Source organism: Panicum virgatum, chromosome 1K (genome assembly GCF_016808335.1).
Source record: "Panicum virgatum strain AP13 chromosome 1K, P.virgatum_v5, whole genome shotgun sequence".
Lineage (NCBI taxonomy): Eukaryota > Viridiplantae > Streptophyta > Magnoliopsida > Poales > Poaceae > Panicum > Panicum virgatum.
Window position 1 is genome coordinate 8,333,902 of NC_053136.1, and position 68,053 is coordinate 8,401,954.

Consider the following 68,053-nt stretch of genomic DNA (forward strand, 5'->3'; position numbering starts at 1 on the left):
AGCACTTCACATTGGCAGCCACAGCCCTGTGATTCCTGCTTCTGGACCTTTTCCTGGTGCATATGCACCCACATCTGCTCCTGGTGCATCATCTTCTGGAGTGGGTCCTTCTTCTAGAGGGGCTCCTTCATCTTGTCGGGCAGCACCTTCTTCTCCTCCTGGACCATCTACTTCACGTGGGCGAAAGGCTTCTAAGGGCAAGAAAGGCAAGTTGGATTTCATTGCTCAGGGAATATTTGCTTGCTTCAACATGTGTCGCAGAACTCCCAGGAGATTCGTGAGCATAGGAGGTACATGGATGAGGAACTCCTCAAGTTTGAGCGGAGGCAAAAGGAAATCATGGCCAAAGTTGAGCTTCCACATTCTCCAGTTCGTGAGCCTAGGGACTTTTCTACCCCTCCGAGGATCTATAACCCATGGGATGACTATGTGCCTCAAGAGAACCCCTTTGATGATGTTGAGCTTGACTATGGAGGTCAAGAGATGTCGGGTCATACCCATGATGAGGAAGAGGAAGAGGAAGACGATGGCGAGGAGACCCAGTCCGACGGTGATGGTGATGGTGATGACGACGACGATGAGTAGCTTCCTTTTTGGCGCTTGATGCCAAAGGGGGAGTGAATTTGGCGCTTCGAGGCCCCTCATTCGCTTTTCATCATGTTATCTATCTTATTTATGTATTGGACACGTAAAAACTTATTTGTGATGGTGTTATGTGTGGTGTACCACGAGAACTATTTCTATTTGTAAGACTTATTTGCTAGTGTGATGTTGAACTTGTTATTTATCTATGGTGTGATGCTTATGGATGATGTAATGTTATTTCTCACTTTATTGTGTGTTTATCTTGTCATATGTCATGGTTATTTCATCACACAAAAGCACATGAATGTATTGTTTTGGGGGGAGCTCACTTAAATATGTGCATTGGCATTTGAGGCCACTTTGAAATATTCATGCACATATTTAGGGGGGAGCTTTCCTATCTCTTGATTACAATTCTTGTATTTTATTTCTCTCTTTATGAGCCCAAATTGGTATTGTCATCAATCACCAAAAAGGGGGAGATTGAAAGTGCATCTAGGCCCCTAAATGATTTTGGTGATTCTTGACAATCACAATTTGGGGATATGATGCGTTGAAAAAAGTGTGTGCAGGAATAAAGTGATAAAATCAAGAAGAAGATGAAAAAAAGGTCTCCAATTCAAAATTATATATGGTGGAATCTATCGGAGCATTAATTCTAATTTTTGGTTTGAATTTGAGTATATGTTCACCGTACTATCAAGGGGGGTGCATTTGAATGAATTTTAGGTTGTCAAAATGCTTAATTTGAGATGACATTGTTGAGAGACACACAAACTCACTCACAAAACACTCTGCACAAAAGTGTCTGCACAAGTCTGGATGATCCGGCCTTGGGCCGGATGATCCGGCCAAACAGTAGATTTCGGCTCTGCGCAAGTCCGGATGATCCGGCCTTGGGCCGGATGATCCGGACCTAGTGAGTTGTGGGCGTCTGGCAGTGCCAGGCCGGATGATCCGGACCTGGGGAATTTCGAGTGTGTTTTAGCATATTCTGTTTCCACCCCGGATGATCCGAGGTTACCCCGGATGATTCGGGCACCACCAGAAAACACACAACGGTCACTTGCGGGGGTGGGAGTATATATACCCCTTCACCCCCCCTCATTTACTTCTCTCTCTCTCCCCGACCAACCACGCCTCCCTAGCATTCAATCCTTCATTCCCCTCCATCCTAGAGCTCAATTCTTGCAAGGAAACACCTTGGGATTGAGAGGAAGTGAGATTTGAGGCGAGATTCGAGAGCACTCCGCAAGCTTGCACTTGTTCATCTCTTTTGGCATTTGAAGAAACCTTTGATTCGTTGATTCGTGTTTGTTACTCTTGGAGCTTTGCTCCTAGACGGTTAGAGCTGCCGGTGAGCTCCCATTCCTTTGTGGTTGAGCCCCGGAAGTTTGTATTATCCCGTCCTTCGTGGACATTTGATATTTGAGCAACTCAATCCTCCTACGTGGTTGATTGAGTGAGGGCAAGGGTTATAGGGCAACCCTGCTCTTTGTGAGCACCTCAACGGAGACGTAGCTCCTTCGTGGAGTGAACTTCAGGATAAATCTTATGTCTCCTTTATTTATTGTTGCATTTATTGTTCTTGAGCTATTCTTGTCCCGATCTACTTGTTCGTTGCATTCCTCTTGTTCTAAATTGGTTCACAGGCTTGGTTACTTTATTTGTCAACTTTGTATTCAAAGGGATTCGTCAAAAGCAAAGTAAATTTCAAATCTCGTGCAAGATTCTTTCACCCTGTCGGATCATTCGACCCTACTTAGGATCATCCGGGCCTGACCAGGACCGGATCATCCGGACCTGACGATTCTCTGCCAAGTTTTTCAAGAAATTTTTAAACAGGACTATTCACCCCCCTCTAGGCCTAGTGTCGATCCTTTCACGGCCTGGTGAAAGTGAGGTACTGCAAGGCACCAACAAGACTCCGGTAGGTAGTAGAATCAGCCACGGGATCACGCAGAGCAGCAGACAGCTTCGCCTGAGTGTCGACAGGAGTGGAGCATGGCTTGCAATCAGTCATCCCAGTCCGCTCCAGAATATCAAGTGCATACTACCGCTGGTGAAGGAGAAGGCCAGAAGGGCAAGGCTCAACAGTAACACCCAAGAAATGATGGAGCTGACCAAGATCCTTCATAGCAAACTCCTGCTGCAGAGAGGAGATGATGCGCTAAAGCAACTGCTGACTGGAGGTTGTGAGCACAATGTCATCAACATAGAGCAGTAGATAAGCAGTCTCATCCCCACGGCAGTAGATGAACAGAGAAGTGTCAGACTTGGCCTCGGTGAACCCCAATGTCAGCAATAACGTGACAAACTGAGAATACCAAGCCCGAGGAGCCTGCTTCAGACCATAGAGAGACTTGATGAGCTGGCAGACCATGTCCGGACGACTAGGGTCCACAAAACCCGCTGGCTGACTACAGTAGACTGTCTCTGACAAAGTGCCATGGAGAAACACATTCTTCACATCCAGCTGGTGCACAGGCCAGGAGCGAGAGAGAGCGAGCACGAGGACTATGCGCACTGTACCAGGCTTCACCACTGGACTGAAGGTCTAATCATAGTCCACACTAGGCCGCTGGGTGAAACCCCGGAGAACCCAGCGAGCCTTGTAGCAATCCAGTGTACCATCAGCCCGACACTTATGCGTCCAGATCCACTTGCCAGTGACCACATTGCAACCAGACGGACGCGGCACGAGGTCCCACGTCTGGTTGGCAAGAAGAGCTGCGTACTCCTCTTCCATCGAGCAACGCTAGTGAGGATCCGCCTGGGCGTCGCAGACAGAGGAGGGTACCGGAGAGATCCGCGGCTCTCCCTCAATGGCGGAGAGAGTCGCGGGCCGAGAAGCCATCCGCCGAGTCACCATGGGATGAATATGACCAGGGTCACGATGGATGACGGGCGGGTGGTACACCGCCGGCTCGACACGAGAGTGAGTCAGCAGGGGCGGCGGCGGCGGCGGCTCTGGTGTAGGCGGCGGCGGCGGCTCTGGTGTAGGCGGCGGCGGCAGCGGCTCTAGTGTAGGCGGCGGCGGCGGCTTTGGTGTAGGCGACGCTGGAGCCTCCGGAGCCGGAGTTGGTGCCGGTGCCGAACGACGCCGGTACACCTGCACTAGCTGAGTGTAGCGCGCTGGCGCGGGAGGAGGTATCGGGGCTGTGCGTGGCGCAGCAGGAGACACCGGGGCCGCGCATGGCGCGACAGAAGGCACCTGGGCCGCGCTAGGCACAATAGGGATCACTGGAGGTGGTGCCGGTTTACCAGGAGAACCTGCAGGAAAAGGACAGACAGACAAGGGTGGCTGAACGACCGGGTCAGGCGAAAATAGGGACTCCAACTCGGGGTCAGGGGAAAGTGTAGAGGAGGTGGAGTAGGGGAAATTAGACTTGTCAAACACAACGTGTCGGGAGATAAGGACCCGGCGAGAGGTGAGGTCAAAGCAGCGGTACCCCTTGTGGTCAAGGGAGTAACCAAGAAACACACAACGAGTCGAGCGGGGCGCCAGCTTGTGAGGAGCAGTGGCGGAGTTGTTAGGATAACATGCACACCCGAAGACATGAAGGTGGTCGTAGCGAGGAGGGGTACCGAAAAGAGCGTGGTGTCGAGTGGCAGCAGGGGAAGCCGTGGACGAAAGGCGGTTGAGCAAGTAGGTGGTGGTGTGGAGACTCTCAGCCCAGAAGCGGAGAGGCAGAGAGGTCTGGATCAGAAGGGTGCACATGACGTCATTCGTCGTGCGAATCATCCGATCAGTCTTGCCGTTCTAGGAAGAGGTATACAGACAAGACATACGCAGCTGAACACCCCGAGAGAGGAAGAAAGAAAGGGAGGCATTGTTGTCGAACTCACGCCCGTTGTCGCACTGGACGGCCTTAAAGGTGAGGCCGAACTGAGTGGACACCCAGGCAAAGAAGTGGAGGAGGGTGGGAAAAGTCTCAGACTTGGCGCGCAAAGGAAAAGACCAAGAGTAATGAGAGAAATCATCAACTACCACCAGATAGTACTTATAACTAGAAATGCTAGGTACTGGAGATGTCCACAGGTCACAGTGAACAAGATCAAAGGCATGCGTCGCATGCGAAGAAGAAGAAGAAAAAGGAAGTCTAACATGACGACCTAGCTGGCACGCATGACAGAGGTGCTCAGCAGGAGCCCTAGTACAAGGAACATCGGTACTACGACTAAGCTGAGCCAAAACGTCACGGCCGGGGTGACCAAGCCGGCGGTGCCAGGTGGTGGAAGACGGCGTCACGGCAAAGGCAGCAGACGAAGAAGAAGCCGAATGCGGAGCAGCGGAAGTAGGAAGACGAAGGGTGTAAAGGGGCCCCGAGCTATCACATCGGAGGAGCGGACGCCGGGAAGCCGAATCCTTCACAGTAAGACCAGAGGAGTCAAATTCGATAGAACAAAAAATTGTCAGCAGTAAACTAGCGAATGGAAAGGAGATTATGAACCATCTGAGGAGCAACAAGAACATTGGGAAGACGAAAAGAACCAGGAGCAGAACCCACGGCGGTGACAGGAAGACAAGACCCATCACCAACCATGATGGAAGAAGGACAAGAAGGGTGTGGGTTCGGACAGAAGAAAGTATACCAGCATCTGGGGTGGCTGTGTCAGTCCCATGGTGCTGAAGGACTGTGCCAGCGCGGCCTGGTCTCACCCCCCAGGCCAGGTCGGTGGCTGGCTGGGCTGATCAGGTGGTGTCCAGGATGGCGCGAACAGGGGAGCAGCACCGGTGAACATGGCCGCCGGCTGGAGCTGAGGACGAGGCCCCCCTGACCCTGAAACGGCTGCATAGAGATGCGCCCTGGCCATGGGTTGTTGAAGGATGGCCAGGGCGTACCTCCAAGGGCAGGGGCAGAAGTAGGAGCCGGAGTGCCCCGACGACCCCCACCAGCACCTCCAGGAGCAGTGCCGCCAGCACCACCCCCATCACGCCCCCCCCCCCCCCCCCGCCGACGACGCCCGCGCCCCCACCCCCACCCCCGTTCTGACCGGTGGGAGGAGCACCAAGGAGGGAGGTGGCAGGCGAGGTGGAGGAAGCCGGTGGAGCAGCCACGAATGCGGTGGAGGTGGACGAGGACGAGCCGGTCACGGGACCCCTAGTGATCTCCTCGAGGATGAGGTCGTCCCGAACCTGCAGGAAGGAGGGGAAGGGCCTCTGGCGGGTGATCTATGTCCGCAAGTGGTCATAGCTCCTGTTGAGACCCCGCAGGACATTGAGCACCAATACCCGGTCGGGCACCGGGCACCTGAGGTCATGGAGAGCATCGGCCATGCTCTCCATCCTCCTGCAGAACTCTCCAACAGAGAGGTCCCCCTGCTCGAAGGTGCAGAAGGAGGCGTCGAGCTGGAGAGCACGGGCCTCGGCGTTGCCGAGGAACTGCCCCTCCAGCGCCAGCCAGGCCTGGCGCGCGGTGCCGCTGTGAGTCCTAACGATATCCTACAGATCTAGGGAGATGGTCCCAAAGATCCAGGACATGGCGACGCTGTCAAGGCGTAGCCACACCACGTCCTGCGCCTCGACTGGCATGTCGAGGAGGACGTGGTCATCGAGGGTGTAGCGACGGAGGGCGAGGAGGACCTGGTCCCGCCAGTGCCCGTAGGAGGAGGACCAGGGGCGAAGCTAGAAATTTTCGGTACCGGGGTCGACGTGTAGTAATCTTGATTTTCTATGGGGTCATTTGGTATAAACAACAGTGATTTAAAGGGGATTTGCTGGTGGTCGTCGGGGTCGGCGGACCCCGACGGCTGGCTGCAGCTCCGCCCCTGAGGAGGACGTAGGGTCGAGGAGGACGGAGACCAGCGCCTTGATGTTCTGGACGCCGGCGGCCTGGAGGTGGAGCTGGGCGACCATGGGATCGGTCGGGTCGAGCCGGGGTCCAGATCCAGAGGGCGGAGCCTAGTGGGAAGAAGAAGCACTTTGCTCGGTGGAGGGGACGACGGGCTGCTGGCCGAAGGAGACAAGGAAGTAGTGCTCCGCCTCGGTGACCCGACGAGTGAGAGCATCAGCCGCGGAGCGCTCGCGCTCCCAAGCGAGGGCAGCCGCGCGGACCTGCTCCTGAGCCGCCACAGCCTCGGACTTGGCGGCGAGGAGGGCCACGGCGAGGGCGGCGTCGGCCGTAGCAGCTCCGGGACGATCTGCTTCCCGCGGAGGACTGCGGCGGCCAACGGCGCGTCCGCGGGGGACATACCGAGCCCGGACCAGGAAGGAGGGGGGCAACAGCGCGTCCCCACATCTATTCATCGCATATGTGAGAAATTGACGCCACATCGCACACACATCCGGCAAGCTCCGACGGCCGGACTTCGGCGGAGGGGGGGTGGAGGAAGGCGGAGGCGGAGGAGGCGGACGCGGCTCCAGCAGCAGAGGAGGCGGAGGCGGCGGGGGAGACGGAGGAAGGCGAGGCGGCGGCGGAGGCCGGGAAGACGAGCGACGGCGGGAGCGAGCGTGTTCTGCGATGCGTCGCCCCCCACTCGCTCGCGCGAGGAATAGAACCGCCTGTCGCACAGGGCATTACATGTTTAAAACAACTCCCAGAGGGGAAAAAAATTGTATAAAAAGATGACTTAGCATCAGTTTTATTGCACTAGAGAGAGGGACCAGTTTCCTTTTCCGCATTCAAGAAAAACAATACCTAATATCCAGTTACCATAACTAGTAGGCTTTAAACAGACTAAGGATCGGAGCTTGGTAGATTTCAGCGCATGAACTCCTTTGGGATCATCGAGACTCCATGAACTGAAGTGAAGATATGTTGGCTCAAGGAAGCGCAGGCAGAACCTTCCCTATGCAGGTTCCAAATCCAATGTTGTAGCCTTCACCCTGTAAAACCAGTAGACGGAATCAAAATACTGTGGCATCTTCATACAGATCTAAATACTAAATTAGATTGATCAGGAAAGATGAGTTCACAGTACCTTGCAACAGCCGGTCAAGATGACTTCATCCCCATCTTCTAGAAACTTGCGGGTCGAATTTCCAACTGGTATCTCCTTCTGCCCGTTCCATGTTAGCTCCAGAAGACACCCCAGAGACTCGGGTTCCTGAAATGAGACACAATAGAAGATGAGGATTCATACAGATCGGTGTCTCCTAATTGGCATGTATATGATAATAGTTGGAATGTTTCTTCCATACAGGTCCACTGAGTGTGCCTGTTGCAAATATATCCCCTGGTCTCATGTTGCATCCATTGATAGTGTGGTGTGCTAGCTGCTGCGTCACTGTCCAATACCTATGGGAAATCACAAGAATGTACCAAGGTCATACACTAAGAGAAGAGAAATAGATGCAAAACATGGAGGAAATGTCACATCCAACTAAAGACATGGGCATTTCTGGAGACAAAAAGAACCAGGGTACTTACAAATGTTTGAAATTAGTCTTTGCGACAATTGAGGCATCACTTTGATCTTTGGGCTTAATCCAAACCTTTCAGAGAAAAGAAAGCACCCCCAATTAATTTGATTTCAACAAAATTAATAAGAGCAAAAAATGAAGCTTCAATGCAGCAACTCCATACTTCAAGAGGAATATCATAGTTCACGTGATTCTTTTCAGCCAAGTAAGGCAAAGGCTCAGGTTCCTGCAATGCAAAGAAAATTAGTTCTCCCTGGATTGAAGTACTACAGAATGCTGATTAGAAATATAACTGATTTGATTGGTGCTAGCTTAGCCTTATTCTTAGGGTTAATCTTAAATGCACTATTTCCTCACCTGCTTAGGCGCCTCACAGGTGAAAGGCTTTAAAGCATCCAGAGTGACAATCCATGGCGATATTATGGTACCTAGAGAAATTGTAACGTAAGAGCACATTGAAGTTTCAGACCGGACCCAAAAGTAAAAAGGTAGAAGTACATATCTTAAGCGAGATATGTGCAGGACCCCCAGTTTTTTTTATTTTATTTTGCAAGGCATGGCTTAATTTTTTCCCCAAAAAATTCCTAAATTTTGAGGGTTTCAGATGCCTTACTGAAGCTTTTTCCAAGGAAAGGTCCAAGAGGTATAGTCTCCCAAGCCTGGATATCTCTGGCTGGTATATTACATGCAATTCAGTATAATCACATCATGCAAGCTATAACAAATGAAAACAGAGAAGAATGAAATACCACTCCAATCATTCATCAAAGCTAGGCCAAAAATATGGTCTTCAGCATTATTAATATCGATAGGTTTTCCCAATTCATTCCCTGGGCCGACAATGGCAGCCTGAAAGCAACAAGTATTGTGATATAATATAGTGAATCAAGGAAAATTATCACTGATTAAAGCACAGTTTATCTACACACAGTGTCCTCTGATAATTCTATACCAAAAATAATTAAAACTCTGAAAGTGACTTGACAGCTTAGGAAGATACATTGATTACAGCCACAATAACAAGTAAATATAAGATTCATAAGAAGCTAACCATCTCAAGTTCAAAATCAAGCTTCTGAGATGGACCGAAATAAGGACCGGAGTTTCTTGTTGGATGTCCTTGTCCTCTAAAAACAGAGAGAAATAATCAATCAAAAGAGCAAAAGATGGCACACAAAATAGAGATTTCAAACTGGAAACAGCAGACAAAACTCTTTCAGCAAGTATTTTGTGATGCACACCTGGGTCGAATGACATCTGTTCCAGACACAACTACAGATGATGCCCTTCCGTTGTAACCTATGGGAAGATGAAACCTGAGAAAACCGAATGTACATTGAAAGTTAGTTACATGAGGTCATCATCTGTGTAGTACTGAAAGCAGAAGTGTGCAACCAACAACATGCATCAAAACATCAAGAATTCTAATTATTTGGTATCCATGAAGATTGAGCACAGTAACAACTAACAAGCAGTGCTGTGGATGTTCAGAATTTAGTCTTATCAGTCAGATTAATATGATCTTGGCGAGAATCATCCACGACAAGATGTGTTGCTCCCACTTTACAGATAAGTTAATTGCTTCCATTATACAACTTAAAAGAAATACCCAAGCTCATCTGATTAATACTTTTTTCAAATCTCAATTCTCAATGAAGCCCATTGTCTAAGAAAATACATTACCAATTTGGATTGACCGGAGTCTGCGGCCCACGGAAGATAAACCCGCAATTCCTGGCATGGTGCACGGAACAAAAGAAGTCCGTGTAGCCTCCAACAGTGATTGGCAGAACCATCTCAATGTCACTCTGCATTATCGAAACAGAGCATTAGCGATCTGATCAATGATCCTGTTGCTACCTGCAGAAAGAAACAACAAGACAGGCTCATGAAACTCACCATTGGAACAAGACACTTGCTCCTGAGCGCCTCATTGTCACGCAAGACTGGCTCATCAGCTGCAAAGCAACACCACAAGAAAAGTGAGAACAAGTTTCATCCTGAATTGGTATTTTGCTTGCAACAGACAAGCACTTTTTTTAATTAAAAAAATCATGACAAGATCCTACGTGCTATCACAAAACTGTCAGTTTTATTTTATAAAAAATTGCAGACCAATTGTGTCGGAAAGAAGCAAGAATAAGAAAAGAAACCTGATAAGATTTTCTGGAGCGTGGCGCGCGCCTCCTTCCACGCCGGCCGGCCCATCCCCAAGAACATGTTGAGCGTCTCCTGCGCAAAGCATCAAGGGCACCGCCAATTATTTTCTACTCCACGCACCACCAGAGCCAGTCACCGCGTCCGTCTCAATCGCCTAAATCCTCTCGATCCCCAGTTCACCCACCAACCGACCCCCGCCCCCGCTTTCGCGGAGCTAAACCGAGCTGATCAGCCCAATCCACCACTGGAGCAACCGAATCGAGGGCTCCGGAGCGTAGGAGCGCACCTGGTGGAAGCACGGGGAGCCGGCGAGCGCGGGCCCGTCGAAGAGCCCGGCGTCGGCGACGGCGGCGAGGTCGAGCGCCAGGTCCCCGATTGCCACCGCGGGGCGCGGCGGCGCCCGCGACCCCCGCCGGCGGAAGACCCCGAAGGGCAGGTTCTGGATGGGGAAGTGCGAGCCCGCCGGCACCTCCACGAACGACCGCAGCTGCCCCGCCCCCGCCATTGCTCCGCTCCGCTCGCGTCTGGCTGCTGTCGCTGGTGTGCGCTCGTGGAGCTGACACCTCGCTCTCGTTGGGAGTTGAGACCGTGGCCGGCCGTATAAATACACGGGCTGGTTGGATCACTGGGCGAGCCGTAGCGGTTTGGGTTGGAATGAGCCTCACAGATAAATTCCACCCAAACTCTAAAATCCACTGGCGTCGAGATGAATGAACCCAAAAAACACACAAAAGATTTGATCTAGGATCAAGTTTTGGAGTCTGAGTTTTTCACGTTTTATTTTTTTTATAAAAAAAAGAGTTTGTAACATCTCCAAGTAGAAACATTTTGATTTTTTGACTGATGAGTAATAAAGTCATCATCCACCATTCCACCTAGTCTAAAGCTTCTAATTCCAAGAGCAAAGTCTTTCAGCTCGGGGTTCTAGAAAGGAAACAGTCGTGCCCATCCTGTACTCCGAATCTCCGGTGTTTGAAGCGAGCAGAGTTCTCGTGCTGTGCTGGTGCGAAGGAACTCTCCTTGCGTGGAGAGCACTGACACCTGCCGTTGGAGCTTCGCGCCATGTCCGGGGTCTCTGTTTGGTGGTAGCTAGCACGTGAGGTCGACAACCAACCCCGCCTCCCACGCGGGCCATGCCTTGTTGCGGAGTTGCCCACCGCACGGCGCGCCGACCGATCGGCACCGCACGGGTGTCCAGCTGGACGCTGACACGTCGGATTCCAGAAGATCCATGGATGGATAAAGCAGGTTTAAATTCTGAATTATTCGTACGAGAACAGTACACGGCATGGTAGTCATCTCTTCGACTTCGACCGTATTTTTCTCTAAAATATCACTAAAATGCAGCAACTTGTAACAGCTCCAAACATGTAATCCTAGGGCCTAGGGGCTGTTCCGTTCTCCAGGAATGACTTCATGGAAGGATTCCAGGCCGGAATTGTTAGCTAATTTATATAAGATTTAACTCCCTGAAAACTGATTTATATAAGTTTTAACTCCCTGGAAGGATTGCATCATTCTGGCCTAACCGAACGAGCCCTAAACGGGATAGTACAGACAAAACCACGCGTGTGGGTGTGGCGATGCAAAATCCAATGGAAGACACGCAACAGCAGCTGCCTCAGGTCTCAACAGTCACCGTCGCTAACCTGAGGAATGTTCGGTAGCACAAAGCGAGCACAAGAGAGAGGGGTGGGTTTGGTGAACGGAATGAACAGAAGGGCCAGCGAGAAAACACCAGCTTCAGCTCAACGCGAATGGTGCCTTCCGGTGTTTCCTCAGAAGAATCTCTGAATATTCCAGTGCAGCTCTTCAGGGGGGGGGGGGGGGGGGGACAGGCGGGAAGTGCCGTTCCGCCTAGGGTGGGGACGAGAACAGCAGTGAGGTGTTGGTTCCACCGAACCCGAAGGAGTTGGAGATGGCCGCTCGTATCGGCGTCTTCCTCACTGCAGATAATGGCGTGAACGCGCCTTCGAACAGTGGGTCCGGCTGCTCCAGGTTGAGCGTAGGCGGGGCGACTCCCTGAGAACAGCAGAATGTTAAATGCAGGAGATCCTTTTTTTTCTCTCCAAAATTGAACTGATGATCGCTAACTGTAGATGGCGTACATGGTGGATCGCTAGCACGGTGAAGATCGCTTCCACCGACCCAGCAGCCCCTAGCAGATGACCGATTGCTCCCTGGAGAAACTCGAGCGGTTGGCATAAAATAGGACATGAAGGGAACAGAGGTAATTTGGTAGCTGCGACAAGTGGAGAGCTACCTTCGTCGAGGATAATGCAAGACCACCGGATGCTGCATGATCACCAAAGACGGTTTTGATGGCATTCGCCTCCACAGCGTCGCCTAATTGTGGTTCAAATCCAAATTAAAGTATCAATTATTTTTATGGTAACTCCATACAGTCACAATCCAAAATATAACCCCCATACAGATCAGACAGAAGTCTTCTGAAGCCAGTGTATCCAACCAAATGTCTTTGGCAGGTGATTGTGAGTACTTACCAAGAGGAGTTGATGTAGCATGCGCATTTACATAATCAATTTCATTTGCATTAAGACCTGACTGGAAAAAGGAACAAAATTATATCAGAAACTATGTTAAAAAATAGTCATATAGCTTCCAATTTCTTGACGCTAAAAGAATATCTAAAATATGCAAAATAAAATGACAAAGGAACATGTGATTTGGCACCTGATCTAAAGCCCGTTTCATGGCTAAGATAGCACCTCTACCATCATGTTGTGGCTGAGTTATGTGGTGTGCATCACCTGGAAGGAAGTGCTTCACAATACACACATACTAATCACAGAGAAAACATTCTACTTTGTGAAATAGGAGGGTACCAGACATTCCATATCCTCGAATTTCAGCATAGATTTTTGCACCCCGTTCCTTTGCATGATCAAGTGCCTGTAGATAAGTAAATGTTGATCTGTTCAGTAAACAAGGTGCACTGGGACAAATTTTCCACACTGTATAGGGAAGTAAGCAAAATTCAATACATAACATGTGAAAAAAAATGCTAAGTCAGTACTGTGCTGTGGGTATTACTGGAAGTAGTGATTGGTTTCAGACTCACCTCCAAAACCATGATGCCACAGCCTTCACCAATCCTATTGATCATTTTAGAACAAAAGATAAGAATGAGCAGAGAAAAGCAAGCCAACTATGGAAACAGAGGCAAAGTCTACTAGTAGCATGACATACACAAATCCATCTCTACCACAATCAAATGGCCTCGAAGCTGAACATGGAGATGAGTTATATTTTGTAGACAATGCCCTTAACCTGCAAAACAAATAAAACATAACAGATAAGGTAATGCTGAGTATACTAATAAGTAAAGGAGGTACATATCAATCATGAAACAGTGGACCAAAAAAAAGCAAATATGCAGGTGACCAAGTCTGCATAGGATATTTATGAGACAAGTTTATTTCTGAACATAAAAGTGGATTCTCTATGGCTTCCTACAATCCTCACACTTAACCGTTGCTCCTAATTACGTTACTGAAGCATTCAAGCCATTTTCCAGTCACCAAAGTATACAGACTACTATTTTCAAAGACAAATAAAACAAAGCACCAAGAACAGACTTGCCTAGAAAATCCAGCTATAGACAAAGCATCGATACTGGACTCTGTTCCACCAGCCACCATCACATCGGCATCTCCAAATTGAATCATCCGTGTAGCATCACCAATAGAGTGAGCACCGGTCGCACAAGCTGTCACAGCAGCATGGTTTGGACCCTAAGTTAGAAGCATAACTATTCCTATTAACATTCATTTGACAATAACCATAGCTATGCCAAATGGTAATAAGGAAGTTCACCTGGAAACCATATCTCATGCTAACGTGGCCTGATGCCATGTTGATCAAAATCTTTGGTATGAAGTATGGGCTGAGGCGACGCAAATGCTGTGATCAAAAGAAAACACAAATTTCACATTTTTGCACCAGAAACAACTGGAATGCTGTCATTTCAAATTACAAGGAATGTGTGTCACTGCAAGTCAACCAAAGCATGGCAACAAGATAAAATGACGTATGGGATTGCATCTGTCTCATTATATGGAATCAAATTACCATAGTCACTACAATGAATAGCTACTAAAATAAAATTTGCAATCAGAAAAGATAAATGCAGGAGTAAGGATACAAACATTTTCAATGATCATTTGCGATGCATCTAAAATGTCTGAGATGCTTCCAATCCCTCCACCGATAGAGACTCCCTGATAGAGCTCCAATCAGATCCCAGCAGCTCATAAATACATATATAAAAGAAAAATGAGCTTCCAAAGAAGGAGCTGATACCGTTCTTTCTTTCTTCTCATCTTCTGAAGGCAACCAATTTGCATCTCGCAAAGCCTCATCAGCTGCACACAGAGCATAGGATATAAATCCTGATATAGATTTATCCTGGCAACAAGAACATTCAATCAATGATTTAAAACACGAAAATGAAAGCATTTAGTATGATTATTACACACTTATAGCCAGAAATAGTGGAAATCTGATTGGATTAGAGAGAAACCACAACATATCACCGGAACATACACATGTTTCCTACTTATACCTACTTCCCAAAGCATGCGCATATCTAATTGAAGGGAGGTGCAACACACGCTAATTTTGTAAGAACTGCATACATGACGAAGGCAACAAGTCCATAGGAAGACTATTATAGTACCACATGATGTAACTGTGACATTTCTCTTATGCAAATTATAAACTAGAGACCATGATACCAGGCATACAATTATCAATGCCTACATGTCGTTACCTTGTAGTACATGGCTGTAAAATGGTGTTATGTTGTATGTGATTTAGCACATGGTCAAAGCGAGAAACGATAGAAGTAAGCATCAGACCTTGGTCCACGCCTCCTCGTCGAACTCGTCCTCGCCCTTCCCGCGCGGCACGGCGGCGACGACCCTGGACGGGAGCTGCTCGAGCGTTCTCCCCGCCGTCTCCGCCGGGAGGCGGAGGTCCTCCGCGGCGAGCGCGCGCACCGCGCACCTCCCGACGACGAGGCGGTCCCAGGTGGCGCCCGCGCCGCGGCCCAGCGGCGTGACGGCGCCGAGCCCCGTCACGACCACGCGGCGGCCCGCGGACGGGCGCGGCGGAGGGAGCGCCCCCGCCCCCGCCCCCGAGGAGGGGGAGGAGGAGGAGAGGCCCGGCCGGAGGCGGCGGAGGGGGATGTGGCGGGCGCGGCGGAGGCAGCTCATCAGGCGCCGGCGGGCAGCGGCTCGAGTCCGGACGAGGCGGCGGTGGCAGGCAGCAGCATGGGTGGTCGGCGCCGTCGCGGGTGAGGCCTGCGAAGAAATCGGGTTCTAGTTGGGCGGCAGATGGATGGGCATGGGCTTTCGCCAATGTTACTTTACAAGTGGGCCGAGAGGTGGGTGATGGGCGAAAATGCTTGCGGAGCGGGCCTTTGGGCTTTTGTGCAATGAATGCTGCTTTTTGGCGGGCCTTAGGCAGCATGTCGGGTCGGCTTTGTGATGATGGATGGAGGAGGTTGGGTCATGAGCTGTTGGATCGAGATTGAACGGCTCATACCTCATAGTGTGTTTAGCCAGTTTGTTTCCGATTATAATCGGTGGAAATAAACGATAATCCCATCAAATCGTCTTGCTTATTTTTGCTTCTCTGATAATCCGTTTCAGAGATTTGAACTATGAGAAGCAGGCGTTAATGCGTTAGCATGTGAGACGTAGCAGCTGATGATGAAGCTCTACTCAAGATCGGTGTCAGCAGGGGTTACTTCCTCCGTTCTAGGATCAAATTCTAGCTATGGCGAGCGGGACAGAGAGCTGAGCACGGACGGAGATACACCGAGACACGCCCGCGCAGGGGGGGGGGGGGGGACCGAGGGAGTGTCCGCCGGTTATACAGTTTTAGCAATGCATCTAGTCTAGATACGTGCTATATCTAGATACATAGTAGTATTTTACCAAATCGACTTATAATTTGGAAACGGAGCGAGTAGTATATATATTTCAACTAAAAAACTCATGGTCAAATAATGTATGCATACATGTCTATGTATATATTCATGAACAAATGGCAATACTAATATATAAACTAATAAATTGAAAGAATTGCACCTCCTTATTGATTACCCCATTTGGGGGGCAACAGTTAAATTAGCTAGTACGCTGTTCTAATTTGCACGACGATATTCGAAGATCATGCATGCCGTGTGGCCACCATCATACACCCTGTGTGCATGACATGCATGCCAAATCATTGGGAGAAACGCGCTGCCGATCGAGCATATGCTAGCTCATGCAGCAGCCTACCAGAAGCACAAGAAGCCTCTTCTAGCCTGCTTCTTCCGAGGGTTGGCAAGTTAAATGGGTCATCACATTCCTCTCTGTCCGTTAGCTCCACCAGGACGTACGCCACTGCTGTTCATCGTCAGCTAATGCAGGCATGCCCGCTCTGTTCTGTAGGTTCCTGCAGAATTCGTGCGGCATTGCATCAGAAAGGATCAGTAACTCAAGCAACTTATTTGTCAAGCATGCATAAAATCCAATAAGCTGCATGTACATACATCTCTCTAAAAAAAGATCCAATAAGTTGCCTGCATGTATTTTGGGCGAAAGTTAATTCAGACTTTTGACCACGATCGATGAGCGAAAAACCGTACCGACAATTCAGAAAAGAAAACCTTTTAGAACCGTAGCCATCCAAATTCCAAACCCTAGATGGATATATATGTAAACCCAAGTGTGTGTGTTTATATATAGAGTCGACACTTCTAGCTAGCGGTCTAGCAATCAAACGACTATGCAAGCGACACTGCGACGACAGAGACGCGAGGTGCGGTGAACGCGCGCGCATCAGCATTCAGCAGCAATCAATCCTCCATATATAATAATGCAAGTGCCGGTCGAGCGAGGGCTAGCTCTACACATCTAGGCTTAGCTGGAGTTGATCGATATGTGAGTATATGACGATATTAAAATACATGTAAACATGTTCTAAAATGTTAAAAATACAATCAAGTCCGGTATACAGATCAAGTCCAGTTTTAAACCAGGCAACACTGTTGACTTATTGATTATGTTAGGAGAAAGTGAAGTTAAGCTCCTTATTAAAAAGACCTACTATATCCCAATAGGTATATGAAATTTTTAAAGTAATAAGAGCAATGGATTTCTCTAAACATGCATGCTAAAATGTGAATACCATCAGCCGATGAGCGAAAGCTGTGCAAAACAAAGCAAATAAGTACTCCCTCCATTCCAAAATGTAGGTCGTTTTGGCTTTTCTAGATTCATAGTATTTTCTATGCACTTAGATATAACACATGTCTAGGTTCATAGTAAAATATATGAATCTAAAAAAATCAAAACGACCTACATTTTGGAACGGAGGAAGTAGCAAAGAACTGAGGGGTGAGCATGCGGTGTTTTCTAATACATGATCTCACTTTTTAATTTATGACTCAGGGGCCGGGACTAACTCATAATAGTAATACACAATGAAGAAAATGCACCGACATCGATGCACGCTGCGTAAGGGCAATACAACAAACTAAAACTGAAAAAGGATAATGAAAAAAAATAGGTGATGTCATAGAATTTAGCTAGAATCACCTCCCCATCTTCCTAACATTCTATATTAGATCTAGCAGTATTCAATTTTGTTTATTACGAGCTGCTGATGTCTTTTAAAGTTTAAACAACTAAAGTGGTCCTGCTATCAACTGATCTTATTCCTAGAATTTCCCCACTTTCTATTTAGCACAAAAAACAATGTAGAAAGGTACATGGATATTTCATAAGAGTTTGAAATTTTATTTCAGAACCTAAACAAGTTGTCTGCAATAAGGACTGATTCAGGAGGATGTACATATCTAAAACATCCACAAAATATAACATGGACTAATAAAGATAAACTTCAATGTTGTAATTAAACAAATGTTTTGCCATCTCTTAGATAAAGACCAACTTTGTCTCTTTCGTTTATCATTTCTTTTCTTTCCATGAAAAATAAAAAGAAAGGATGCAATTGTCATATATACAGTTCAAACTAAATAACATTCAAAAACAAAAGAGAGAGACAACATGATTGCCGCCTTTTTGCTCTCCCTTTTCATCCAACCGAATGAAGTGGCCGTGATGCCAGAAGAATGATGCATATGGAGCCGTTAGCAAGATCACATTGTACATATATTTTATCCAAGCATGAAAGCCAAATGGCCAGCCAGCTAGTAGTAATAATCTAGCATCAAGCATATCTAGCTAGTACTATAGTAGTGCTGCATTTCATGGCCCGCTTGGGTTAGGTGCCAATGAACACGGCATGCACGCAAAGATCCCAATGCAAGTCGAGACACATACAGAGAATGCATGGGTCCATCATCCAAAAGAGAATGATCTCCGCTAGCCGAGAGAGGACGAGGAGGCAACTCAACAAGAGAGAGATTCAGGATCGCAGGCCGGCCAGCAAAAGCGGGTGCTTGGTTTTGAGAAGTCCCATGATTTTGTTCCGGGGGGGGGGGGGGGACAGAGAGCAGGAATTAGGGCAGCGCCGGTCGCTGATGCATGAGATCATGCCATTTCTGTAGTGTGTGCTGCTCTCCCAAGGATGGGACAGCTTGCCAGCATATCTGGGACATGAGGCAGGAAACAAGCACCACATCCTCCTCCTCCTCAACACATGAGGGGACAAATGAGTTTTTTTTTCCTCTCTCTTCTTACAAGAACTGAAGAACACAACATATAGTACTACCATGTATATAATGCATATATATGCTAGTAAATGCACTGGCCTTTCGTGGCACACAAGAGTGATCATTACCCTGAGTAAAATAAAAAGACCAGCCAAATGAGCATTAGTTTATGTCTAGTGGAGGGCCAAAGCATGATTAGTTATAATGCAAACAACCGCATCAAACAGCAAGAAAGGGCAAGTGAAATTTTCAGGATAAACTTTTAAAAAGATGGACCCAATCCACTGAGGCATGCATATAAGAACTTCAAGATCCTCTTCATTGTTTGGGATTGAGCAAATCAATTTTATATGCGACTTGACCTAATTTTCGCAGGAGCATGCAAATGAGCATAACCCTTTATCATTACAATATTGTCACCATTATTAGATAGCGTAGCCCATATCAAAAATGATGAGCAAACCATAACAACTCCACCAAATATGAGAGAGAGAGAGAGAGAAGTATGTATAATCGAAAAAAATGAAAAGCAAAAGAATTGGCAGTACCTAGTGGTAGAAGGACGACGGCTTACCAAGTTGAGCAAATGAATTATGCCAAAGATCCTCGCATGGATCTCCCAATGGTGCGTTCCCATGCAACGTGCCCTTTACGCACATCCACCCGCATCTTCTTCCTCCTTCGTCCGTTGCAGTACACCAAAAGTAGTAGTAGCCTTCCAAGATTGAGCAGCCGCCATTGCCCAAGCTTGAGAGAGGAAAGCAAAGCACCTAGCTTTAGCTAGGACGACCATGCATTTCCCCCCCTAGCCAGATCCTTTTGCATGGACGCTTGCTTCCGCGGTCTTCTTACCTCAAAACCCACTCACTAAAGCCATCTCTTCATTTCTTCAACCACGAGATCACCAGCTCGCTCAAGTATCATTGATGGTGGCAATGCGGTGGTGCAGGTGGCCTGCTTAGCTAGCGATCGAGCGAGAAGCCATGGATGGAGCAGGTGCACCCTGCCGAGGTCGAACATCACTGGCCTCTAGACGATCGATCGATCGATCTACTGCCAAGACGAAACCGACATGAGCGGCCGCGTCTGCCAGCCGAGGAAGCACGCACCGCGGGCCTCCTCGGCAACGTACCCCTCCGACGGGTAGTACAGCCGCAGCAGCAGCCGCGCCTGCGACACCGCGAACGCGCTCAGCGGCCGCGGCGAGAGGCCGGCGGCGCGAGCGGCGGCGGCCCAGGACTCGAACCCTCGGGCTCGCCGGCCCGCGTGTCCTCCAGGCGCCACCACCGCATCGATCTCCTGGCCGAGGACCTCCTGCTCGACTGCGAGGCGGTCAGCACTGCCCGGCGGCGCCGTCGCCTCCAGGGCATCGAACACCGCCGAGTAGTAGTCCATCGCCGTGGCCACCCGCCGGTGTAGGTCCTCCGGGCAGTCGCCGCCGCCGATGCTCGCTTCCCTCTCGGCGAGGGTCACCACGGAGGGGTTCATGGACTTGACCCAGTTCAGGAACGCCGCGACCTCGCCGTCGCTGACGAGCTTGTGCAAGAAGAGAACGCAGTTGACGGCCAGCGTCTCGTCCGGGTGCAGCTCCAGCTCCGTGGCTGGGTCGGCGACGGCGAGCTGCGTGGTGCGGGGGAGGAGGAGAGGGTGGAAGCGGAATGGGAGGTTGAGGGAGGCGGCGAAGGCGCGGAGACGGTCGCCGGTGCGGAGGAGCACGTCGCGGTCGGGCCCGGCGCCGGTGATCCGGACCTCGGGAGGGCCGAGATCGGGGTCCGCGCGGTCGGCGATGGCCTGCAGGAGCGGCGGCCACTGCACGCCGTGCGCGGCGTCGAGGTCGACGATGTGCAAGCGCCGCGCGCCGCCGCCGGCGGCGGCGGTATCCAGTATCGCCTGGTTCGCCGTCAGGTGCGCGAACCGCAGGAACGGCGCGATCTGGTTGTACGCCAGGTACGCCGTCGCCGACGGCGCCCCGGGGGCCGAAGAAGAAGAGGAAGCCGCTCCAGCTGCGCCCGCGGGCGCGGCGGCGGCGACGTCGTCCCCGCCGTCCACGCGGCGGGCGAGCGCGCGGCCAAAGTGGTGCGCGAGGCGGTCGGCCGCGTCGCCCCGCGGGTCGGCGGTGGACAGGACCTCGGCCGCCGCGCGCCGGGCGCCGTCGACGTCGCCCCGGTGGAGGAGGCCGGCGCACGCGAGCACGAGCCCTCTCGGCGAGGAGGGTCCGGCGGCGGCGTCCTGCTCCTGATGCTGCGCGAGCGCCGCGGCGTCGCCGTCGTGGCGGGGTGCGCCGAGCATGGCGGCGGCGTCAGGGCGCGGTGGGCGCAGGAGCGCATGGCTCGGGCTGGTTAATAGCTCCGGCGGCAGGGTAGCATGTGCACGGGCATGGGCAGCAGCTTCCGTGACAGGACATGCTCAGCTGCCAGTAACATGAGATTCAGACACACACTCACACAGGTGCTTCCGTGCTTGTGGAGAGAGAGAGAGAGAGAGAGAGAGAGAGAGAGAGAGAGAGAGGAGCTAGTTGCGGACTTGGTTACTTGAGGTGCCTTTTCTCTCTAGAAGAGATGATGAGAGGAAAGGTAGCATGGCAAGCTGCATTTGTATCCTTTTACCCAGTGGACTTTGCGTGAGAATGGTCAAGCTGCTTCTTTTCTTTTCTTTCTTTCTTTTGTAGAGAGAGAAAGAGAGAGATTAGCAGAGAATCTAAACTCTAAGTAGTACTCTACAAAGTAGTGTTAGAGTTAACTTCAAAAAAAAAAGTAGTGTTAGAGTGGGCCAACCAAAATGAGGTGTAGTATGCATCATCATGCATGCAAGCATGGTAGATGGGTAGACCGTAGGTGTAGGTGTGGGACTAGCTACGGTCTACTGCGTTCGTATACTCGGTCGCTGCCGGCCGGGCAATCGACGGGCAAGCTATAGCTGCAGCTCTTAGCCCCGATTGGGAACCAGGGCGCATGAGTTTTGCAGGAATTTCGAGGAACACGATATATTCTCTTCATGATGTGTTTTTTGAAAAATACTCACCTTGTATCTTTGTAAACATTGTCCTCATTCAGCGCAGGTATTTCGACGTGACAAACAGAAATCATGGGCTTTTGGAGCTGTAGGGGTGTGTTGTGATGTTATTTTAATCAAAGATACAGTACCGTGGTCTTAATAATTTGTTTTTTTTGTTTTTAAATTATGTTTTGGCAACATGCCAAATTTGATTTTCCGAAACGAATGAAAGGAATAAGGGGAGATTCTTTTATTCTGTGTAGATTCCTTTTGTTGTTTAGTCTTCTCTTGTGATTCTTTTTTTTTTGTGTGTACAAATACACACGAGATATAAAAGTCCATAGGAGCAGAGTAACCCCAAATTTCTGCATGGTTATTAAAAAGGGATTAAATCATTTGACATGTCGTCCTTCCCCTGTTCGTAAATAATTTATGTATGATGATGATATGAACATTGACATATATAGTCCCCACTACATACTACATTTGATGTTTGATCACAGCTTTTAACATGAACATGATATTTGCTATATACTTTTTTATAGAAAGTCCAATGATACGGTTGATCCAAATTAACCTTTCACTCGAAGTTAAAGGTAGACAAGCTTGACGTTAACATTATACGATGTCACACATTTACATACTATTGCAGATGTAACGTGCATTACAAGATCCAAAATTCTTAATTTTGACCATTAGTTAACTTAAGACATTGTAGACTAGCATACAAATTTAGTAGCAGTGACTCATCAGCTCAGCAATGTATACGATATTAACATTCAAATCAATGGTCTCAGAGATCACATCTAGCCAAACCGTAGCCTACCTCTAGCCAAAAGATGGACTACACATCTGTGATCATCTCTGTGACGTCCCGGTCCTCCGGCCGGGCCTGTGTGTGCACACTACGCACACACGCAAAGGCAAAGCTCTGGGGCGACAGGGACGAGACAGGGCCGACTTGGCAATCATCCCTCCTGTCCCGTTCTGCATCTGCATGGCATGGCTGGATCTCCTCCCTCCTCCACAGATGCCGAAACGCCCTGCCAAGCTCGCTGCTTCACGTGCTGCCCCCGCCATCTCCCAGCTCCAAACAATTGGAAGCTTCCCTGTAAAAAAAATGTCCATGAGAGAGCACAGACACTGAGCTGAGCTCTCACATCAGATGTGAGGCATCTTGATAGGGGTACACCGCCCACAGAGTGGCTATGCAGCTAGTAGCAAGCAAATGGAATATTTCAGGGGGGCAGCCAAACGCTGGAGCTTGAGCTTGAGCTGCAAGGGCGGCCCTGTGCTCTGGCTGCGGATGGATAGAATGGCTCAGCTGATCTGATCTGCTCCCAGATGGCAAAGGCAAAGTCTACTATGATGATCAGCCCTACCTGCAGCCACCTGAACTGCACTGCTGCACATCATCCATATCATCACCCTGAGAGATTTGCAGTTTTGGGATGCTTCCGGTCCCGGCCCCTGCAAAATACTCCCTCCGTTACAAATTATAAGACATCTCAAAAATCTTGGAGAATTAAAACAATCTCAAATTTGACCAAGATTATAGAGAGAAATATAAAAAATTATGATATCAAATTGATGTACTATAAAAATATAACTAATAAAGAATCTAATGGTACTTAGTTTATATAATAAATGTCATTATTCTATTATATAAATTTGGTCAAACATAAAAAACTTTGACTCTTCAAGATTGTTAGAATGTCTTATAATTTGGAACAGATGGAGTAAAAGGTGAAGATAAAAAGAACTAAAAGGAGACAAAATAAATATTTTTTTGAAAATATTAAAATAAATAAAATTTCACAGCTGTGCTGCGTCTTCATATATCACTATATGCAGTGACATTGGGTCATGCAGGGTCTTGAGTGGGGGCTCAAGGGAGATGGACTGAAGGAGCACGCACAGGCAAGAACATGTGGGGCCAGAGGCGTGTGATACTATAATGCCAGGCCAACACATTAGATAACACAAAGATGAGACAGGAGGAGGCACGGGTTAGTTAACAAATGAGGCAGACAAATCCAATCCACAGATTAAAGGCCTGCTGCTCCACTCGTATTGCTTGTTTTTCAAGCTTGCTGACCTTTAGGCACTGCTTTTCTTTACTTTATTCGATTTGATTTTCCTCATTCGAGTATTAATTTTCCTCATTCGAGTATTAATTTTCTTTGGATCTCCTCATCCGAATCTTTATTTCATACAGTGCGTCAATATGGATGAACTCACCAATTGGGCAACGCAACTGGTGCAACAGCCCCAAATTGGGCTATTTTTTCCTCAGATGCGAGAATCTTGCTGCCAAGCTCTTTAAGTTCAGTCCCATCAGAGTGCCCTCACAACTACTCTTGCCCAAGTCCCCAAAACGCGACATATCATGCAAAAGTCAAACACAAATCTTTCAGATCATATTCGCCAAGGCACTAAAAGGGTCAAAGGTCCAAAGGATGCTCCAGCGAGGTCATGGAGGCACAGTCTCTGATCCAAATAAAATATGCTATTTCAACGACATTCATGGTCATTTAGGACATCAACGTATAATCTCCAAGGTGGAAATTTGAGTAAAAAATATTCTATGCCATTATGTAATTTCTGATATGATTATATATGGTCGTATGTGTTTGCCTAGTAAATACAGTAGCATCAATCTGTGTGATTTTTATTTACTAATGGTCAAAACAAAACATTTGACCAAATAGGATCTTAAGACTACTTAGATTATAGTATTTAATGAAACATATGTGCCATGAAAGGAAAACCCGAGGGTGAAAGGAGGAGCTTGGTGATAAAGTTTACCAGGGTCTGGGCTTGGATGGCTGGATTTGAGTCTTGCCTTCCCCAGCCCATCTTCCATGTCCTTCGCCAGAGCTAGGAGGACCACCACCTCAAGTGTCTCCAAAAGTGAGCTTTTGCCTTGCACCTTATAGTATTATCTCGGACATCTTGTTAGCCGCATCTTCTCTTAAAAGTGTGTGCCTGTGGTCCTCATTCCTGTGACAATCAAGTTAGTCATGTCATTGCTATGGTAGGTTTAGTATAGCCCAGAGAGAAGCTAAACAAGAGGCTTTACAATGTTCACTAGCAACAGCAATCTGGCGTTCTCACTGACATAGAACCAGAATTGACAGACTCGAGCTCACACACAAATCCAATGAGAATTTACCAGAGAAACTGGTACTGTAATTATTTAATTTGAACAGCCACAAAGGATATATGAACTTCATTTTGGGCGCCAACAAATGCGATATAATCAGTACAGAAAAGAGTCCATGACAAGTTACTGCTACTCTGTAAAGTGATAGCTCTTAATACAACACCATTATAATAACATATCTAGCTTGGGGTTCTAGTATAGAACAAGCATGTTTGTTAATGCAGCCCTGTTTTAGCAAATCATCATATCACAGGGCTAAGTCGAGAGAACAAGTACTGAAAGGCAGTCAGGCGCACACAAGGTATAATTATTGAATTCGTTGGATCTAACCTACCGGCTAGGACGTTCAGTTGAGCCAAAAGCTGTCTAATTGCAGGACAACATAGGCCTACAACTTCCCATTCCATAGGCCAGATTGAAGTCAAGTCAGTTCAAACCTGTAAAATCATGTTACAGCTAGCCATGCACTTTGGTACAATTTTGGCCAGGTGGAGATGACAGCCGATTGATTGTATCCACTCTCTTTTTTTTTGTAATTATTGCCTCTTTTCCATGTCTATCTAATCTTCTCCTCAAGTGATTTATGCAAAAAGTTAACATATTTAAAAGGGACATGTCTTTGGCAAATTAGGAGCTAGTGAAGTCATGCAAACCACTTTGGTTTAGGCACCAAATTAACACTAGATTCCAATGAACTTAAGTCTGAAGAACCATTGTAACACATTAGAATTTAAAGTTAATCAAATATGGTAAAAGTTTCTTTTTTTTTTGGCCATGACTTTCACCACAGACGTGTGGTTTAGTATAAAACTGATACCCATGCTTTTTCTAAGGACAAAAAGTCAACCTGCTTTTGCAATTTAAAGACGACACGATCAATCCAAGATATTATCCTCTAAACAAATGGTTCAATGAATAAGTTTCTCCCGAACTAGTCGACCTATTTTTTAATTCTTGTCCAAAATAAGCAATTGTGCAGAGCGTATCATTCTCCAACAGAAAGACCCCAGCGCAAGCGTGCAACATAGACACCAGCACAGTGGGTCGACATAGCGTACTCAGGACCAGACCGTGTTGTTCTAAAAATATGTATAAAAAATCAGTCAGCAAGTCTTGCAAGTCAAAATGTACCAGTTTAGATGAATAATATAGAAAAAGAGGGAAGGTGAATGTAGAGAACATTGTTCATGGAACAACAGTTGACCAGAGATTACTTTTAGAAGGAACGAATAATTCAAGTAATATTGAATGTGAGGCAATGATTCCAGTTCACAAACATGATGAAGAAACAAGTATGCACATCTAATAAAATGTAAGGATTTGGACCAACACTTGGTTGTGCAGAGTTGGCAGATATCATATCTTAAGGCTAAGAAAGACCACCAAAAAATGACACATCTGTGTAAAGATTGGATTACAGTCTATCACTAACTAGGGCACTTTATAAATCAACATAATATTTTACACAATTAATGCTTGGCCACTCATCACTACTAAAGACACAACAGATTGCAATATATGCAAGAAATGAACAGGTAGATTGCTACACCATCACCCTACTTGTAGGTTTCATATATCTAAAGAAATAAAAGAACTATTAAATATGCTAGACAGTGCTTATGATGGTCCAAGGAGAATAGGAGACCTATGAGGCTATGGCTATGAAAATGTTCAAACTAAAGAATCTTTCCTCCAATCTAGCCCCACAGGCAAATGGCTAAACATTCATTGAACTTCTGGAAATAAGCAGTTAAGCATTAATCTTTTAGCATTTCTACTGTTCTTTTCCATTCACTGATCACATAATTTATTTCCCCTACATCTTACTGGAATGAAAGCAAAAACCCTAAGATGCTCAACTAAGCCACCAATTAGAAATTTTATAGTTTACAAAGATTCCCTCATCCGCCCTTACCTTTTCTCAATTAGTTAACCTTTAATGTCCATATCGTAAATGTACCGATCATTCTTGCACTTTCAAGTTTTCATGCCTGATCTTGACATGCCCGCCTTGGATAATTTAAAGGAAAAGCTAAACAGTTTTAATGGGTATTATTTTGTGGCCCAAGGCAGTGTCCAAGCAAGAAAGATCATGCCCAAGATGCTCTGCATCAAGCTGATTGTGACATCAATCTTTGTGGCTCAATAGTGAGGAGGAGAAAAAAGATGAAGGTTGGAAAAGAAAAGCACTAACAGCATCTGGAAGGATGGAGTGCACATAACCGCCATCATCACAGGTTTTAGTATATGGCATCTTTTGATTAGTGACTGTTACAAACACAAATAGATAAAGCAGCACCAATTGAGTACCAAACACGAATTCTTCTCTAGTACATCGATACCATTTTGGTGTCAGATAGGGTCATGAAAAAAAAAAGAGAGAAAACAAAGGAAGCAAAAACTATATGATCAGCTAATATTTTTTATCATAAATATATTTCAGCTTATTCACGGGATACAGTCCATAAAGCTCAAGAAAGACGCATCATAGAAAAAACAGCATCTTGTGATTGAAAAAGTACTTTTCAAGATTATGGATGACCAAGACGGATGATGGGTTCTTGCATCACAACCCTGTAACCCCCCTTCATCAGTGGGCTGTGCGCATGGAAGATTCCTCACAGTTTCAAGCTTTCATACTTAGTAGCAAAAATAAGTGGATAACAAGTTGATCATTAGGCCTACAATATAGCAATTATTTAAATGAACACTTGCCATTAAGCAAACAGTAAGCACAGAAGCATCAAATAAAGGGGGGTCCATAAAGCAAAAGAGAAAAGGGAATAAGAGTTCTAAGTCTTAGAACAATGGTTATTAAAGTAAAAGGTCTATGTGAACATCTCAAGAATATTGCAGATTGATCAGATCAAGGTCCAGTGCTAACTGAACAAAGCAGGTAGTTTAATAGTCATTGTGGTTTCAAATTACCAAGATCATTGTTATATTTTGTATTACTTATTTTGATACAGTAAAAAGTTCAGACAGATAACTGCAGATTACTAAATTCCATTAGTTTGCACTGTCCCCAGCCGTCCATCTACCTACCTTTTCTTGGATGACCATGTACAGCCACTGCTTTCATCCAATACCCTGACCAACTGCAACACAAATAACATAAAGACAGAAGCTGTGATCCTCCCAGAAAGTCCATAGATAACAAAAGATGTCGAAACAATGCACCTTTCAAAGGTGGAGCGCTATTATACTTCTCAATAGACCCACTAACCAAGTGACTATATTTTACAAGACATCTGCTTTCGGGGGAAAATGAGATGTCAATTCTATTAATTTCGATACTATTGTTACCATCGACAACTGCAGAAATTTTTTATGAGTACCATGCCTTTCTGTTACAAGCTTTGCATCCGTGTAATGAAATATCAATATTCAGAACAATAAAAATTATGACCAGAATGTGGTCATGTGGATCCCATATACAACATGAACTGAAATCAGAGAGCAAATAACATCTTTTCATACAACAACAACAACAACAACATAGCCTTTTTTCCCAAGCAAGTTGGGGTAGGCTAGAGATGAAACCCGAAAGAAATAAGTTCAAGGTTCAGGCACATTGATAGCTAGTCTCCAAGCACTCCTATCCAAAGCTATCTCTTTAGAGATATTTCAATCCTTAAGGTCTCTCTTAACCGACTCATCTCACGTCAGTTTAGGTCTACCTCTACCCCTCTTTACATTATCGACCCGCTCAAGAACCCCATTACGCACCGGCGCCTCAGGAGGCCTTCGTTGGACATGTCCAAACCATCTCAGCCGATGCTGGGTAAGTTTCTCCTCAATAGATAAATTATTTTCTGCCTTAACGTAAACAAAAAGGGAATGTCTAGCATTTGACTTAGCCAAGGACATAGAACTAAGAGCCATGAAGAAATTGTATCCACTTTTTCAAATGTAAGTTACATGGAACCTAGCAAGCAAAACTCATTTCTAGCATAAAGAAATATAGATGACATCCTATTTTTAGATTAAACCTTATATGCCGAAACATATTATTTATAAGGAAAACAAGGAAAAACTTCAGTTATTCCTAATAGATAAGTAATATCACATAACTAACTAGCAAACTCATTTCTAGTATAGATAAATTCAGATGACATGGTTCATCAACTTATGAACAAGCCAGCATATTACAGAATTACCATACCATGGACATCAAACAAATCAAAGATACCACGAAACACTAACAATACTGATGTCTATAGGACATTCTCCCTAAAGTAGTTGATTCACCGCAAGTGTCTGGAACCAACTTTGTGCTTAAATAATTACTATGCTTGCCTTCTGCACTTGTTGTTTGCTTTCTGTGTCCAGACAGTAGAAAATATTTTCCATCTGATGTGATATTTCAATTTGCATGGCATCCCTAATTGCTGTAGGGTTTCAATGTGTAGACATAGGATAATTCAAATAAACGTAGCTCAATCCATATTCAACTAGTGATGAAATCATAGAAATGAATACAAAATATTCCAGTGCTAGACCAGGTATACAAGAAAGAGTTGGTTATCCAGTTTAGGTGGTAGACATAAGAAAGGAGAAAAGGCACCTGACCTGGCATTGTAGCACTCCTACAAAATGCTGAATTCTTGATTCCAGATGAAAATTGGAAGTATGTAGAACTTCTTTGCCACTAGAATGCATGGAGCCATTTGCTTACCACACAAAAGATGATGCGCAATAATCTTATCACTAACTGAGTGAAGTAGAAATGCACAACAATGATTGTGTAGGAATATTATCCATCAGAATTGTCTAAACAAGGGCTTTCTACCTTGGTTACACACCCCATTGGCTTCAACAGTCATAGTCCCATAGAAATACACCTTAAGAATCCTTACAGGAAAATAACTGGTGTGAAATAGGAAAACACTCGCATCATTCAACATTTCTGCACGGCAATTGTAGCTCAGGTAAATCGTGTAAATTATGAAAACACTGAAACTAATCAACTTTTTTTTCTACAAAGATTGAGCAAAGTACATTATTCGAAAGCTTCTGTAGCTTAGTGAACATGAAACAGAAAAGCAAAAGTGACCCGTCTCATGATCCAACCAAGAGAGGCACTCTCCACGGCGCGCCTGCCCCCAAGCAGCGCCTCACACGTCCTCCCCAGCGCCGCCGCCGGAGCCGTCGAGGGCCTTGAGGCCCTCCGCCACCGCCCGCGCGCGGTTCTGCGCCTGCCTCTCCACCGCGACGAAGTAGAGGCCTGTGCACGGAGGCGCCAGCGGAGCGAGGCCGCGGCAACGTTGAGGCAATTAGGGGAAGGCCACGGCGGAATGGTAAGGAGTAGAGCAGCGGGGACTTGGGGATTCAGGAACGGGCGCTTACTCACGGCGCTGCCCAGGGCGCAGATCCACAGGATGCGCTGCGACCACCTCTCTCCCACGATGCCCCGGCCTCCCAGCCCCATCCTGTCTGTGCTCGCCGCCGCCGCCGCCGAAGCTGCTCGCTCCGACTTGAATTCTGCTGTCTCCGCCGCCCGCCGACCGCGTGTACAGTGTGCGCCGTGCCCAGACGAGACGAGTGGGCTCAACTTGGGGCGAGAATTGTGAAGAGAACGTTTTCTTGGGCTGAGCCGTAGAGATGGGCCGCTAAGTAGGCTGATGGGCTTAAATTGCATGAGCTCCGTTTGTGTATGATCTCTGCCTCGGACAAGTTTTTTTCTTAGGATGAGGAAGTTTTTGGTGAACAAGTATCAAAACTTTGCAGTACCGTTGTCATAACTCAGATCACGTATCAACAATTCAGCACAGAAATTAGCATTCTCATTTGCTTTACAAAGCACGTAAATCAGATCTTGTACCGGTACCAGTACATTCAGTAGCGTGCCCAAAACGATGGCACTACTTCAGTAGCGTGCCCATGGTGCCCAGATGAATGAGGCCTGGCATGGGCACTGCACGGCCATACTCCTTCGCGAAAGGTAGTGTTGTATTTCAACCACCTGATTGCCATCGGTTCCAGACTTCCGGTGACCAGATGAAGGATCAAATAATCTTTCAGCGAACCAGCATGCCAACGGCCAACCTACTCGGCGACCAGGAGGAGATTGTGGTCCATCCCTGCTGCAACTTGCAGGACTTCTGCTCCTTCCAATGTATCCACAAGACACGGCTCTGCCTCATCGATTGAGCTGCCCAGACCTAACCTGCCGTTCCGGCCAGATCCCCACGTCCAAACTTCTCCTCTCGATGTGAGAACAGCCGAATGAACTCGGCCAGCCGCCGCGGATACCGGCCTCTCCCCATTAAGACAGTTGACCAGTGCTGGGATGTCTTCTTGGCTAGATCGCCCAAGCTGGGAACTACAGTTCCACCCCCATGAGAGGACGCCCGTTTCCACATCATCAGTGCCTTCAGTTGATGTATGGCAGAGTGCGAGGGAGTGGCCAACACTTGCCGACACGGAGAATGGTTTATAGCTCACGTCAACAGGAAGCAGTTTGGACAGCCCTGCCTTCCTACCCAGCTGTCCGTAAGTGTTGTCACCACCGCTCAGTAGAACGCCATCGGCTGGAAAATTACAGAAACCATGTAAGGCAGTCGAGTCAACAATCAATAGGATGCAGTTATAATGATGAAATAATTTTAATGGCAATGTCTAACAAAACATTAGCATCCTAGCAGAACAAGAGACTCGCTGCACAACTGTCCAGCTACATTGTATGTTAACTTTTCCACACAATATAATACAACCAAGCAAGAATTGTCAAATGTGATAGTGAATCTTGGATAACCGATGATTATGTGACATATGCACAATTTGCATCTACGGCACAAGGTACTTTCTAATGTCGGCTGCATGACAACAAATATAGTTGATGCAGAAGTATGACATAATACCAGAAAACAGCACGGAAGCATGTGGAAATCATTAAACATCACAAATGTGCACAAAAGGGGGGTCGGTTTGTAGCAGAAAGAAATACTCACAGAAGAGGATCAGGGAATGGTCAAGCCCACAAGACACATCAGACACCTCAAGACAACTTACTTCATGAACAAGGGATGGTTCCCAGATGATGGGCATATTGTCTTCGCTCCGAATTTTCTCTTCAACCATCTTTTCAACAGCCTCCATCATTGAACTAGAATACTTGTCTACCATTTTGCCTATGTATTCCTCGGCAGAAGGTACCTTAGTGCTTTGACCCATTCCTCCTAATCTTCCATTTTCTGAGTAGCCCCAACCAAATAGCTTTCCATCCTTTGTCAATGCCATGGCATGCCCCCATCCAAATGATACCTACAATTCCTTCAGTTAATGTCATTGCCCATCCAGTTATTTAATTTCTGGGAGAAAGTTAGCACCTTAGCGATGTCGTAGCTAGCAAGTGCTTCCACTCTAGATGGCACTGAAGCCTCTACAATGTCCTTCCCAAGTCCAAGTTGGCCACGTTTTGACCTCCCCCAAACCCATAAAGAGCCATCAGATCCAATTGCTGCTGAAACAACACCTGAAGCCAGTGGCGGAACCAGGATTGAGTTGAACCCCGGGCCGAGTTTTAAGTATAGACGTCCACAAACTCATAGTTCAAAAGATACATGAAAATATAAACGGAAAGATAGATAACATACAAAAAGCGCCATCGCGAAGTAATATATTTATTCTTCTTCAGCAATTGATCCAAGTCCTTCTTCAGCAATTGATCCAAGTCCAGAGGTAGAAGCTACTGCAAAATGAAAAAATTTTGGGCCGAACCCCGGGCCATGGCCCGGGTGGCCCGGGGTGTGCATCCGCCCCTGCCTGAAGCAGATACAGCTCGAACTTGAACATTTTCCAATCCTCTGACCTGTTCTGGTTTGCTCCAAGTATTCCTGACATTCAATGAAACAGCTAGATAGTTTTGTGCATATCCAGTAACATTGCATAAGAACATTATAAAATAAGCTCTATAGTTGAACCCATCAATCAAACCCTGTTTATTCACCACTAGCATGGACCACTAAAATATGATTGCATCTGTCCTGTTTGAACCATGTCTATATTAATATTTGAGTTTCAAGGAACTGGAAAGCAATAGAGGAAGTTTAGCTGGTATAAGGCAATGGACAGAATGTTAATATCCTAATAGAACATATTCAACAAAAACTGAAATCAGTAAAAGAAAGCAGTGTCCACACACACACACACACACACACACACACACACACACACACACACACACACACACACACACACACACACACACACACACACACACACACACACACACACACACAAAAACAGTATAATCTTTCACTCCTCCATCACGTATTCACCTTCTCTGTTTCTTTCAATGGTCGTGACACGTGACTCCTGTTGTTCCTAGTTCCATAATTATCCTTCGCTCTTTTAAGTCCTGGTATATTATCTTCCCGCAATAAACATTTTCTCCTTCAACTGTTTATCAGATGAAGAAGATATTTCAATAAAAATCAAAGGGGCTCTTTCTCTCTCTTTTTTTCCATTTGCTTCTTATTACTCTTCCTATAACCCTGATGGTTTTTCCTAATTAATGTGTAGTACATACATAATTGACACCGCAACCACACAATGTGTGCTTTCTGCTTATGCGTATCTGTTTTTCTTCCTCCAAATCCACATATGTGGTGTAATCATGTGATTGCGTGAGTATCAGGAGGAAACCACGTAGCTTTCACGTATCCATTTTTGTGCTAGTACGGAACAAACACACTCATTTACCCGATGCTGTATCAAACTAACTTCTGACATCTAAAAAGAGGGAACAAAATTGAAGAAAAACTGTGGCTAAAAAGAGGAAAGTTGTCTGAGGGGTTTTAACTTTTAATCACCTCGGGGAGTGAAGCCCGCGACCGAGCTGGCCCTCGTCGTTGCGTCCCCACGCCAAGACCTCCCCGGCGGCGGATACGGCGAGGGAGTGGTAGTGACCGGCGGCGACGGCGCTCACCGACGGCGGGAGGGAGGGCACGGGCGTGGGCACGTAGACGTCGGCAGCCGGCGGCGCCTGGCCCACCGCGCCGTGGCTGTCATCTCCGAACCCGTACACACGACGGTGCGTGGGTTGGGCTAATTGGATACCCGTGCAGAAAATATGGCCCAATCAGTGAATGGGCCTTTTGGATAAATAGGCCCAGATTGGCATCTTGGGCCTTCGACCACAGTAAACAAACTATGGGTTCTCTCAAAGAAAAGGTAAACCACGGGAGTTTCATTTTTGCTCTAAAAAAACCACCCTCGAATAGAAAATTAGTACAATAAAAAAATTACGTTAAAAAGTACGATAAAAACATTAATGTCCAAATATAGGTTGAGAATAGGCGAGAAGGGCCATACGCCCATAAACTGATACTCATTGCAATTCTAGGTTAAAAAATAAACAAAATATGCCCAATACAGGCACAGTAATACGGATTGCCTGAGTATTACCAAGGACTGATATAATAAAACATCAAGCACAAAATTAATTGGCACACAAACTTTCATTTGATATAGTATAGTGTACAACAATAAACTATGGGAGTTAATTCAGTTTTCTACAATAAAATACAAGCTCCTCGTGCATATATGCTGCCTTAAGCCATAAGCCATGGGGGCTTTCAGTGTTTCACCACACAACACGTTCCCTTTGACTCTACACAAAGGCAGCATAAAGGGGATAGCCGCTACGACAGGATTTTTACTTTTAATCGGAGGTCAGTTCTGGAAGCTGGGTCTTGTACACAACAAATGGGTCCTCGTTTACATTTGTATCCACCTTCACGTACCTGAAGAACAGGCTGTCAGTAGAGATCATTTAAGTAAAGATGACTGCTATTTGATAATCAAGGCTTAACTCTTTTCTAAAAAATCGTGCATAGAGCTATTGGCTGAACCACATTTCAAGATTTTCCTCCCAGTCTGTGAAAGTTTTGCTCAAATTTAAAATAGTGCAGTACTTGCAGAAACTTTATGTGGAGTTCGACAGCAAAATAAGCTCTATGTACAAGTTGCATAAAAAAGACTAGCCATTCGAAAATCTGATGGCTTAACATCTTCTAACAGACAGCTTGCCAATCTTACCATAATTTTGATGTTTCTGTGTGAACTGACACAAGACTTTCACAATGGAACTGTATTTCATTGATTTCAGCGGTCCCATGTGCCTGTGCAACAAATACTGAGATTTTATGGCTGTGAATTGAATTGGTAATAATCATATTAACTCTTCCAGAGGAAGAAACCACGAGCGCACACACCAATCATTATTCAGGTGGAACAACCTTGCATGTGACTGAGGGCAAGAAGGGTGCAACAAAATTGCTTGTCATGAAAATTAATGAAGAAGAGAAATTAGACTTACATTATCTCTGTGTAACGTAATCTCCAAGAAGGAAATCCCAAATGGCATCTAACTGGACCATACACAAGAAGAAGATCAAGCTCTGGTCCGCTGTTATGGATCTGGATCGGGATGGCCCTGGACCCAAGGAGCGCGGCCTCGTAAAGGCGGCGGCCGCACTCCAAGGGCAGGGATAATAGGTACTAGATCTAATCTATTCTAAGCATATCCTTGGTGACTCCATAACCTCTCCTTAAATAGACTACTACCCTAGGGGTGCTACAGTAACCGCTGTTGCTACAGTATACGCCGCTACAGTACTGATCCGGCTACTGTAGCCCGCCGGCCATAAGTCTACCTGTGAGTCTGTGACATTTCACCCCTCCTTTTTAAGCAGCTCGTCCTCGAGCTGCAGATTGGGCGGTCACAACTCGACTCAACTAACCAAGACACAATACTCAGCCTTTTACATCTCGACGGAGTATTTTATTGACAACTAAAACAATGAATAAACTAAAAACCTTTATCTGTGGGGGTGGCGTGATGCTTGTTTCTCCTGGATCCCATGGAAAACCAGCAAACTTGCCAACAGCCATCCAGAGCCAAGACCAAGAACGTACGAATCTACCAACATGGAGCAGAACGATGACTGGCGGCTCCGTACGGATGGTTGTCAGAGCGGCTCCACCCGTGATTGCCCTTCTGCGCAGAATGACATCCTGCTGCTCCGAGCAGATGGCCAGCGGCACCGCAAGCACGAGTCCTCCGACGATGTTGTCCCTGCGTGGAACAACAGCCAACGGCTCCCAGCAGATGGCCATCGGCGTGCTGATTTGAAGGAGCGGCGCCGCCACCTCCGACTGATGGAGACATGTACAATCTGTTCGCTTGCTCCCGCGTGGAAGCCGCGCCCGCTGCCGTGCGAGGAATCCAAGTGCCGCAGCCTGTAGCCGCACCGCCGCCTTGTCGCGTAGCAAGTTCTCCTTCAACTTCAAGAGTAAGGCTTTGAGCTTTGTGCAGCCTTCCAGCATGTCGGCGCACAAATCCTCCGATGGATCACCGGCAGCAGAAGCCATGGAATCAGATCGAAACCAGAGCTAACTGATACCAATTGTTATGGATCTGGATCGGGATGGCCCTGGACCCAAGGAGCGCGGCCTCGTAAAGGCGGCGGCCGCACTCCAAGGGCAGGGATAATAGGTACTAGATCTAATCTATTCTAAGCATATCCTTGGTGACTCCATAACCTCTCCTTAAATAGACTACTACCCTAGGCGTGCTACAGTAACCGCTGTTGCTACAGTATACACCGCTACAGTCCTGGTCCGGCTACTGTAGCCCGCCGGCCATAAGTCTACCTGTGAGTCTGTGACATCCGCCGCTACCTAATGAAAGGTTTAGAACGTTAAGTGTTTATTATCCAGTATGAGAAGTAGAAATGCCTAGTTAATGGAGACGTCAAATTTAACAAGAACAATAAGGAGCCTCTTTTCCCCCTAAACATACCTACTGCTCTCAATGCACTAGCCATGTCAGCTTCTGTAAAAACAGTATCCATTTTATCATATCCGTGAGTATAGGTTGCATAGTTGTTGCAGCCTTTGCAGGAAGCTGAATAAAGTAAGTTTGCTGCTTTCGCAATGCCTTCTTTGCCATCAGAACCAGAAAGACACTCTATAACCATCCCTCCATGGCTACAATGTGAACTCTTGGTGTTTGCACAAATATTCTGCATGTTCATAGCAATATCAATTATAAGATGGATAGATTAAACAGTAGAAAAGCAGGCAACAATTGTCAGAATACAACTAGAGCAATAGAAAGCTCTACTTCTTACTTACTGAAAAATTACTTGTGTTCTCATCTCTTGAGGTTTCAATACCATGTTCAATTGATTCCTTTATTACTCCTGCAGGGTAATGTTGCACTATTTATTGATTTACTGTGGAAATTTTTAATGAAGTGCTAAATTAAAGACAAAAATAATAACAAAAATCATTCTTCGAAGTTGGATGCTACATACTTCCAATTTAGTTGGATGCTGTAAACCTTCCAATTTCAGTCCTATTATATTCATTCTTTAAGTATTTGATGGGCAATTCAAATTCTTCGAAGTGATTTTAAAATTTTATACTATATGTATGATTTGGAAGTTATTCTTTTTGCAGTACAAAAATACAGCTGTGCTGTGCTAAATGAATTTAGGAGGTGAATTGCTGAATGGTATGTAAAATAAATCAATCAAACTGACCAAGTCCCGTATTTGTTTCCAATCATTTCTAGTCAGAAGTTCACAGCTTCTGTTTTTTGCATGGAGAGCTACTACAGGCAGATGATACGACAATAATATGCATCACTGGACTAAAAAATGAGAAGAGATACCTAACCCAAGTAAGGAAGCATGTAAGAAAAATGCTCATCGTCACACCTTCTATGTCATAGAGAACTACATACTTGATTCCAACAGTGGAGAACCAGTGTAAAAGCTGTTTGACCTCCATAACGTTCTTTGCTTCTCTGCTATCCACTACCACTCCCAAGCACTTAAGTCTCTCAAGATGTAGAATTTGGTACTTGGACAACAACTCAAATGAAATGAGGTAGCATTCTAGTTTCTTACTCAAGCATGACCATAAATCAAAGAGGCTGATTGCCATGTGGATGAGACACCACAACCATCCTAAGATGAGCCTTAAAATCATGTTTGACAAAAGTATCTGCATTAACCAAGATACAAACACAAACTATTACAAACTTCCCAAAATGCAATACAGAATGACTCGCATCATTAATTTCCTTTGTTGTATTTCAAGATGTATTCAAGGAAAAGGAACATATCAACGTCTGTCAAACACCAGAACTACAATAGTTAATCAACTCTTCAATTGATGTCGAGCTGTTTCCCATTGCTCAACGCATGTTTGATCAAACAAATAAATATTATCCCAACTCCTCAAAACATGAAGATTGATAACATGCACAAACGTAGAAGAGAGATAATGCCTTGTTGAAAGAAAAGCCCAACACTATTTACACATTGTGTAATCTTTTCTTTAAAAAAACGAAGCATTGTCTAATTTTGTAGCATATTTCAATCAACAACATTGAGGGCTGCACGCCCTTCCAGCCAAAAACTTCCTCTGCAAAGAAGAATTAATACTAAGAAATACCAAAACTTGAAGAATATGGAGGCTCAAGAAGCATGAAAAAGTTTGCCTCCACCAGCTAATCAACAGCTGGTAGACCACCAACATTGCCCTGGAGGAGGCATGCAGCTATTTTGTCTTGCAACTCTCATTTTGGTGAATCCATGGAGGCGCTTCTGGCTCATGGCTGAAGGTACAAGCAAGCATAAAACAAATTGGGAAGGCTGATTGGTGCTATAGGTCAGTTCAAGGTGTAAGTGTAACAACAGCATGACTGGACTGAGCGGGGTACTTCAGGAGCACAAAAACTAGAGTATAAACTATAAATAGACAGATGCCAGAAAAAGGGCAAGCCAGCTCAAGCCTAGAAAAATTTGGTACACCCTCGTAACAATCAGATGGAATTAACATGTCTTCTGCATTTCGCTTTGTAATAATAGGCACATATTTCGGGAAAGAAATATCATGGCTCTTACAGTTTTGAAACCAGTAAAGACTTCAGACACAAGTGTGCTATCCTTTCCTTAACAGATATAATTAAAAGTCGGGTTAAACTATAGATACCACCTAAGCAACTGATGAGACCTAACGATAGAACTGTACCATAAGACGAGTTTTACTGACTAAAGTCTATAAATTATTGGAGGCTTGAGTAAATGGTTGGTGGATGCATTATCATGATGGGCATAGGGCCAACCAATCTTAATTAATGGCCATCGCGATCGATGCATGCCTGAATGAACAGGACACATGCGACCCAAACCTGCAACCCATTCAAGCAACGCAATCTTGGGAGTTGAAACTTGCTAATCAAAGCTACTAGATCGGTAGTAAGAAAGGACTTGTAGTGCAGATAAATGTAATGTCAAACCCAACAACCTGACATCACAAAACCGAGAATGGGACCAAATCCGCTCACCATGCGAGGAGGGGATGAGAACGCCGGCGGCGTGCGTGACTGGAGAGACCAGGACGGAGCCCGCCGGTGTGTGTGTGTGTGTGTAGGGGGGGGGGGGGGGGGGACGGCGGTGCGCCGGTGAGGCGCCGACGGCGAGGGAGTGGGCGAAGGAAGAAAGGCTTGGACTCTGGAGAACTGTGTAAATTATAAATGGTTTTGATGGGCTCGAGTTAGGGCTAAGATTGGCTAGTTTTGTTGGGCTGGATGGACGTCTAATGCTAAGCCCATTTTTGGTTTACGATCTCGACGTTACTTATGCTGTTGCTGGCTGGTCGCCTCGAGATTCACGCATAATTTTGTATTGGGGATCTCAAATTCTCAATGCGTATTTTGAGTCCCACATATTTAAAACACATTCATGTACTTCCTTTATTTTTATTTACGTATCGCATTAGGTTTACTCTAAATTAAATTTAACTAATTTGATCAAAATTATAGAAATAAATATTTATAATACCAAATTTATTTTATTGAATTCATCGTGAAATACATGTTGATTGTTACTCTATTTTTCTATAAATTTGATCAAAGTTAGTCTAATGTGACTTAGAACCTTTTTTGAGAGAAAAATAGACGTCTTTTTTTTGAGGTGCTGTCAATACATAGAAATGCTTCTTAGAGCATCTCTAAGAGCTCTTGTATCTTAGACAAATTGGCTAAAAAAAGAATAGAAGATAAAAAAACCCCATCCAACAGATAAGCTATCTACGTGGTCTTCTATCCTTGTCTTGTATCCAAGGGGTGCTGCTAGGCAAAAATGTCCAATCCATCAGCTCTTGTATCCCGCCCACATGGCCCCACCCCACCTCCCGCCCCACGCCCGTGACAGCGCCGCACCGGAGACACTCGACGCCGCCCAGCCGCTCCCCATGCTGCTCCGGTGCGTGTGCCCGACCGCACACCGTGCAGGCCGCCGCCGGGGCGCAGTTCCTGGTCAGCTACCTCTCCACGAGAGGCCTTTCTCGATTTCTGGTCATGCGCAAGGTCAACCACCGCAACCTGATCCGTCTCATCGGCCTTTGCCACCACCACGCCCGTGCGTGCACGTGGACGTGAGCAGCAGCCAGGGTTTTTTCCCAACCGAACACCCCAAACCGGAGCACTCCGGTTCCGGTAAACCGGACCGGTTTGACCGGTTACCGGTAGAAACCGGTCAAATTCAAATTTGAATTCAAAAAAACTCAGTTCAACCGGTTCGTACCGGTATACCGACCGGTTAGACAGGTTTACCGGTCGGTTTGACCGATTTACCGGCCGGTTTGACCGGTTTGAATTCAAATCCAAATTTTAAATCGCATGTGTAACCGGTTTGGACCGGTTTACCGGCCGGTTTGACCGGTTTATCAAGTGGGCCTTAATGGGCCGTCTCATTTTTTCTTTTTCTTTTTTGTTTTAACTTTAAATGCCCGAAAAGTATGTTAAACGAATGATTTTTTGAGAAAATTTGATACCATTAGATTCGTTGCACCTTGAAGTATTTTTAGAAATTTTTTGAGAATTTTTCATTTTTTTGAATTCAAATTTGAATTTTGAATTTGGGCCGGTTTGGTACCGGCCCAAACCGGACCGGTTCCCACCGGTAAGGGGAACCCTGGCAGCAGCAGCGTGCTCCTCGCCGACGATGGGACACGCGCCAATCTTCGGTGCCGCGCGGGCCATCAAGGGCGCCGGAGCTGAGGAGGTCGGGGAGGGCGAGGATGCGGGCGGCCGCGGCGAGCAGCGCGGCGAGGCAAAGGCATGCCCAGGCGAGGGCGAGGTCGAGGAAGGCCGTGGCGCCGCCGGTGATTTGAGCTCGTCGCGACGGAGCGAGAGGAGAGGAGGTGGGGAAGAAGACAAGAAGATGAGTATGACATGTGGAGTTCACTGGCAAAATAACATATGGAGAGTATAGATTTAAAGAGGCTGTTTGGTTTAGCCATGCTATAAAATGTCTTCTATCTTTTTACAAAGCTTGTAAAACTTTAAATTTAGATAAAATTATACAAGACCTCTTGGAGATGCTCTACATTGTCTTTTATAATTTCCAAACATCTTACAAACCGGATCTCCTTGTCAACCAAGCAAGAACTCATGCATGATGGGCGAAAATAATCAGGTTACTTTATACCTACTAACATTCAATGGCCGAGCTAAATATAGAAAATCAAATTGTTTTATAGTTGCCCTAATATTCAAATAGAACATTTCTAGACACGAACAATTTGTCCTCGCGGTGAAAAGACATTCAAAATGTTTTACACAAACAAACTCAAATGTTAAATTTGACAGCCCAAAGATCATAAATTCACAACAAGTAAACACACCATACGCATCACCTGCACAGTTCGTCCAACCTCGTGGTACACTGCACCTAGCCTCCGCTGCCAAAAAAATATGCTATGTAAAAAAAGAGCTTATCTCCAATAGTTTGGCATAATTCACTTGTCAAATCCAGATCTAACTTACATCAGAAACCCTGAGAGAGAAACAAAATTATATTTATGCCCTTCCACCTCTTGAAAATTTAAATCAGGAAACCTTCTCTGTTATTTATTTCTTTTTTCACCCTCCCACCTGACTAGAAACCACGATGCCAACCGCGCGCGTATATTTACGCGCTGGAGGCTGGTTTTTCTCAAGTTGCCAAAAATTGCCAAGTTTTTTGCCAAATTGTTGGAGGAGTATTTTTAATATTTTTGCCAAAAATAAAAAATGACAACTCGATTTGCCAAACTCTTGGAGATGCTCTAACTCTGTATTCCTATTTTTTCATTTGCATCGTATCTGGACGGCAGACATAAAGGTGCATTGATCCAAATGCAAGTCAGATGCTCTTTTATCCCAACAGTAAATGTAGTAGAGGTGCAACATGGTCACTTTACTGCCACACATTCAAATTTCAAATGTTTTAATATTTTACCGTCACATGTTACCTCTCCACCACTCATTTTTTACCGTTACCTGCTATACTGGTGTGGACTCATTTTTTACCGTTTATTCACTCAATTTTTTTACCGTTACCTGTGTGGACTCATTTTTTTTACCGTTTATTCACTCAGTTTTTACCGCTACCTGCTATATACTTGTGTGGATGGGGGTTTGCCGCCTGTTGTGTGGTGAGCTTTTTTTCTTAATTATTTAAAAAAATATATCGGTATGTGTCCGGCACTGTTACCAGTGGGTACACGAAGGCTATTGGCTGGGACATTATTGTACATGCCGAGCAGTAACTATTGGTCAAACTATATGTACGGTTGTTTCTTCCTACTATATGTACTGTTATTTCTTGCTTGGCGCTGGTACTTGTGGGTACAATTAGTACTTTTTTTACTGTAGTCACAAAATACATGCCGGTACCTTGCCTATAAAACTCACTTTAGTGTTATATTTACATCATTTTTTTCTGACTTCATGTGCGTGCTGGTATCAAATACACTAGAACATTTGTACAAGTACATACATATATCTATACACACACACAACACATACATACTATCCGTTGAGCTTATTCTCTAGAGCATGTGCGCATGCTATTTATGTACTATAATTTAGATGCTACACATTAATCAATTTATCCGGTACCATCCAGTACCCGATTCTAAGCTCATTGATTTATATCGATGATAGATAACTTGCTAGTAATTTCTGAAATATGGTCAAAGAATATCAGAGAGCCACGCATACGCATGTACAAGTACATGTTGTACCTACAGGTGCGCCGACTTTGTGGTCCTCGATGAACGTTCAATGTACGTAGATGTACATGAATCTGGTATCATCAATCCATGATCCGAGATGGCACTAGTTGCATACCTGAGAGCAATGCCTTCCTTGTTGCCTCCTTCGCCAATGGTGATGTACATGGGCCCTGGCTGTTGGCCTCATTGTCGTAGATGAGCATTGCATTTGTAATTGACATGTAGGTAGCATGAAAAACCGATGAGCAAACTAGAATTTTCTAGTGAGAAATCAAAAGGGAATTTCCCAGCATCAAAGAACTTTGAAGAATCTTTGCCTCATTTGAGTTCTAGGAAAACTGACTATTCAATTATGCAGTTGCTAGTCAAAACTACAGTTTCAATTTTACAGTTGCAACTTGCAAGCTAATAAAACAAAAAGGATGCCAAGAAATTATTGCAAACTCTGCAGCACACATTAGGAAATCGAAATCGAAAAGCCCGCAACTGCTGAGGATGGGACGCCGGCTTGTCGTAGGCTGTTTGCATCATTAAAACATCTTAATCTTGCAGTAAATGACATTACCACTGGTGCAAAATAGAAGTTACAGAAGCACTCAGCAAGATCACTTGAAGCTAAAATTGAAAGATGAAATGCACGAAGCATAACACACATGCGAAAATCAGAGGCACGTTCTAACACCCTGCCAAAATCAGAAATATCGGAAAACTAAAAAACGGCCGTGAGCTCCTGGTGCGCAAGAGAGCTCGTCCAGGCAAAGGCACCGCCTGAGCCCCCGCCGCTGCTAAAATGTGACTTTTTTTAATTCATTTCATTCGTAATTCTTTTTAATCTTCAATATACATCCTGGTACACATAAAAGAAAAAAGAACAAATATATTTCTACAAGTACCATATACATGATCTACAACTAAGAGTGTTTAAACATACAAGAACATGTTAGCTTCTCGAGAAAGAATGAGTACAGTATATTAGCTTCTAAGAACATGCTTCTACAAGAAAGATGCACACATCAAGAGAGAGAAAAGAGAAGCAGGGATCTTATGACGTAACGGAGGGCTGAGCGCTAATCGAGCCTTTAACATAAAACGAAAAGGTATATGCAAACTGGATCTAGACATCAATAATGAAAGAACAGAAAAAAGCACATCTTATTAGCAAGAATCCTTGTCGGGACAAACCAAATATCAGCTTCGTTGCTCTGGCCAAGGAGGAAGAGAAGCAAAGCAGGGCACTCAGTCAACACCATCTCTCCCACGCTACTGCGCCGGCGTGTACGGCATGAAGGGCCAGGCCGCCGCCGCCGCGCCGCCACCGACTTCATTGGTCCCGCTGCAGGCCGCTTACGGCGCTCCCTTCCATCCCGCAGACCTGCGACCGCACGCCGGGAACTTTGTCAGGGGCAGCAAAACCAAGCAAAACACCGGGGACCGGCCGGAGACCACGAGCATCCGAGCGAGAAGCGCCACGAGCACTGACCTACGCGCCATGGCGCAGGGCGGCGAGGGCAGAGGATGCTGGCGCACCTTGCTACCACCGCCGAGGATGCCAGCGATTTGCACCGCGAGCTCCTCCACGCTGGCGGCCTCGGGGTCAGCTCCGCGTTGCGCATGACCGTACCAGTGGGCACGGCCCATATCGCGCCCGCGGCCTGTGCCGACAGGCCTGCTGCGCGACATCCTCTGCGCCGAGGCGCTACGCGAGCAGCAGGTCCTCGAGGCCCCCGGCTGCGACGCCGCCGCCGTCGCGGGCTCCGCCAGGCACTTCCTCACTGGCCTCAGGGAAACGGCGAAGGCCGGGGGCACCCCCGCAGTGCGCGCCCGCTTACGGCCCAGCTGAGCGCAGCCGAGGAGTCGTCGTAGGCAGCGGGGAGTGGGTGCTTGGGGGCAGGCTGTAGTCGACGTAGATGGCGAGGACGCATGTGGCAGCTACCAGCGGGTTCACGTAGCGATGGAAGTCGGGGCAGGCGGGCTAGCCAAGGACGAAGTAGCTGGTGTGGAAGATGACGAGGACGGGGAGCTTGGTCGCGGTGCCGCGCGCTGACCGCCGCGGCGACCTCGTGCAAGTCCTGGAGCAGGCCGCCTCGGAGCACACCTGGACATCGGTCGTTGCCCCCGCCCTTCACCGCGCCATGTGCGGCAACAGCTCTCGCGTGGGGAGGACAGCGCCGCTGCGACAGGGAGCCGCGCCACCCGCGCCGCCGCAGCTTGAGCGCGGATCTCAGCCCGCCTCCACTCTGCCGGCCATGGAAACTACCGGATCCAGTCCTACCGCCACCGGGTCCGGCCTCAACGGCACCGGATCTGGGCCTGGGAGGGAAGCGCCGCCGGTCATGGCAACCGCCGGATCTCGGTCCACTGTTGCCGGATCCGGCCTCGCGCGGCCCTGGATCTGCATCTCGCCGGCGCGGGCGGTGGAGAGGATGGAGTCCCCGCCGGCATTGCTTCGACAAGCAGAGGCGGTGAGGCGCTATTGTCGACGTGAAGCTGTACCGCAAGGGAGGGGACGGGCGAGATGGGAGGTGGTTCAAATGATTTTGAAATGGAGAGACAACTGTTTTATCCCATACAGATAATCGTATACATACGCTGGTACAGTACATGATATATAAATCAGAGTTCTCTGCTATTGTTACAGATCTCGAGAACCAAACAGTGCTACCATGGATGGACAGGATAACACCTATCGGGGTACTCTAGTACTGAAAATCTTCATTCCAGAATCTATCTTCTCTTTTTGCTGGCAACAATGCACGTGTAAACAGTCCATATTGATTTATGGGTTGTCGGCCCATTAAATACCGCACTAATTTATTAATCATCATGGTTTCTATTGTCATCGTCTTTGGCGACCCATAGTCTCAGGTATAGATGGCCATTCGGGCCGCCTGGCACGGCCCGGCCCGGGCTGGCCCGGGCACGAATGGATCGGGCTAGGCCCGGCACGAATAGACTAACGGGCCGGGCCGTGCTGCCCGCCGTGCCACGCTCTCGTCCCAAGCACGAGCCCACGGGCTTGTTTCGGGCTGTGCCGGCCCAAAAAGCACGGTGCCTTCACCGTGCTCGGGCCGTCCGCCGCCCGCACTCCTGAATCGAGCTTGCCGACGCCGTCGCGCCGCCGGCCACGCCTCCGCTGGCCACGCCCGCCAACCGACGCCGCCACGCCCGCCGGCCAACGCCGCCGCCGCCCATCCATGCCCGCCGTGGCGCCGAGCCACGCCGAGCTTGGTGGCCACAGGAGGGGGCGCTGTGCCGCTGTCGACCCCCCCCCACGCCGCCGAGCCTGGCAGTCACGCCCGTAGGCCCCGCCGGCCGACGCCACCACGCCGGCGCTCGCCACGAACGGATCTGTAGAGGAGCTCGCCAGCTCGGTCGAGTGGAGTGGGAGCGGAGTGGGCGAGCGGCGTGGAGAAGAGGAGGGGAGCGGCGCGCCGGCACAGAGAGGAGGGGAGCCCGGAGCGTCGCGGTGGTGCAGGAGTCAGGAGAGGAAGGAGCAGCCGCCAGTCGGTCACCGCCGCAGAAGGATGGAGGCGGCGCGGGGAGGGTGAGAGGGAGGTGGGCGTTGGGGAGGGCGAGAGACTGGCAGGCGGCGGCTTCCGGGGGAGGTGGGGGGTGGCCGGGTGGGGATGAGACGGTGAGGAGTGACTAGGGTTAGCAGTTTGCTTTCTCATTTTATATGGGGCTGGAAAATAACGGGCCCTTACCGGGCCGGCCTGTATCAGGCGTGCCGGGCCGTGCCGCCCGGCGTGCTGAGGGGGCGGCCCAAGCACGGCCCATGCTTGCGGGCCGGGCTAGCCCGGGCACGGTACAGGTCGGGTCGGGCCGGGCTTGGGCCGGGCCAAAAAACCGAGCTCATGGGCGGGCTGTCGGGCTCTGGGCTGCATGGACATCTATAGTCTCAGCCTGCTCACAGTGGGCTCCCGTAAATGTTAATAGAGGAAGGACATCCAGTAAAATCGACTGCAGCGGTGTCTTTTAAACCATCCTCTACCATCTATTCCCGCCGTTCCAAATTATAGGTCGTTTCACTTTTTCAATTCCAAGTTTGACCACTCGTCTTATTCAAAAATTTGTGTAAAACATCACTTTTTTGTTGTGACTTACTTTATTAATACAAATTCTCGAAGAATGATTTAAATTTGACTATATTTACATATATTTTTGAATAAGACAAGTGGTCAAATTTAATATAAAAAAGTCAAACTAATTTGAAACGAAGGGAGTATATCCTCCCGTATCCTGCCGCAGTCCGTCATCGTCAACTACCCGCCCCACCCCGCCGGGAGGTGGAACTCGCACCGAGCAGCCCGCGGCCCCTGCTAGCACCGGTGCTGGGCGCCGCCTCCGCCGCCGGGAGCAAGGGGCGCCGCCGGGGTCGGAGCCCGCGAGGGAGGAGGGGCGCCGGAGCCGAGCGGATCCGAGCCCGCCGGCCGCGAGGGAGGAGGAGGGAGGAGAGGAGCCACGCCGATTCGAGGAGGGAGGAGGCGTGCGGCGGCCGACGCGATGAGGGGAGTGCCGGCGTGGTCCGTGGCGCCTTGCTTGTCCGTCGTCGGCCGGAAGGCTGTTGCCGTCGCCACGGAGGCCGCGAGGAACACCGCCGCTCACCGTCGTCGGTAGCAGGCCGCAGGCGCAGAGGAGCTGCTGCTCCTCGACGGCGCCGCCGCCACCAGCTGCTGCGACTCCGGGTCCGGCTTGCCGCTGCCGCGCGCCCCAAATCGCCCTCCTGCCCGCTAGGGAGCTCCACCAGTTCCAAATTGATGCGAAGCTTGCCGGATTGAGGTCAATGAGCCCCCAAAATTGATGCGCGGATCAGCAAGATCAAGCGCCAAATCAAGACGCGAAGCAACAGGATCGAGCTCCAGATCAATGCGCAAACGCAACTCGTCCTCTCAACTCCTGTCTCTTTGCATCTCGATCTCTCTCTTGTCTCTTGTCTCTTGTCTCCTGTCTCTGTTTCTTGTTTTGTTTTACTGGTCGAGGCGCAAAGCTAGCTGTGCGAGGAAAGCTGGCTGTTTTTGGTTTGTTTCTGTTGACACCGTTTTTTTGACATGTGTCAAAAAAGTTAATTTTTATGAAGGATAGATGGTTGATTTGGAAGAAACTAAAAGATACACAGGGTTGGAATCGGCCGATGGAAGTCCGTCCGATGAGCCAGGAGGATATTCTGCGAAGATGCTGATCCGTTAGTTCTGGTGCTCGGCCGATGGATAGTTGTCGATGAAATCAAAGAAAGAAGAGAGGATCTGGATTCTACAAAAATCTTGATGATTCGATTGTAATATTTTAAGTAGTTTATCTTTTAGATAGTCTTTTCTTTAGAGTCAAATAATGTTTACCGTAATCGGCTAGGATTTGATAGCGCTAGGCTATAAATATGAGTTGTAAGGGACCAGAAAAATTTGATACACATCCAATACAACAAATTTTACAATTCTTTTGCATTTTTTTGGCGACTTCATCTTTTCTCTTCTTTTTTCGACAAGTTCTTTCAAGTTGATCAAGGACGTCTCATATTCGAGCGACTTGATTTGCTGATGAGTTTTCGTTTTACCGAGTATATTTGAGCTTTAGCTACCGGGTGCATCGTTGTGGCTTCGTTCAAATCTATTCAAAAGTTATCGAGTTTATTTAGACTTTGACTTCCGGGCGCATCGCTGTCGTCTCGTCTAGATTTATTCACCAATTATCGATATCGGATAGATTTGTAGGTTTTCCTATATTTTTTGGCCATTATCACATCTAAAAATATACTAGATCGGCTTTAGGTTTTGTAGTAACACTTTTGTTATCTCAAGAGCCAATTTATATCTGTTTTTAGCTTCACATCATCTGAGTTACACATTCGTAGCTTAGATCTTGTCATACATACACGATCGGCTGTTCAAAGCCGGTTTTGTCGTTTAGGGTATCGGCTGATCCTGTCGATACGCTCGTTTACTACGTGCTTACATTTAATATCATTTTGTCGTCTATAGTATCGGCAAAACTTGCCGATACGTCCATCTAAAAGATATTCGGAATCCCAACCGATACACTCTCAAATTTGACTTTGTTTTCTCCCTTGTCAATTTCAGGTCAAATTGACTGGCACGTTTGGTTGATTTTCTGTGACTCGGCGAACACTTGCCCTCGGATTCCAGTGTGTTGATTTTTGCGTCAACAGTTTCGTCGCCGGATACGAAGAGGATGGAGCCGCGGGAGCCCCGGGGACGCCGAGGCTCGCCGGCCTCGCCGTGCGCCGCGCCCGCCCCGCCGCGCACCGCCTCCACGCGCCGCCATGGTGTAGGGTCGAGATGGCGGACTAGAGGGGGGTGAATAGTCCTTTCTAAAACTAAATGCGTCGGCTAACCGAAACTTATGCGGAATTGAAACTATTCGCTTAGCCAAGACTTCACCCCTCTAACTATGACTCTAAGGCACCTCCAAAAAGATTCTACACAAAACAAATGGAGTGCCAAGCTAATAAGAGCTCTCCTAACAATTCTAATGTCAAGTCACACAAGGCTAAGCACTAGTATTTTACAAATCGGGGGAGCTCCTACACAATTTTAATGAGTAAAAACACCAAACCAAATCTAAGCTCACTAGATGCTCAAGGGCAAGGATTCACAATCCAAATCCAAGAGCTTAACTTGCTTAGCTACACAATCTAAGCACGAGCAACTAATTAAGCTACACAAGCTAACTAGTTACACTAGAATCTCTACTTCTAGCTACACAAGCAAGAAGATGATTAGCAAGCTACACAAGCTAATTGAACACTAGAGAGCAACTACAAAAGCACAAGATATAGATGAATATAAATACAAGGCTTATGATTTGAAGAATGCATACCACCGAGAAGAGTAGACAAGATTGACACATGATTTTTATCCCGAGGTTCACTTGGTTGCCACCAAGCTAATCCCCGTTGAGACAAGCTTCAAGGTTGCCGCCGATCCTCTTGCTAGTGGTGACTCTCAAGTCACACTCTCCCACGTGGAGTGCTCACACCGAGCTCTAGCACATGATCCGGTCGGACCACTTGTTGCTCTTCACGTCTCGCTCAACTAGAGTTGCTCTTCGCGGCTCCCGCATGGTGAGCACAATACCCCTCACAATCTCTTCTCCGGAGCACCGCACAATCTTCTTGCGGGCTTCAACAGAGCCTCTTGCCACCAAGACGTCTAGGAGGTGGTAACCTCTAAGAGTAACAAGCACACCGGCTTGCAACACGATCACCTAGTGCCACTCGATGCAATCTCTCAAATCATTCGCACTAGAATCACTCTCTCACTCGATCGGATGATTACTATCAAGTTAGAGTGAGTTGAGGGCTCTCAAGCACTCTCACACATGGACACCAAGTCCCCAAGGTGCTCAACCACCTCAAATGGCCGGTCACACCCTCTATTTTTAGAGGGAGGCCCCAAACTACCCGTTACACTTAAATCCCGTGAAAACAGAGTTTTCGCGGACTGTCCGCCTCACAGAGACCAGACCGTCCGCCATTCAAAACCAACGGCTAGAACTGCAATGATTATGTGTCAGAGTCGACCGTTAGAGCCCCGGGCGGACTGTCCGCACCCCTGGGGCGGACCGTCCGCGGTTCAAAACTTCGAACCAACCGATTTGCACACGTCTCTGACTAAATCTGGAAGTGACCGGCGGACTGTCCGCTCCCCAGGGGCGGACCGTCCGCCGTTCAAAAAGTTAGCACACACAGAAACCGCAGTGTTTCTGTCCCAGAAATTTCAGTAGGAGGCGGACCGTCCGCCCCCAAGGGCCGGACCGTCCGCAGTACAATTTGGACACCCAAGACAGAACTACCAAGTTTCTGCGCCCGTTTCAGCTTTTAAAGGCGGACTGTCCGCCCCCATGGACCGAACGGTCCGCAGTTCATTTTGGACCACCAACAGAGCCAAAAACGGTTCTGTTTGAGCACATCCGAGATAACGGCGGACCGTCCGCCCTCTAGGAGCGGACCGTCCGCAGGTTTATTTCCAGCAGAAATGTACCTCGGTAAAACGGTCATAACTCTTATCTCCAATGTCCAAATTTGGTGATCTTGAACTCTATGGAAAGCTTATTCAGAGGGCTACACAAACCCAACTGAATATTTGATCCAAAACACAATGGATCAAAACAGTATTTCACTACAAGAGCCAACCTAATCTCCGAAGAACACCGAAAAGCCTTTCTTGCTTTCCCAAGTTGATAAACATCAACTCCAACTCTTTCTCCTTTGCAAATGTGCCAACACCACCATGTGAACAACACCATGTGCATGTGTGTTAGCATTTCACAATCATTTTCAAAGAACTTTCACTTGATCTCACCACGCCACTCGATCCTAGCAACATCGCAATGTTAGATCGCTCAAGTGGCACTAGATGACCGATATGCAAACAAGTTTGCCCCTCTTGATAGTACGGCCATCTATCCTAAATCCGGTCATGCACTTCTCTACACAACCTTTGACCGGTGAAATGAAATGCCCTACAAGTCATACCTTTGCCTTGCGCATTCCATTTCATCTCCCCAAATGTTGATGCCACACAATCACCAAACTCCATCAAATCTTTTGATCATCATCATGAGTCAACACTTGACTTGATCTTTCTTAAATGATATGATCCACTCCATATCATCACATGACCTCTTTGGTCCATCGATCTTGACCTTGCTCGCTCTTCACCGTTGCCTCAGTCCATCGGCGCCAAATCTTGCCCAAGCTTCACCGCCTCGCGGTCCCTCGCTTCAAAGCCTTGACTTGCCTTTCTCCATTGCAACCGGTCCATCAAGTCAAGTCTTGTCTTGATCTTCTCCACTTTGGTCACATAACTCCATGTCATGTCTCATATGCAATGAGCTCCTTGATCACACTATATGAGCATAGCATCAACCCTTAGTCATTTCTCCTCCATGGCACATGTTGCTCATACTAGTGTCTTTGTGTGGACTAATTCCCTGTGTATCTCAACATAAACACTTATTAGTCCACCTAAATTATCACTCAATTATCAAAACCAAACAAGGGCCTTTCACATGGCCACAGGGGCCACGCGGGGCTCCGTTGCCGCGCCGCCATGGCCACGGGGAGCAGGGGCGGGCGCCGACGCCAGCCCGAGGTGGGGAGCTCGAGGCCAGCCGAGCTCCAACCCGGCGGCGAGGAGGCAGCAGCGGGTCCAAGCGGCTCGGTGGCCCGCAGCGCGCGGTCGAGAGGAGCAGGGCACGACGAGCAAGGGAGCGCAGCAGCAAGCAAGCGAGGAGAGGCGGGCTCAAGGCAATGCGTGCGGAGAGGGAGGCCGGGCCGCCGCCACCGCCCGCCATGGTCGGCGCGACCATGGATCCGTCGAGGAGGGGAGGTAGGGGGACGAGAGGAGGGAGACGGGCGCCGGCCGGCGAGAGAGAAACAGAGATGGGAGAGATGGAGGGCGCGGGGGAGAATAGGAGGGAGGAGAGAGAAGGAGGAGGGAGAGTAAAAAAATATCTGATATATAAGTCCCACCATGGTAGTTGATATAGGGAAGAATATAGAGGATGAATGAATGCAGAATAATATAGTATAAGGGAGAGAATCTCGATGATCAGAATAAATATATCCTCTTAGAGGAGGGATATAGGAAGCATGAGTGTGTGAACAGCCTCACCCCCTGGCCTCCACCTGCAACGGGCGACCACCATCAACGACCAAGATCCGAATTAAACACGACAAAAATAATTCAAAATTAAAAAATCCCACCCGATTTCCTCCGCTTCATTAACGTTCTAATCATTCCGCTCGCCCGCGGCCATTGCTCCCTCTCGTTCGCTCCTCCTCCCCGCCTCCCAACCACCGCCTGCGGCCTGCCTCCCCTCCCGGATCCCCAAGGGCCGCCGGATCCGGCGAGGCAGAGGGGCGCGCGCCCCGCGGCAGATCCGAGGCGGCTCCGCGGAGCATTCCTCTGGTCCGAGCGGGCGCCACCTGGCAGGCGAGGGGCGTAATTCCGAGAGGAGGACGAGCAGGGAGGCGCGGGGGTGGTGGATGAGCGCGGGGAGGCCCCGCCGCGGCACAGCGTAGGAGCCCCGCGCGCCGACGAGAAGGCGCCATGATCGAGCAATTCGTTAATTTCGTCATCCGCCCGCCCCGGTACGCCCTTGCCCCCAGATATCCCGAGCTGCTGCAATTGTTGCTCAGTGCCTATTATTGCGCATGAAATATGATGCTGCATTGGATGCTGCCGTATTATTTCTTAAAATCGGAGCGCCGCGGGATCAATGCTAGCGTTAGGTGCCCCTTCAACCGCAGGTCCGCAAGGGTTGCTGATAAGCTGGTTTATTGGCTGTTCATTTAGCGTTGTTGATTGAGGGATATATGGAGGCCCAAACAATACATGCAAATGTACGATTTCGAATTCCAATGGAGTATGTGATCATGAGATTGAGGGTAGTTACTTACTGGTTTCAGGCTTTCAGCAGGTCTGCATGATTCTTTGTATGCCATTGCAAATCTGTACCATGTGCTATAAAAGCAAGGGTTAGGTACTATTGCAATATTCATTGTGGTTGTCCATTTGTCATGTTACGTGTAGCTGAACTTGCATGAGCATGCTATGTGATGCTCATAGCTGTAAAGCGCCACTTTTGTGTTAATATATTCATATAAGAATAATGTTTTAACTGTCCTTTTAATGTTATCTTCTGCCTGAGTTAAAAATTTGTGATCCTCACTGAGGAGGGGTCATGTGTGAATTTTTGGTGCTATTACTTGATGCTGTTTTTTTTTTGTTGCAACCTTTTTGGAATACTGCTGTAAAGTGTAGCTTTGTTTAGGATGGATGTCTATGATTTTTCTGCAGCATTAATTGGAACATGGCACACTTCTTTCTTCATCACATTTCAAAGCTGAGAATCTCATGGACAAATAGGCTGCCAGTTCCTTATATAATTTTTGTTGCAAATATGAGTTTGATGTAATAATAAAATTAGCTGATTGATGACTTTGTGCCATTTGCATACCCATTCGTATTGTTTTGTACCTTTCTCTTTCTAAAATGCAATAATGATTGGAATCCATCAAAAAGTTAAATTCGTTGAGCTAAATAAAGTTAAATTCACTGAACAAGTTAAGGATTCATCCATATATCTGCTGTACTGGGACTGAATGGACTCTAATTTGCAGGTCAGAATATAATCCAGATCAGTATCTATGGGACACAGAGTTTATCCTCGCTGGACGGAAATACAAACGACTAGACTTGGAGGCAAGTACGGAGATCAATTATCGAGGTTTTTTCTGTCTTTTATTTGCTGATGAGGAGTTTGATGGCAACTATAAGCATCTTTGTTGATAACCTTATTGTTATACTTGCACCTGGCAGCTTACAAATGCAAGAGGCTATATCCTAAAATGCAGCCACTATGTTCCTGCTTTTATCCCAGAGAACACTGCCCTCCCATGTGTGGTCTACTGCCATGGAAATAGGTACTTAACTTGTCTTCTCCATGTTTCCATATGTGTGATGGAGTGATGATTCATTTGATGATTCCTACTATTAACATTCTGATTTTGTGCAAGTCACTTTATATTGATTCACATTTCTAAGCATTTGGAAAATCATCTATTGAGTTGGTAGCAGAAGTTACAATTTTCTGCACTCCTCTTTATTTATGTCACACAGCAGCTCAAGCAGTCACTATATCTCTTGGAATTAAATAGGCTTTGCTTTGATTCAATGCAGCGGATGCCGAGCAGATGCAAATGAAGCCGCTGTAATACTGCTTTCTTCAAATATCACTGTTTTCACACTTGACTTTTCTGGGTCAGGTCTATCGGGTGGAGATTATGTCAGCTTGGGTTGGCATGAGGTATATAATCAGTATCAATGTTTTCCTTTGCTTGTTCTACATTCATATTTTGGGTGATCACACACTTCTGAAGTTCACAACAATTTACTTCTAGAAAGAGGACCTCAAATGTGCAGTGTCACATCTCCGGGCCAATAAGCAAGTTTCCACTATAGGCCTTTGGGGGCGATCGATGGGTGCTGTCACAAGGTAATTTGTATGTTTTGGATAAAGTGCACGCTTTTTTTACATGGTGCAAGATCTCTCTCTTTAACTTCATGTGATTCATTATTTTAAGAAACACTGTGTATTGAAGAGACTCTTGGTTCTTCCATGCACTTTTCAAATGATATTCTCAAGATTTTGTTCAAGCTTTAAAGTTTCAGGGTCAAATATTTCATCACCATTTGATGGATCTTCCCTGTAATTTATTACAATATTTTGTATACAAATGTGATACAGCCTACTCTATGGAGCTGAAGATCCCTCTATTGCTGGCATGGTATTGGATAGTGCTTTTACTAATTTGTATGACTTGATGATGGAACTCGTCGACGTTTACAAAATTCGAGTTCCTAAATTCACGGTATGCTCAGCACACCTTCTGCATACGAGTTACTTATGCAATTACAATACTACCTCCAGAATTTTGGAAATGTGCATTGCCATACTACTTTTATGGCTTTCACATTCCTAACTTTGAAGCATAAGACAATAGGACGTGCTTTCTTTCCCTATCGAACTTTCACCTATGTTGTTGTGTTAATAAATGAACCTGCATGCTCGCCATTGGGCTAAATTTGGGGCCTTCATCAAAGGATGGGGCAGTTGTTAGATCTAGTGAAGTTCCATACTATCTTCCTTCCTTACTAGCACAAGTGTTTTTGCAATCCTAGGGATAAGTGCTTTAGTTGTAAAGTTTTAATGGCCTGTTCTGAAATCCGTCCTTTCAGGTTAAGATGGCTGTACAGTACATGCGGCGAATCATTCAGAAAAGAGCCAAGTTTGACATAATGGATCTTAATGTTTTAAAGGTATACTGCCTATACCATATCTCTTCATAACATTAATTTGACACCCTGAATCTTTAATATAAAACCATAGAAGAATTCAACTCATGATGGTTGTACAAACTATTTTTTACTTATACAAGTTATTTTTATATTTTACATCGTATACATGACTTACTGCTGCAAAAATAAATATAACAGACATTATAAATGAGAAAACTATTCTGTTCGGCTGGCTGGCTGGAGCGGCTCCAGCGCTGGCTGGGCGCGTGGGTGCGGTGGCCTGGGTGAGGAATGGAACCGGGAAAGTGGTCTGCGAAATTCACTGACATGTGGAGTGTGCTCTCCGTGGGTCCACGAGTTCATTGAGAAAAAATACCTCCCATGCTTGCCACTGCCACCTGCTCCTACCACCACACCTCCAGCCGCGGCTGGCTCCAGCCAACCAGCCGAACAAGGCCTAAGCTATTTTTTAGTTGCCTCTAATATGTCAAGGTCATAATGAATAACCAGTTAACCTCCTCTTCAGTAGTAGAATTGTCATTTTCCAGTTTCCATGTGGGATGTTTAACAACTGTAAATTTCCAGCAATTTTCTGGAAACCCCATTTCTTTCTCTTTCTTGATTTGGTTCAAAATTGTTGTGAATTTCCTTAGATAGGTCTGAGCAGTTTTGGAATTGAACCTTTGCTCTAACTTTCTTTTCTTTTTATCTAAAAAGCTGCTCAGCTCAATAATTTCCAGTTTCCCAACATTGATATTTGATTATTGCCAGGATTACATTTTTCTGATCCTTCGTAGTCTGTATTATTTATTATTGATATCTCTGCATGCTTTATTTCCTGTACAATTCTGGTAACTTTTAAAAGAATCTGCTTATACTTCGAATTGATCTAACTTAAGCGTTCAATTGTTCTTGATCAGTTGGCTCCCAAGATGTCTATCCCTGCATTATTTGGTCATGGTTTGAATGATATGTTTATTCAGCCCCACCATTGCGAGCGTATTCACCAGGCATATGGGGTAAGTGTTTGTGTGTTTATAAAGATTGAAGGGCATATAGGTTTCAGGACATTGCTAGTCGACTATTGCTGCCGAAGAGCATACTAGTCATTCTGTTAAATGTTAATCATCGCCTGGTTGTATGCAGGGGGATAAAAGAATAATAAAATTTGAGGGTGATCACAATTCCCCAAGACCTCAATCGTATTATGATTCAGTTTCAATATTCTTCTACAAAACTTTGCGTCCTCCTCTGTTGCCTTCAGCACGTTCAAATAAACGACTTATGGGTGCATATAAAGTTGGTAACATAACCAATGAGGTAAAAATTCATGAAATACTCATTCCACAACTCATTTGAACCTGTAATTACTATCTCCTATGGTTTGACTTCTAAGGGGTCACCTTTGTTATTTTGCTGCTCTTGCAGAGCTTCTTCTCTGAAATCGTCAATGGTCTAGAGTCAGCTAACATTGCTGCCTGCAGTTCATCGACAGATGCACCAAACATTCCGAATGGTGTGGTACAGCTCCTTGAGCTGCTTCCTTGTAATGTTATAGTAAGTGGTTGTATACTAACTTCTTCACCTGAAATTGTTCCAGCTAAAACACCTGCAGTTGAATTGCTGTCAGAAAGCTTGAAGCAGCTGTCTGTTAAGAAAGAGACTGACTCGGTAGGCTTCTTGATGTTTTCTTTGTCTGATATGAAGCCTTTTTTTTCTAACTCTTTTCCTTATCCGTATTCCATTAAATGTAGGGCTTGCTTTCAAATGAAAATCATAGCCTATCAGAGATGGATGGGGATTGTGTTGGATCACGTTTGCAGGTACAGTTCATTGTATAACAGCGAGTTGGCTTACCAGAATATTTAACGCTGTATGCTTTAGTCAACTTTATCATATATACATGTGATACATTCTCTTGCCTTCCGTCGGGTCGTCCGTCGCTTTGTGTTAATTTAAGCTTATCATAAGATATGGCAGTTAGGTTTTAGTCCAAGATATGGCTGAGTGAATGCCATCAGAAACACAATACAGTGTTAAGAACTGAGGTTCGATATACTTGATACCTGCCTTTTGTGAATTTACTGATGATAAGTTTTCCTTTCTTACAGGATAAAATTAGTAGGCACAATGAGGAGTCCTGCTCATACACGAGCTCTAACAGAGAAAGTTGGGGCAGATGTTCATCTTTAGGAGCGACCAGTGATGATGAATCACTTTCAGGGGATAATAATGATAAGCAGGAGGTACGTTGCCCTCCATTGCTTGACAATTTAGTTATTTAATGCTTGTTATATCTTAATTAAAGCTATAGTTTTCACTAGTCAATTTCTTTCAAGCTGGTGGCATTTACGCAACACTTTTGAAATGATTAATGCAATAAAAAAAACTGATTTTGTAATTGATCTATGCATTGTAGAATAAGGCAGTGAAGGCTCTGGCTACGCCTCTAAGACAAAGCCAGAGGAAACCATCTGAGAAAGCTAAGGAGAAGAAGATCCGAGTACTGTGGAAGAAAATTAAGTGTGAGAAGGTGGAGATGGGGGACAGTCTATCACAGCGCTTCAGGATGTGCCTCGGGCAATCTCCTCGGCACAAGAGGAATAAATCATCTGGAGCGCTTGCAACTTCATAGCCCTGACAAGCCTGCTTGAACCATTGATCGTCCTGATTCTGACCGACTGTTGTCACTACGACACTGTGACCTGTAACCATAGGTGAATATACCGTATACGTAGCTTGACGCCACAATCGCGTGCCAGGATGCTCAAACAGCTGAGAGGCGCGCCCTTGTATCATACCCCGTAATTGCCACCTCCGCCTTGCTGTTACATGTAACTCCCTTGCCCCACTTTTGCGTCTTGTAGATGCAATGTGACAACAGCTTGTTGGTGAAATGGAATGGGTTTGGTGATTTTATCTTGTACGGCCATTTGTCCACAATTCTTTGGACATCCTGTCCGCTATTGTTTTGTGAAGCCCAGGATATTTATTTTTTTGCCATCCTTACAAATGATCAGCATTCAAATGCCAACTCTACGGATGCCTCTACACATTTGCTACTGGAGAGACAAGATTCGCTCATCTTTTGCTAAAATGGCATGCGTGGCACGACACGTAGCTTGGACTCCCCACGCGAAATGACTCTAGCCCCGTCTTATCCTTTACTACCCGACTTGTGCGCATATACGATTTTTTTGACAAAAGATGAGCAAATCTTCTCTATCTAATGGCAAATAATTAGTTTTTGAATGCGAAAGGGTCTCTAGCCTAGCATCCAACAGGCCTATATTCGATTTTCTGTGGGAGTGAATTAAACAGTTCTAGAATTAAAGCTGGCATTTGAACGCTGGCAGTTGGTAATGATGGTAGAAAATTAAATATCCCTTGTTTACGTGAATGTGAGTGGCGGCTAAGCACCTAGGTCTATTCATAACATGAGCATAAAAATGGTCCAACTAAGCAATTTCCTTTTTAAAAAAGGGAAAAAGTTCAATTTACTCCAGATAAAATCTGGATAAGCCCCTAAACTATAACTTGGTTCAATTTACCCCCCCTAAACTATGACATTTAGTTTATTTTACCCTATAATACAATTTATCTTTTTTGTTTCTCCATACACAAGTCAAATTTTAATTTCAAATTTTACAGGTTGTAGTGGACATCATAGTGCATATTTTTTTAAAAAAAAATTATAATGCTTCCCCATTAGTTTTCATATAATTTTGAACTTCAATGATTAATTTATTATTAATATTCTAACCTATCAAAATAATGACATAAAAATATGATGTATTTTTTCTAACATGCATTATGATGTATACTATTATCTTGTAAAATTTCAACTTAAAACTCCACCTATGCATGGAGAAATAAAAAAGACAAATTATATTAGAGGGTAATTTAATCAAATGACATAATTTGGGAGGTAAAATGAACCAAATAATAGTTTAGGGGTTATATAGAATTTGGCTATAATTGAGGGGAGCAATTTAGACTTTTTCTTTTAAAAAATTGGTAAGGCAGTTTACGAAAACAAGCCGTATCTACTGCAATATAGGTACTTTTAAACATTTTTTTAAAAAAATATGATCCTAATATATGCAAGTAGAGGTCTTATGTTGCAGCTATGTAATTGGACTACAATTTAGATATAATTGATGTATAATTATACTTTCTATAAATCTTAGAAATTAGTTGCATGTACATGCATGCTAGAGTGCGAGAGCATGCAACCCTGACCCTCTGAGCCGTTGAGCAGCGTGGCATTTTGGCCTTTTGGGAATTTGTTGCGCGCTGACGCCAGCTGCAAGCTGGCAGGAGGAACGTTGGCGCGGGGCGCGGGCGTTTCGCGCGTCCGCTCTCGTCGGCTCCCCGCCGCCCTCGGCGCCGAACACGCCTGCCTCGCCACCCCATCCCCACCACCAGATCCCCACACGAGTCACGAGCGCGTCCTCTCCTCCACTCCCACCCACCGCAGCCGGGTCCTCTCTTCCCCCACGCCACCCCTCTTCCGCGCCGTAGGCGCTCCCCCGCCGATCGCCCTTCTGCCCTGCGGAGGCGTGATTGCTGGAGATCCATCGATCCGGAGTTGGATTGGCCTCATCTTTCTTGGTAAGGCAGAAGTAGTTGTTCTTTTCCCCCTCCGGCTCGCTTCGACGGATCGCTCGTCTTCTTCCGCGGAGTCTTTCTCTCCGATTCGCTGGTTGTGTTGTGCGGATTTGCTTGCTGCTTCGATCGGCGGAGCACATCATCTTTTCCCCCAAAATATTTTGGCAACGCTAAGTTCGCCCAAGGTTGTTAGGAGATTCTTAGCCTGCATCTGGACGTTGTTAACTGTCCTTTTGTTTTACGTTTAATGCTAAATCCTTCAGTTTCGTCATTCCGTGGAGGGAATATCTCGGGTCAAATATCAGATATAATCGCTATGTTTCCACTAGCAGTGCTGTTGTTGTTTTGTTTTATCTAAATCAGAAACGGTACATGTTCTGCATTCGCTACGGTTTTAATCCCCCATTATTAATGCCTAATCCTGAATATTATTTACATCTCCAGGCACGAAGATTTTGCCAAGATCGTCAACATTGTGGAAATGGGAGGTGTAATCGGTGGTGAGTCGCCAAGGAACAGTTCCCCGGCATCAAAGTTAGAGAGGAAGATGGTTGAGGCAATGCAGCAGAGGGCATTGAAAGGAACTTCTGTGAAATCGTTCAACAGTGTCATCATGAAATTCCCTAAAATTGACGAGAGCTTGAGAAACTGCAGGACCATCTTTCAGCAATTTGGTGAGCTTTACCTTTACATTACCCCTCTGTCTTGGTCAGCTATATGATTAGTAACATGTCATTTAATTTGAAGGCCGAAACTTGAAAAACTGGATGTAGTTGAACTGTGTAACCAGAAGCAGCAGTGCAGCACTGAAGAGATTACCTAAATGATAAAATATTTAAGAAAACTAGAATTACCAAATTGTCTGGGTCAATTAAACGAACTCACAGGATTCATCTAGCTTTGATCCAATGGAAAACAAATTAAAGAGTAATGCTCCACGGACAACACACTCTTCCATCCAAACCACACCATGCATGCGCTCTGAGTTTGGTCGTGACGAGGCCAGGTCAGTTCAATGCCTTGCAGTATAGTAAGTCTCTTTCTCCGAAGGTGCCATGGTTCCTGTTTCATATACACAGTATTATGCCAACCAACGAGTGAGTACAGGTGAAATGAAATCAACCAGATGAAACTTAAGACATCCATCCTCGGTTACGACTCTACTTGGCAGATTTAAGGAACCAGCTCCCCTGAAATGGAATCCGCTAAAAAGATTGGGTACAAGATAGACCGCCCCAATTTACTTGCTTTAGCAAGGGGATTTCGAGCCTCAACATGGTTTGACACCCATATGAGGAATTTATTTTGTTATCCACATGAACTGATCAAGAATTACCTGTTTCAATAGAATATAATTACTGACTATAATATTTCATTTGAAGATGTCTTTTATTGTTGAGGTCATTCACCAAACCTTTTTTTATATGTTCTGACATTGCAGTTTTGAATTTATGCAGATGAAGATTCCAATGGTGAAATAGATCAACAGGAACTCAAGCACTGTTTCCAGAAATTGGGTATCGAATCTACTGATGATGAAATAAAAGATCTGTTTCAGGCATGCGACATTTATGAACACATGGGCATGAAGTTCAATGAATTTATTGTCTTCCTGTGCCTTGTTTATCTTCTCAATGATCCTGCGGTGTCTGAAGCAGTATCCTTCATACAGTAAAAAAACATTACTGTTCAAATTTTTTATTGTTTTTTAGAACAGGAAATCCACATGAGGCATTAATTTTCAGTCTGTTTCTTTCTCTATTTTGATGGAAAAATAAGATATTTCTCAACTTGTGGTATGTGCTTACCTGAAATTTGGAGCTAATCAAGAAAATCGCTTCATATGATGCATGTCATAAAAAGATTTCTTTTTTTGTGAGAATTTCAATAAAAAAAAGGATTGAAAGAGTTAATAAATAATAATTACCTTCTTGAGGACAACAACAACAATAACAACAACAACATAGCCTTTTTTCCCAAGCAAGTTGGGGTAGGCTAGAGATGAAACCCGAAAAAAATAAGTTCAAGGTTCAGGCACATTGATAGCTAGTCTCCAAGCGCTCCTATCCAAAACTATCTCTTTAGAGATATTCCAATCCTTAAGGTCTCTCTTAACCGACTCATCCCACGTCAGTTTAGGTCTACCTCTACCCCTCTTTACATTATCGACCCGCTCAAGAACCCCATTACTCACCGGCGCCTCAGGAGGCCTTCGTTGGACATGTCCAAACCATCTCAGCCGATGCTGGGTAAGTTTCTCCTCAATTGGTGCCACTCCGACCCTATCCCGAATAACTTCGTTCCGGACTCTATCCCTCCTTGTGTGCCCGCAAAACCACCGCAACATCCACATCTCTGCTACACTCAGTTGTTGGACATGTCGCCTTTTTGTAGGCCAACATTCAGCACCGTATAGCATCGCCGGACGAATTGCTGTCCTATAGAATTTGCCTTTTAGCTTTTGTGGCACCCTCTTGTCACAAAGGATGCCAGAAGCTTGCCGCCATTTCAACCAGCCAGCTGAAATTCTATGCCTAACATCTTCATCAATGTCGCCATCCTTTTGTAGCACCGATCCTAAATACCGAAAAGTATCCTTCTAAACCACCACTTGTCCATCTAGACTAACGTCTCCCCCCTCATTTCTGAATTACCTTCTTGAGGACATTGTATAATTTTATATTACATTATATATGGACTTTAAGGCGAAATGTTAGACCTTTCTCAAGCATTAGACATTCCTCGAGCTGTGATCCTATTATACTTTTTTTCCTTGTACTGTTCTTTTTATATCGTTTATGTCCTTGACATGATGCTTTAGAGAAAAAGAATGGGATTAGGCTGTCTTGAGCCAACATTCGAGACATTGGTTGAGTCATTTGTCTTCTTGGACAAGAACAAAGATGGTTACGTCAGTAAGAACGAGATGATACAAGCAATAAACGAGACCAGTGCAGGAGAACGCTCCTCTGGGCGCATAGGCGTGAAAAGATTTGGTGAGTTATCTTCTCAGTGGCACCATCATCTCACAACCACATCCCCTTCTACTCTGTTAGTTTCTAAGTGTTTTTTTCATTATAACCATCCTTGGCGTGCTAGTACTTTGTTGATCGACTTTTCTTGCCATGCTATTGCTTGATTTTTTTAGAAATCAGTGATCTCATACTTTGGTCTGGGTGGATAGTTCTTTTTCTCCTTTCCAGATCAGGACGTGTAATAGGATGAAACTGCTCATAGGTTGTCTCTTTTCTCTTTTTTTTTCAGCTATGACAATAAAAAATAGATAGGCATTGATAAAAGATAAGTTAGGATCAAGTTTCATGCTTTGAGAATATTTAAATTATTTTGAGACCAGTCCAGGACTCATCATTCAAGACTGATGCTTACATTTAAAGATTTCTCATATCAATTCAGCAGAGCTTAGTAGTATTCACTTGATTTGATTGATGAAATGCTTACTCCAATTCAGTTACTATTGCGCTTATATGTTGGCCCTAACATTTACTCTCTTGGTGGCTCCAGAGGAAATGGATTGGGACAAGAATGGCACAGTGACCTTCAAGGAGTTCCTCTTCGCTTTTACTCGCTGGGTGGGGATCGACAATGAGGACGAAGATGACGACGACGAAGATGAATGAGCGTGTCAACAACTGAAGATTAGGCGATCTGAATTGGCCATATCAGCCCTCAGGAGGCCTCCAGAAGCTTCCTCCTCGACGAGTACTATATGACAGTCAAAAGTAGCTGTTCATATTTCCTTGGTGTCTAGCTGATGGTAGATGCTTAAGTTCGTATTAATAGAGTGAACCCGAGTTGTTTCTAGTCGTGGCAAGAATTTGCTGATAAAAGAGTTACATTGTTGAGATGATGTTCAGTTAGGTTACCCTGTTATTCAGATGTTTGGAACCTGTTAAGAAAATGGAGAATTGCTAAGGTTAGTAATGGTTCTCTTTCCTTTGATACTGCCTGTTTCTCTAGATTCAGGTACATGATGTCCTATGTGTTTAATTTCTCGCGTTTGTCAAGAAGATTCGTGTTGAACATTAATTTGTTGCTTTGTCTTCAGCATAATTTGAAAAGTTAATTCGAACAAAAGCTGAAGAACAAAAAAATTGGTAGGCTGTCAAAATTGTTGCGCGTTCGGTGCAACTTTTGAGCCGCTTCAAGGTCATCAATGGTATTTTTTATATTTTTTAAAAAAGAAAAGAAAAGTCCATCAACTTTTCCCTTCTTTGAAATTGCTTCTCTTTCCCCTTTCCTTTGCATTTTTTGGGAAAACAAAGGGCGTCGACGTTGCAGGACGAGCAGCACTGTTCCTACGCTGCTACGAGCCTACCACGCCTACCAGTCAGCATCATTGGTCACCGTCGATACACACGACTTTGAGTCGCTCCGGTTGCAAAGGTGATCAAAGCCGTGTAGTAGACTAGTAGGAAGAGTAGGATAGTCTCACTGTCACAGGCCATGAGTGAAACCAAAGCTGTTCTGCGCAGTGCTGCGAGAGCGAGCGATGGTGGATGGAGCAGCAGCCGAGAACTTTCCTAGACGCATACGGACTCGTCCCCTATCCTTTCCTGTTCCGGGCCGGGGGAGGAGGCGTGTGCAGGAAGAAAGATTTTTTTCCCTTCAAATTCGAACGAGCAAGGTGCCGCGACAAGGGAACGAAAGAGCACTAGGCTGAATATAACGATTTCAGGCAAATAGATGATGCATGAGTAACGTTTACGTGCGCCGATGGATTAAGATGAATTTACATGCCTACCATTTTTTCACTCAAAAAGAAAAAAATAATGAAATGCTTAAAACCGATATAAAAAATGAAACGTTAGTTGGTAGGTCCTGAAAGCGCTACCAAATTTCCATGTAGGGTGCCTTCAATTTTTGCAGTAACATGGAGGATTTAAATCCCTACGTAAACGGATACCATTTGTTGGAGGAGGATTGCAGCACGTGATTTTTTTTAAGGGAATTCTCCTTTCCCCCCCTTGTATGAGTCCTTCCCGTGGAGTAACGGATGCTTTCGCACGAAAGACAATTTAAATCTGTTTCTCCTTTGTTGTTTATTTCCAGAAAGATCACAAAAACAGTGAATTCTCCTTTATCTTTGTATCCTGGAGATCTTTCGGTGGAGTAACGGATGCTTTCGCACGAAAGACAACTTAGGGCTTGTTTGTTTCTGGGGATTTTTTTTAAATCCCTGTCACATCAAAAGGAATTTTACTATTTTAAAGTATCAAATAAAATTTGTTTATAATTTTTTTAACAGCTAAGTGCTAATTTGCGAGATGAATCTAACGAGCCTAATTAATCCATAATTTGCTATAGTGATGCTACAGTAACCATCCGCTAATCATGAATTAATATACCTCATTAGATTCGTGTCGCAGTTTAGCCCCAGGGTTCTACAGTTAATTTTATAATTTATCTTTATTTAATATTTTTAAATACAAAGATTCTCTTTAATTTGACATGGACTAAAGTTTAGTCCGTGTAACAACAACCCCTTAAATCCGTTTCTCCTTTGTTGTTTATTTCCAGAAAGATCTCAAAGATTGTGAATTCTCCTTTTTCTTTGTATCCAGGAAATCTTTTGCTGGAACCAATAACGGATGATTTCTCACAAAAGACAAATTAAATATGTTTCTCCTTTGTTTTTTTATTTCATAGAAAAATCTCAAAGACTGTAAATTCTCTTTTTTTCTTGTTTCCTAGAGATCTTTCGGTGGAATAACGGATGCTTTTGCACAATTGACAATTTAAATCGGTTTCTCCTTTGTCGTTTATTTCACAGAAAAATCTATGTGAAATATCTTTTTTCTTGTATCCTAGAGATCTTTCGGTGGAATAACATATGCTTTTGCACAACCGACAATTTAAACCAGTTCCTCCTTTGTCGTTTACATGAAGTTCTCAAAAACCCTGTAAATTCTTGTTTTCTTGTATCCTGGAGATCTTTCGGTGGAACGGATGCTTTTGCACAACCGACAATTTATATCGGTCTCCTTTGTCATTTATTTCACAGAAAAATCTCAAAGACCATGTGAAATCTTTTTTCTTGTATCCTAGAGATCTTTCGGTGGAATAACAGATGCTTTTGCACAACCAACAATTTAAATCAGTTCCTCCTTTGTCGTTTATTTCACATAAAGATCTCAAAAACCCCGTGAAATCTCCTTTTCTTGTATCTTGGAGATCTTTCGGTGGAATAACGGATGCTTTTGCACAACCGGCAATTTAAATCCGTTTCTGCTTTGTCATTTGTTTCACAGAGATCTCAAGGACTATGCAATCTTATATTTCCAATAACCGGCGCTTTTCACGCGAGGAGTGATATAAAAAAAATCTTGTAGAAGGGAAAAAAAGTAGTGCTTTGGTAGCTAAAGCCGTTCTTTTGAATACTCTTCTGAACTCACTTAGAAGAAGACGTCTTGCCAAACCAAATCGTATAGGGAAGTACGGCGACAATGCTCCTTGATCAAACTCTTCTCCCTTCAAAACCAATACTGCATTTCCATTCCGAACCTCTTTAGTCTTTAGTTTATAGAAGGTCTTTGTAGCAAAAAGTAGAGAAATTAAATTTGAACTTCAACCTAGTAACAAGTAAAAAAAAGAAACAGCAACTGCCGTGCGGGAATGGTGGTGCCCGAATCGGCTAGCTGCCGTGCCCGCGAGTGCGTGGTGTCCAGTCCTAGGCTCCCCCCCCCCCCCCCCCCCCCAAGTGGCCAGTGACTAGGGAGCTTGCTGGTTGCTAGCTAGCTAGCCCACGCGGGAATGGAGGAAGCTTCCCTCTCCCGCCACTCCTTTATTTCATCTTCGGGAGCGGACCTATCCGCCTCCTCCCCCACTCCCCGCTTGCCCGGCTCGGCAACCCGAAGCGGACAGCGCACTCGGCCGACCATGCCCGTTTCAGCTCGCGCCCCCCGCGCCTCTGACCAGTCCATGTCGGGGCCGATTCGTGCTTGCTCCGCGGGAGGGGATGGATGGATGGATGGATGGGGGGGGGGGGGGGGGGCTGCGCGGGGAGCCCCGGCCATCCTTGCTCCTCTTTTCTTCCGCGGCCGCCGCGTCGATCGATCCATCCATCGCCCACCTAGCTCCAGCTAACGCGGCGCGTCGTCTCGTCCCACCTTTCCTTTTGCTCGCGCTCGTCCTCGTGCGGCTCGCGCTTTTCCTCTCCGATGGCGGCGATCAGGGTGTGGGAGTGGGAGGTGGACCTCGAGGCCGCCCTCGACGTCGCGCTCTGGTGGCTGCCGCTGCTCCTCGTCGCGTGGCTCGTGGCCGGCCGCGTCGCCAGGGGGGACCCGCTCGACCCCGTCGCCGACACCGCCGCGGCCGCGGCCGCCGCCGTCGCCGTCGCCAATGTCGTCGCGCGCCGGCTCCGCTTCCGCTGCCTCTGGCGCCGGTAGGGGCGATCCCGCGCGCTCGTCGGACGAGGGGTCTGTTGCTATCGAGCTCCGCTTTCCATCTTGTGGCTCCTTTTTTCTTCCGCGCACTCGTTGTGGACTGGTCTGGTGGATGGTTACTGTTCAGTTGGCTGTAGCAGATCAGTGGTGCTGTCCTGTCCATGAATAAAG

General features: G+C 46.1%; 7 protein-coding genes and 1 long non-coding RNA gene across 15 annotated transcripts; 2 read left to right on the forward strand and 6 right to left on the reverse strand.

The window, feature by feature from the left end:
• Positions 1-7,127: 7,127 nt before the first annotated feature.
• Positions 7,128-10,691, reverse strand: LOC120649169 (fumarylacetoacetase-like). Its single transcript, XM_039925883.1, has 14 exons — positions 10,398-10,691; positions 10,105-10,183; positions 9,851-9,909; positions 9,635-9,759; positions 9,193-9,267; positions 9,003-9,078; positions 8,701-8,800; positions 8,565-8,624; positions 8,309-8,379; positions 8,115-8,177; positions 7,959-8,023; positions 7,730-7,826; positions 7,510-7,635; positions 7,128-7,414 (listed from the first exon to the last, which is right to left on the reverse strand). Exons 1-14 carry the CDS (start codon positions 10,614-10,616, stop codon positions 7,352-7,354), a joined length of 1,278 nt encoding a protein of 425 aa, XP_039781817.1. The 5' UTR covers positions 10,617-10,691; the 3' UTR covers positions 7,128-7,351.
• Positions 10,692-11,541: 850 nt separating this feature from the next.
• Positions 11,542-15,399, reverse strand: LOC120649160 (3-oxoacyl-[acyl-carrier-protein] synthase, mitochondrial-like). Its single transcript, XM_039925873.1, has 13 exons — positions 14,992-15,399; positions 14,435-14,539; positions 14,281-14,352; positions 13,949-14,035; positions 13,715-13,866; positions 13,322-13,402; positions 13,194-13,227; positions 12,958-13,024; positions 12,806-12,882; positions 12,616-12,676; positions 12,375-12,457; positions 12,220-12,291; positions 11,542-12,133 (listed from the first exon to the last, which is right to left on the reverse strand). Exons 1-13 carry the CDS (start codon positions 15,346-15,348, stop codon positions 11,969-11,971), a joined length of 1,413 nt encoding a protein of 470 aa, XP_039781807.1. The 5' UTR covers positions 15,349-15,399; the 3' UTR covers positions 11,542-11,968.
• A 740-nt stretch (positions 15,400-16,139) lies between these two features.
• Positions 16,140-21,265, reverse strand: LOC120649180 (protein MONOCULM 1-like). 2 transcript variants are annotated; one of them, XM_039925902.1, is made up of 2 exons: positions 19,378-21,265; positions 16,140-16,579 (listed from the first exon to the last, which is right to left on the reverse strand). In XM_039925902.1, the coding sequence occupies exon 1, from the start codon at positions 21,090-21,092 to the stop codon at positions 19,854-19,856; it is 1,239 nt and encodes a 412-aa protein (XP_039781836.1). In that variant the 5' UTR covers positions 21,093-21,265; the 3' UTR covers positions 16,140-16,579; positions 19,378-19,853. The 2 variants fall into 2 exon arrangements, with proteins under 2 accessions (XP_039781836.1, XP_039781826.1); XM_039925892.1 differs by having other exon boundaries at positions 19,352-21,265.
• Positions 21,266-27,358: 6,093 nt separating this feature from the next.
• LOC120649190 lies at positions 27,359-28,538 on the reverse strand. Its single transcript, XR_005665197.1, has 2 exons — positions 28,009-28,538; positions 27,359-27,644 (listed from the first exon to the last, which is right to left on the reverse strand). It is a non-coding gene; the product is annotated as an uncharacterized LOC120649190 (long non-coding RNA).
• Positions 28,539-29,772: 1,234 nt separating this feature from the next.
• Positions 29,773-34,536, reverse strand: LOC120652278 (E3 ISG15--protein ligase Herc6-like). The gene is made up of 7 exons (XM_039930053.1): positions 34,509-34,536; positions 33,780-34,014; positions 32,731-32,801; positions 32,295-32,440; positions 31,917-32,229; positions 30,313-31,496; positions 29,773-30,190 (listed from the first exon to the last, which is right to left on the reverse strand). Exons 1-6 carry the CDS (start codon positions 34,534-34,536, stop codon positions 31,012-31,014), a joined length of 1,278 nt encoding a protein of 425 aa, XP_039785987.1. The 3' UTR covers positions 29,773-30,190; positions 30,313-31,011.
• On the reverse strand, positions 34,390-39,450 carry LOC120649195 (dehydrodolichyl diphosphate synthase complex subunit NUS1-like). Of its 4 annotated transcripts, XM_039925945.1 has the most exons (8): positions 39,332-39,450; positions 37,695-37,983; positions 37,108-37,175; positions 36,774-36,995; positions 36,178-36,185; positions 35,288-35,377; positions 35,008-35,090; positions 34,390-34,712 (listed from the first exon to the last, which is right to left on the reverse strand). In XM_039925945.1, exons 1-8 carry the CDS (start codon positions 39,332-39,334, stop codon positions 34,705-34,707), a joined length of 771 nt encoding a protein of 256 aa, XP_039781879.1. In that variant the 5' UTR covers positions 39,335-39,450; the 3' UTR covers positions 34,390-34,704. The 4 variants fall into 4 exon arrangements, with proteins under 4 accessions (XP_039781879.1, XP_039781855.1, XP_039781862.1 ...); XM_039925921.1 differs by lacking the exon at positions 39,332-39,450 and having other exon boundaries at positions 37,695-39,298; XM_039925928.1 differs by lacking the exons at positions 35,008-35,090; positions 39,332-39,450 and having other exon boundaries at positions 37,695-39,301.
• A 13,353-nt stretch (positions 39,451-52,803) lies between these two features.
• LOC120649218 lies at positions 52,804-58,794 on the forward strand. 4 transcript variants are annotated; one of them, XM_039925974.1, is made up of 14 exons: positions 52,804-53,158; positions 54,191-54,297; positions 54,390-54,493; positions 54,836-54,876; positions 54,971-55,065; positions 55,318-55,441; positions 55,809-55,889; positions 56,789-56,887; positions 57,015-57,188; positions 57,297-57,384; positions 57,469-57,539; positions 57,623-57,691; positions 57,980-58,114; positions 58,288-58,794. In XM_039925974.1, exons 3-14 carry the CDS (start codon positions 54,430-54,432, stop codon positions 58,501-58,503), a joined length of 1,257 nt encoding a protein of 418 aa, XP_039781908.1. In that variant the 5' UTR covers positions 52,804-53,158; positions 54,191-54,297; positions 54,390-54,429; the 3' UTR covers positions 58,504-58,794. The 4 variants fall into 4 exon arrangements, with proteins under 4 accessions (XP_039781908.1, XP_039781889.1, XP_039781916.1 ...); XM_039925955.1 differs by having other exon boundaries at positions 54,191-54,272; positions 54,750-54,876; XM_039925982.1 differs by having other exon boundaries at positions 53,143-53,158; positions 54,191-54,276.
• Positions 58,795-60,236: 1,442 nt separating this feature from the next.
• On the forward strand, positions 60,237-64,526 carry LOC120649243 (probable calcium-binding protein CML21). Its single transcript, XM_039925994.1, has 5 exons — positions 60,237-60,482; positions 60,924-61,153; positions 61,937-62,136; positions 63,301-63,475; positions 64,002-64,526. Exons 2-5 carry the CDS (start codon positions 60,961-60,963, stop codon positions 64,115-64,117), a joined length of 684 nt encoding a protein of 227 aa, XP_039781928.1. The 5' UTR covers positions 60,237-60,482; positions 60,924-60,960; the 3' UTR covers positions 64,118-64,526.
• Positions 64,527-68,053: the final 3,527 nt, after the last annotated feature.

What these genes read in the sequence shown, in the direction of transcription:
- LOC120649169 (XM_039925883.1), bottom strand. Translation starts at nt 10,616, where the DNA reads ATGGCGGGGGCGGGGCAGCTGCGGTCGTTCGTGGAGGTGCCGGCGGGC. An exon ending in GCAAGTGTCTTGTTCCAATG is followed by an intron (nt 9,760 to 9,850) that starts GTGAGTTTCATG and finishes TCGATAATGCAG; the next exon opens with AGTGACATTGAGATGGTTCT. An exon ending in CCTGTGAGGCGCCTAAGCAG is followed by an intron (nt 8,178 to 8,308) that starts GTGAGGAAATAG and finishes TTTGCATTGCAG; the next exon opens with GAACCTGAGCCTTTGCCTTA.
- LOC120649160 (XM_039925873.1), bottom strand. Translation starts at nt 15,348, where the DNA reads ATGAGCTGCCTCCGCCGCGCCCGCCACATCCCCCTCCGCCGCCTCCGG. An exon ending in ACGAGGAGGCGTGGACCAAG is followed by an intron (nt 14,540 to 14,991) that starts GTCTGATGCTTA and finishes TCTTGTTGCCAG; the next exon opens with GATAAATCTATATCAGGATT. An exon ending in ATGAGAAGAAAGAAAGAACG is followed by an intron (nt 14,353 to 14,434) that starts GTATCAGCTCCT and finishes GAGCTCTATCAG; the next exon opens with GGAGTCTCTATCGGTGGAGG.
- LOC120649180 (XM_039925902.1), bottom strand. Translation starts at nt 21,092, where the DNA reads ATGCTCGGCGCACCCCGCCACGACGGCGACGCCGCGGCGCTCGCGCAG.
- LOC120652278 (XM_039930053.1), bottom strand. Translation starts at nt 34,536, where the DNA reads ATGGCTTATGGCTTAAGGCAGCATATAT. An exon ending in CGCGGGCTTCACTCCCCGAG is followed by an intron (nt 32,802 to 33,779) that starts GTGATTAAAAGT and finishes ATTGAATGTCAG; the next exon opens with GAATACTTGGAGCAAACCAG. An exon ending in TCGAGCTGTATCTGCTTCAG is followed by an intron (nt 32,441 to 32,730) that starts GCAGGGGCGGAT and finishes CACTGGCTTCAG; the next exon opens with GTGTTGTTTCAGCAGCAATT.
- LOC120649195 (XM_039925921.1), bottom strand. Translation starts at nt 37,989, where the DNA reads ATGCAGATACTTTTGTCAAACATGATTTTAAGGCTCATCTTAGGATGG. An exon ending in AGAACACAAGTAATTTTTCA is followed by an intron (nt 36,996 to 37,107) that starts GTAAGTAAGAAG and finishes ATGAACATGCAG; the next exon opens with AATATTTGTGCAAACACCAA. An exon ending in TTACGTTACACAGAGATAAT is followed by an intron (nt 35,091 to 35,287) that starts GTAAGTCTAATT and finishes TTTGTTGCACAG; the next exon opens with GCACATGGGACCGCTGAAAT.
- LOC120649218 (XM_039925955.1), top strand. Translation starts at nt 53,118, where the DNA reads ATGATCGAGCAATTCGTTAATTTCGTCATCCGCCCGCCCCG. An exon ending in TGGATCTTAATGTTTTAAAG is followed by an intron (nt 55,890 to 56,788) that starts GTATACTGCCTA and finishes GTTCTTGATCAG; the next exon opens with TTGGCTCCCAAGATGTCTAT. An exon ending in GTATTCACCAGGCATATGGG is followed by an intron (nt 56,888 to 57,014) that starts GTAAGTGTTTGT and finishes GGTTGTATGCAG; the next exon opens with GGGGATAAAAGAATAATAAA.
- LOC120649243 (XM_039925994.1), top strand. Translation starts at nt 60,961, where the DNA reads ATGGGAGGTGTAATCGGTGGTGAGTCGCCAAGGAACAGTTCCCCGGCA. An exon ending in GACCATCTTTCAGCAATTTG is followed by an intron (nt 61,154 to 61,936) that starts GTGAGCTTTACC and finishes GAATTTATGCAG; the next exon opens with ATGAAGATTCCAATGGTGAA. An exon ending in CATAGGCGTGAAAAGATTTG is followed by an intron (nt 63,476 to 64,001) that starts GTGAGTTATCTT and finishes TGGTGGCTCCAG; the next exon opens with AGGAAATGGATTGGGACAAG.